The following is a 55,634-nucleotide window of genomic DNA, read 5'->3' as shown; positions in this document are numbered from 1 at the left end:
GCTCCCTCTGGTGGCTTTTCTCAAAAATAGACTTTCATCTGCTCTGAATTTAAATCGTTTTCAGGACTCAGAATTTCAAAGAAAATTTACCAAAACTCTAAACGATTGATATGAAAATTGGTATGAATGATAAAAGATGCAGTGAAGCTCCCCGAACCCTAACTGCCTGGATTTAAAGCTACTCAGTCATTTATCCCTCCATTCAAAAACATTCATTGAGTACCTGCTGTTAAAGATAAACTGAGGCATATTAAAAAATGTTAAGAGTTTATTTGAGAAAAAATCCGCTAGAATCAGGCAGCACCAAACCAGGAGTGGTTAGGACCCTCCCACCCACAGAAAAGACACGGAAACAAAGCAAGGAAGTTACTCGTTTGGTTGTATAAGAGGTTACCTTCTTGGGAAAGGTGAGCTGTGATTGTTTGTCTTTAGGGTTTGATTTCAAGACCTTGAGGCATTTACAGGCTTAGGTTTGGGTTCGCTCCTTTCAGGATGCTAAGGTACCAGAGCCATCCCAGTCTCATGGCCTCGTTCGTTTAATTTAACCCCATTATGTGACAGATTCCATTTTACGTGTATCACAGATTCAGGTAACTGGGAAGCACAAGCCTGCCCTCAGGGTGCTCTCACTCCAGTGGGGATGGCAGACAACAGTCAGGGAAATAAAGAAATAAAATACCTAGAAATTGTAACAGAAACAAACAGGGAGTCGAAATAGAGAACAGCAGTAAGTAGTAGGGCAAGATCTTCTGAGGGGACAAAGTCTGAGGACGAGGAGGAATTGGCCAGGTGAGAGCTGGCTGACATCGCTGGCGAGCAAAGAGCAGGTGCAAAGGCACCGCACAGAGAAGGGCTGGGGGGTGAGGGCAGCGCTGCAGGGCTGGGGGGTGAGGGCAGCGCTGCAGGGCTGGGTGAGCAGAGTGGAACCATGCGGTCCCCCAGAATACAGCAAGGAATCTGGATTTCATCCGAACTGTGATGAAAAGCTACTTAAGAGGCATATTCAGGGCAGTGAACGGAACAATTTACCTTTTCATAGCATCAGTCTTGCTGCTACGTGGATGGAAAGTGAATCAGAGAGAAGTCAGAGTGAAGTCAGGACATTGGTTACAGGGCGTTTTCAGGAAAGGGGAGTGGCTTGTGCTAGGGTGACTTCAGGGAGGAGGGAGAGAGAGCGGGAGGGAGAGAGGAAGAGGGAAAAAGAGAGGGAGAGAGACAGGGGGCAAGTGCAGAGCCCTGAGTCCTTATTCAAGATCTACTTTAAAGGCAGAACCAAAGCTGATAAACTGGACACAGATGCAGGAAAAGGGAAAGAAACTGAGAACAAACCTCCAGAAGGGGCGAGGTGTGGATTGGGGGGGGAGGGGCAGAGGTTTGGGTGAAGCACAAATGTTCTCCTGGGGCTTGTTCACATAAGGCTGCTCTGAGACATCTGAGCACAGTCGGTGGGGAGCAGTTAGACAAACAAGTCTGAAGATCAGAGGAAATGTTTCCTGGACAGGAAATCTGATCATTGTCTCCTGTAGACAGCGTATATATGGGTCTTGTTTTTGTATCCATTCAGCGAGCCTGTGTCTTTTGGTTGGAACATTTAGTCCATTCACATTTAAGGTAATTATCGATATGTATGCTTCTATGACCATTTTCTGAATTGTTATGGGTTTGTTTTTGTAGGTCCTTTTCTTCTCTTGTGTTTCCCACTTAGAGAAGTTCTTCAGCATTTGTTGTAGAGCTGGTTTGGTGGTGCTGAATTCTCTTAGCTTTTGCTTGTCTGTAAAGCTTTTGATTTCTCCATTGAATCTGAATGAGATCCTTGCTGGCTAGAGTAATCTTGGTGTAGGTTCTTCCCTTTCATCACTTTAAGTATATCATGCCACTCCCTTCTGGCTTGTAGAGTTTCTGCTGCGAAATCAGCTGTTAACCTTATGGGAGTTCCCTTGTATGTTATTTGTTGTTTTTCCCTTGTTGCTTTCAATAATTTTTCCTTGTCTTTAATCTGTCAGTTTGATTACTATGTGTCTCAGCGTGTTTCTCCTTGGGTTTATCCTGCCTGGGACTCTCTGTGCTTCCTGGACTTGGGTGGCTATTTTCTTTCCCATGTTAGGGAAGTTTTCGACTATAATCTCTTCAGATATTTTCTTGGGTCCTTTCTTGGTTTTTCTCTGTTAACCAGAAGTTAGTCAAATGTCTGATTAAATTACAGTTAAACATGCCACAGTGATGCTGTGTACAGTATGTGTGTATGCATACATGTATATATGTTAGAGTGCACAGTGTATGTGTATGCACACATGTATGTATATGTTATAGTGTACATCATGTGTGAATGCAATATGTGTGTATATGTTACAGTACACGGTGTGTATGTATGCACATGTGTGTATATACATGTTAGAGTGCACTGTATATGCATACATGTGTGTATATGTTATAGTGTACATCATGTGTGAATGCAATATGTGTGTATATGTTACAGTACACGGTGTGTATGTATGCACACATGTGTATATACATGTTAGAGTGCACTGTATATGCACACATGTATGTATATGTTATAGTGTACATTATGTGTGAATGCAATATGTGTGTATATGTTACAGTACACGGTGTGTATGTATGCATACATGTGTATATACATGTTAGAGTGCACTGTATATGCACACATGTATGTATATGTTATAGTGTACATTATGTGTGAATGCAATATGTGTGTATATGTTACAGTACACGGTATGTATGTATGCACACATGTGTATATACATGTTAGAGTGCACTGTATATGCACACATGTATGTATATGTTATAGTGTACATTATGTGTGAATGCAATATGTGTGTATATGTTACAGTACACGGTGTGTATGTATGCACACATGTGTATATACATGTTAGAGTGCACTGTATATGCACACATGTATGTATATGTTGTAGTGTACATTATGTGTGAATGCAATATGTGTGTATATGTTACAGTACACGGTGTGTATGTATGCACACATGTGTATATACATGTTAGAGTGCACTGTGTATGCACACATGTATGTATATGTTATAGTGTACATCATGTGTGAATGCAACATGTGTGTATATGTTACAGTACACTGTATGTATGTATGCACACATGTGTATATACATGTTAGAGTGCACTGTATATGCACACATGTATGTATATGTTATAGTGTAAATTATGTGTGAATGCAGTATGTGTGTATATGTTACAGTACACGGTATGTATGTATGCATACATGTGTATATACATGTTAGAGTGCACTGTATATGCACACATGTATGTATATGTTATAGTGTACATCATGTGTGAATGCAATATGTGTGTATATGTTACAGTACACGGTATGCATACATGTGTATATACATGTTAGAGTGCACTGTATATGCACACATGTATGTATATGTTATAGTGTACATTATGTGTGAATGCAATATGTGTGTATATGTTACAGTACACGGTATGTATGTATGCACACATGTGTATATACATGTTAGAGTGCACTGTGTATGCACACATGTATGTATAAGTTACAGTGCACAGGGTCACGCAGCACTTAATGTCAGGTTGTCCTGTCATTAGTCATGCTAAATTTGATTCCTTGATAATACCACCAGATTCCTCCTTTATACTTGTATCTCTTCTATCCTTGAAATTAGCAAGTAATCTTTGGAGCGATATTTTGACATCACACAAATATCCTTGTTCCCAATGAATCTTCCACCTGATAATTTTGTTATCTATTGATAAACTTTGCTTGAGTCAATTATTACAAAGTGGTTCATATTCTAACTGTAAAATGGTGATTTTTTTTCTAATTCTGTCATTTCTTCTGCATTTATTAGCTGTCATTTTCTGCACAGAAGAGTTTATGGCAGCTTTTTTTTTCATCATTGCAGAATGATTGAGTGCCGTAAACACTGTAAGTAGAAGGTGAATGTAGCGAATTCAGGAATGAAGGGAACAGCCTTTGAGAAGGTGGAAGGAAGGGATCGGCAGCAATGGGACGCGCTCCTTCACGTGACGGGACGGAGGAGGGAAGGTGTGGGGCTTAGAGGCTTGGATGTGAGGTCAGAAAATAAATCCACTCCTAGCCACACCCTAAGGAAATGATAAAAAATAAAACATACACGAACATGAAAATGCCATATAGTAATAAAAAATTATTAAAAATAAGAATAGTAGGGCTTCCCTGGTGGCGCAGTGGTTGAGCGTCCGCCTGCCGATGCAGGGGACACGGGTTCGTGCCCCGGTCCGGGAGGATCCCACGGCCCGTGAGCCATGGCCGCTGAGCCTGCGCATCCAGAGCCTGTGCTCCGCAACGGGAGAGGCCACAACAGTGAGAGGCCGGCGTACCGCCAAAAAAAAAAAAAGAAAAAGAAATGAAAAAGGAACAGCAATAGAGGAATGGCAAAGACTATATTTCCACTCTCTATAGAATATTATGTCATTAAAAATTATAATTAGGAGACCTATAGGAAGATAGGAACCCAGCAAGTAAAAAAACAAAAAAAAATCAATTCTTTTTGCTTGAAGTTTTCTGATTAAAAAAAAATAAAGCTAGTACAGCTGCCACTGCAAAGCCTGATGTTCTGCATAAATCATCCTTAAGGGGACAGGCAAGTCCTCTCTTTACAAATGCTTTAAACAAGTAGGTTTATTTTATCAATGTGGCTCCTCCCACTGAGAGTAACAAATAAAATTCATAAACTATTATTCATAAAGAGAATGTTTATTTTGAAGAATGTTATATTTCAATATACTAATGGCAGGTGGGGGAAAAAAGCACTTTGAAGTATGCCAGCAGGCCAAAGAAATAATTCTTATATGATTTTTTTTAAAAGCTCTACTGTCAAGAGATGTCTCTGCCCTGGGAAGCTGAAATAATCAATACTTTGATATTTTAAAACTATTATTAGTTACTCAAATGATTCTAGTTTATTATTGTAAAATATAACTTAAACAATGATCCGGCAAGAAAAAGTGAAAGCTTCTGAATGAGATCAATTAAAAGCAGGCCCAAATCAGTTATTTATGTAATGACAGGTGAGCAAACAAAATCTTGTCTGGTATGTCAGCTTTCACTTCAATAAGGTCACATATCCCAGTGATATAAGACGACAAGCATTTGTTCTCCACGGGGACATGTCAGCTGAGGGGTATGCTGTTGCCAGGAGCCCCTCAGGGAACCTGGCTTCATGGGTCTCAAAGGCAGCCTGGCAGTATCTGAATAGCCCTGCCGCGCCAGCTGTGCTGGGTACGTGGTGGTGCCGAATCCCACAGAGACTCAGCTCTCTTCGCGTGGGTTATGCTTTCTCGACGGACTGCATGTAGGTATCTCCAGATACCAGAATGCTTGTTGTCAGAGAAAACTAGGATTTTTTATTGCTTTTCATTCCAGACGTTCTGTGACATTTGGATGACATATCTACTTTTATACACTAAGCTTCTTCCAAGGAACTGATTTCTTACTGAGTTCCTCTCAAGAAGCAGGTTTACTAAAATTTCATCAACCTGTTATACACACACACACACACACACACACACACGTGTGTGTATATACATACCCATAGGACACATATGTCTACACACATAGAGTGCAGTTTAAGGTGATGGCGTTCATGCGTATTCTTGTTATTTTCTCTTAAGCCCCTGTTATGAGAGTAGGGGAGTAATTTTTAAATGCACAAAGAGAGCTGGATCAAGGGCGGCAGAGACGAGACGTCAGCAGGTTGGAAAGGGCAGGTTCCAGGCAGCAGATGGGAGAAGTGACAACGGGGGCGAGGCGGGCTCCATCCCAGCTGAACTGCCTCCAAAGCCCCCGAGAGGCCCCAAGCCCCTGGGAGCCGGGGCAGCTGCAGGGTCCCACACGGGGGCTGGAAGCGTACAAGGAGAGCTGGGGTGCCACATCTGACGCCCGCAGCTGGGTGACTCCCCTCCCCCACCCCATGGGGGGCAGAAGTTCTTGCTCTGGAGAAACTGGACCCAGGTGTGTGCTGGACACAGGGAACCAGGCAGGAGAAGACAGGAACCAAGTGTAGGAACAAAAATAGGGAGATGGAGTAAAGTCTGAAAAGAGAATGAGGGAAGAGACCCTTTGAACACAACTAGCGTCCAGAAGCGCCAACAGCGCCCCTCCCCCCAAATCTCATAATCATCATGTCTAAGAGCAACGAATTAAACCACTGAGGTGTAAACCTGGCAACCTCTGTCCCTGCCCGGAGGGATTTCCCAAAAGAGAAATCCTGTTCTGGCGGGTGGGAGACATGCAGCTCATCCACGCTGACGTTTCTCGGAGATGCCATTTTCACTTTCCCTCCCTTTCCCCATCTTTTTCTTTTCTTTTTAATTGATGTGATATGATGTCTTTGTGTAACCTTGTGAGATACGGTACAAATAAATGTAACTTGCCCTAATTTTAAGGACAGTATCATCCATTGCAAAACTCTGTTCTGTATAAATAGAAGTGCCATTAACATTCTGTTCTACTTAAATGGCGCACCTGGGCCACAGGTCCTTACGCACAAAGCACGCAGATTACAACGTACCTGGTGCATTGCGGTTGAACACTACGTGCAGCCAGCCCTGGCCCAGGGAATGTTCTTCTCATATAAACTTTAACAGCACCATACACTTTACTGAGTTAGGATTCAAGTTTTGTTATTAAAACTTGTCTTCCCTTTGTACCACGTGATGGAGTACTAGTAGGTATATCTTGCTTGATCCATGTTTTCTATGGTCTAATAATTTCAAATTATACATTGCAACCAATTTCATCTCTGCTGGAATGGCATGAGACAATGCCTAGAATAGGAACCAGATGGGCTCTGATTGGTCTTGATTGGTCTTTGTGGTCCTCGCCAAAATGACCCACTTCCTGTACCTCACTTTGTATATAAAATGGGAACCAAAGTGGAGACCCGAAGCCATCCTAGTAAAAGAGCATTAAGGGGAGCGTCCTTCGATGTCTTCCTCAGGTGGATAAGCGGAGGTCATGGCCATGGAGGAGGAACATTGTTTGCTGTTGTTTTCCCAGCATGCTGCTGAGGAAAGGAGAGCTTTCTGGGTCTTTCGAGGGTCTTTTTGGTGAGACTCTCTACCTTGCACACGTGTGTGCCACGTCTGTGCATTCTGTTAGCTGAAATAGTAATGTGTGTGCTGGCAACTCAAGCAGTTTCTCTTCCCTTCTCACTCTCCACACAAGCTGCTCAAAATTTCAAGAAATGAATACGATAAAAAGCTTATTATCCTTTTTCCGTCCAGCGTATGTACTAGGGTTTTTGTGCTAATCAGCAGTTTGACATCATTTTCACAATCAACCAAAATAAGGGTGGGGGGATTTCATTCTTAACCTTATCCTGTCAAGTACTTCTATTTATGCATTGCTTATCCATTAGGTAAGTTTTCCCTGAAGTCAGTATTTTTAAAACTAATGATGTGTTGGGACCTCCCTGGTGGTGCAGTGGTTAAGAATTCACCTGCCAATGCAGAGGACACGGGTTCGAGCCCTGGTCCGGGAAGATCCCACATGCCGTGGGGCAACTAAGTCCGTGTGACACAACTACTGAGCCTGTGCTCTAGAGCCTGCGAGCCACAACTACTGAGCCCACGTGCCACAACTACTGAAGCCCGCGCACTTAGAGCAAGTGCTCTGTGACAAGAGAAGCCACCGCAATGAGAAGCCCACGCACCGCAATGAAGAGTAGCCCCCGCTCGCCACAACTAGAGAAAGCCCGTGCGCAGCAACGAAGACCCAACGCAGCCAAAAATAAATAAATAAAATGAATAAATTTATAATAAAATAAAATTAATGATGCATAAATACTAAGGTGACTGAATTATGGATCCCATGTTCTCAGGAAATAGAATATTCACTCTTCACACAGACTGTTTCATCTTTTATTTTAAACAGAGCTTCTGTGCAAGGGACTAGCAGGGTTTCTGCATTTCTCAAGAGAACGCCTAAGCACATCCATTATATAACTGTACTAAGTTAAGTAAAACCAAATGGACATTTAAAAATACCAGAAGTGGGATAACCAAACAACACGGTTTACAGGAAGACTGCAAAAATCAAACACAGAGTTAAAAGCTTTGCAATGCAATGATGTAAGTAAATTCTACTTTGGCATGGCTATCGGCGTATTTATTCTACCTAGTACCCAGGTCCTAAGAAGGAAGTCTAAGACGTACAATCTGGGTTTCTACATGCTAATAAGAAGGCAACAACCTAGAAGTAATGATACAGCAGTCTATCCAATAATTTAGAAAGCCAGGAGGAAACTGAAGTACTGGGTCCCATTTAATCACACACGCACACTAGGATACCAATCCACGCCTTGCTGGGTGGACAACGCAGCCATGTCAGTCCTGTGTTTTTCCAGCAGTCTTCTCGGTAGATTCCAAGACAGCCAGGCTGACCTGTGGGAGGGATGATGCCGTGGACAGGTGGATCACATGGCTCTCCCCCGATCTGTGTTCAGAAGATGTCAAAGTAGAGCCACGGAGTTTACGAAGGCAGATGAGGCTTCAAATCCAGATTATCACCCTCGTCTGTGTTTGCGGCCAAATATGCACTTTACTCTCCGTCCGTTACCTTAGAGGATGTGGTAGTTACACTAAGCTTACATTTTTTATTTTGAAAATATACGGAGGATTCACAAAATAATTTTGTGAGTCATAAAGAAAATCAATGGAACGTTTCCAAGAAATTGGAAGATACTAAAATGAATTCCAAGAGGCCTCTGAAGCCCACCAGCAGAGAACTGTTCAAACGCCATGATGTACATCATTCAAAATGCACTGGAGATGGAAAACCATGTTTTGAAAATTTTGCTATTATTTGTCACCCAAGGTGGGTTTCTAAATTTACGTTTTCTAAACTGATAGCTATGAATTGTCGCATTGTTCCTAATTACTCTGAGAGCTAAGGAAGCAGTTCTTATTCATGAAAATCGGCAAGGGGGTTAGCGTCTCCCTTGGGAAAAGCCCAGGGAGAGTTTTCCCTTTTCATTTATCTTGTTAGAAGTATTCGGAAGCTAAGTAACTGAGAATGTGGTTAGTGGCCGTCAAACTCGGTAAACAAGTTCTGCCAGCGACACGCATAATTCGTATCACACATAACACTGAGCCTGGGAAACAAGTACTTTGAGAAATTTTCATTCCTGTTTGGAATTTATCCCAAAGGGAAAAAAATATCTTTTCAAACACTCATTAATGACTGTAGTCTGGTTAAAGCTCTGCCCTCAGGTCTGAAGAGTAAACTGCAGATGGCTGGGCAAAGCCAATGTCAGTCCTCTCTCTTAATCCACTTTTGTCTCCCAGAAGTACAGATAAAATATAGGGTGCTGTCTGGTCTCCCCTGTGAGACCACACATCTCCCAGTTGCCGTCTGGGACGAAGAAATAAAGTACAAGTAACCCACAGTTCCCTGTGGAAAGGGAACCAGGAGAGGTTATCGTGAGGGCGTCGGTCATTTCAGCTCCCTGGGTCCCCTGAGGCGAAGAGGAATATGAGGAAGAGGGGGACGGAGGGATGCATACGCATCTCCTCATCTCATTAACTCGCCCAAAACGTGTGAGATTAGGGCACGTGAAGTTCTCGGTCTTCAAAAGCAATATGCACACTAAGAATTGCAACGAACTGCTCCAAGCTGTACTAGGTCGACGGGGGCACAGGGGCGTTGGTGTGTGTGTGGGGGGGAGTGGAGCCCTCTGGAGAGAGAAGCGATGACAAGTAACCCAGCCACGGAAAGAGCGGTTTCGCAGGTACGCTCACCTGCACACCCAGCGCTGTTTTTGGATGCTCGGCTCCCGCAGCTGGCTCCGCCAGGGGGCGCCGCAACCCGGCCGGGGATCCGACTCCAGGCCCTTCCCGAGCCCGGCGGCCGGGTCCCCGCAGGGACAGCGTGGGTGGGAAAGCGGAAAGGCAAAGAAAGAAGAGGCTGGGACAGGAAGGGGGTTGTCACCGTTCTTATCACTGCTGTGTAGGCATCACAGCCAATTTCCATCCTCCTGCATCCCAAGCCCCGGCCTCTGCTAGACGCGCGCACGCGCGCGTACACACACACACTCACACACACACTCACACACACACACACACACACACTTACACACTCACTCCTGACCCGCCACCCGAGCTGTCTGTCTTCCCCGGCAAAGGCTCGGGCGGCCTTAGCATCTCTCCCCTCGCACCTCCGCGGCGTGGGAGCGCCGAGGGCTCCACGAAGAGCCGGGCTGCGGACGGCTGGGGCGGGAGGCGGCGGGAACCGGATGAGGGTCTCTGCAGTACTGCCCCCTTTTCTCCCCTTCCTCCCCTCCGTGTCAAGCTCGGGGGTCGCCTCGGCGCCCTTGGGCCTTAGGGAGAGGGAGAGGTCTGTGCGCTCTCCGCCGCCTCGGCCGGTCCCCATGTCCTGCGCGCCTCCGCACCACCTGGAGGGCTTGGCACACTGAAAGGGCGGGCGCAGCCAAAGCGCGTCCGAGTCCGCGGGGGCTGGGCAGGGGCCCGAGAACCTGCATCTCTAGAGAGCTGGTGGGCGGGGGGGGGGGCGAAGCTGCGGCTCAGGGACCACCCTGAGCGCCGGGCCGCTGGCTCCCGGCGCGCCGGCTCAGGCGGCGGCGGCGCGACACGCCAGCAGCTGGCGGAGGCTCCTTCGGAAGCTGTCGTCCAGGAAGGCGTAGAGGAAGGGGTTGAGGCAGCTGTTGGCGTAGCTCAGGCTGGTGATGAAGTAGGAGACGGCGATGACCACCGGCGTCTGCGGGAGGTCGGTGGTGAGCGCCACCACGGTGCTCAGGTGGTAGGGCGTCCAGCAGAGCAGGCACACGGTCAGGATCGCCACCACCAGCACGGTCACCCGCTTCTTGGCGCGCTCCAGGGCCCTGGCGTGGTTGTCGAGGCGTATGGCGCGCAGCCGACACAGCAGCGTGGTGTAGAGGACGCAGATGGTGGACACGGGGATGGCGAAGCCGAGCACCAGCGTGTAGAGGCGGCTCGCGCGCCACCAGAAGGCCTCGGGCTGCGGGAAGACCAGCACACACTGGCGCCGGCCCTGCTCGTCGTCCAGCCGGGCGAAGATGGCGAAGGGCAGCACGACCAGCGTCACGACTCCCCACACGGCCAGGCTCACGGCGCGCGCGGCGCCGTACGTGCGGCCGGCCACCCGGCGCGACTCGGCCGTGGCCAGCACCACCAGGTAGCGGTCGGCGCTCATGACCGTGAGGAAGTACAGGCTGGAGAAGGTGTTGTACTGGTCGATGGCCACGACGAGCTTGCACATGAGCTCCCCGAAGGGCCAGCGCCGAAGCAGGAAGTCGGCGATGTTGATGGGCAGCACGAGCGTGAAGAGCTCGTCGGCCACGGCCAAGTTGAGGATAAACAGGTTGGTGACGGTCTTCATGCGGGGCGCCCGCAGCAGCACGAACAGCACGGCCGAGTTGCCCGCCAGCCCCACGGCGCAGATCACCGCGTACACGACGGGCACGGCCACGGCCAGAGGCGGCGGTAGCGGCGGCAGCGGGCCGGACGCGTTGGGGCAGCCGAGCGCGGGCGCGGGGCACGACGTGTTGGCGTGCTCCGGGCCCCAGGACGACGCGTTGTGCATCCTGGCCGGGGCCAGGGCCTCGGTCCCCTCGGCCGCCTCCCTGCGGGGCTCCGCGGTCCCGGGGACCCGACCCGCGCCGGGGCGCTCGCGGCCGCGCTCCGAGCCCTTCTCCGGCCTTCCCGGGGCGGCGCGCTCCCGCCGGCCTCTCAGCGCACGGGCGCCGCGGACGCCGGAGCCGCAGAGCGGAGAGGAGAACGCCGGCTAGGCTCGTCGACGACGGGCAGCGCCGAAGGGCGGTTCCGAGGCGAGGGGGCGGCTCGCCGCCCAACCTGCCCCACGTGATCGCTCTCTGCCACCTGTTTTTTGTTTTGTTTTGTCTTTTCCCGAGGTGGTAGATTCTTTTATTAATCTGACATGGGAATCAGCCTCCATCACCTCTCCTTCTTGGGCTTTAGGTTCCCCATGTCTGAAATGAAGAGATTAGACCAAGTCAATTCTCAGTCTCTTCCAACTTGAACAACATCTAATCCTGTAACTATCTCGGTATCTCAGTTCCTGGTCAACACCTTTCTAGTTGAGGGCGGGGATTTAGGGTCCAGAGCTTGGAGGAGGCAGAGTTTTGTTCAAACAACCACTTTCTGCCACCTGTTGAACTCTTATTCTGACCCGCTGGCTCCAGCAAACGTTACCCTCAGGGGAAAAATACAAACCCACTGGCCCAGCTCTGGCCCCCGCCCGGCCCCCGGAGGCCCCGGTCACCCCAGCGAGCCCGGCAGCGGCCAGCTTCGGGGACCCGCGGTTCCGTGCGCCCCGGGTAAGAGCGGGCCCAACAGCAACCGCTGCCTCCCCCGGCCGGTCCCGGGACGGTCGGCCCTGCGGCTCCCGGAGCGCTCCGGGGGTGGGGGTGGGAGGAGGGGCGGGGGAGGCAGCGGCGCCCGGGGGCCGCGCGGCCCCGCCCCTTGCGCGCGCCGGGAGCCGGCCTCCCGCGCCTCGGCTCGTCCCGCCCCCAGCGCCCCGCCCCAAGCAGAGCAGCCGGGAACCCAGAACGGCCTCGCCCGGAAATTAAGGACTAACTTTCTTCGTTCCGCCAGTGTGACCTCACTCCGTCTGAATTCATGAAAAGCGCTCCTGTTAAGAATTAAATGAAAGGAAAGCAAAGGTAAGGTGTTGCCGGGTCTATTTGAAAAGGAGCGCAAGGCAGTTAAGGCTCCCGTTCCAGTTTTTTTTAACACCGTACCCCCAGTGGGCTTATGTAATTTAAAATGTTAAGTTACATTCATATTGCAAGGCTATACAGAGGGAACGTGCACGCAGCCTTCAAATGCAAATCACCCGTTTTCTATGACTCTGGCCTCCACAAGTTTATAAGGTTGTTAGGAACACGTCATGGTCGACAATCTGAGATACTTAAGGCTTGCTTTCTGGAAAAAATATATTTATTTATAAATATATACATAAAGTTAAAGTGTTTCCGATTCTGCCCTGAAGAGAACTACCCCGCGGTCGCGGCAATGTTGCCAAGGCCCCGCTCCGGGAGCCTCCAAGTCTTCCTCATTTAAGAGGACCTCACCTTGGGCACCTCATCTCTGAGGACCGAGTGAAATCAGCTCAGTATTATTTCCCTCGAATTCCTGTTTTCGTCCTCCACTTTCCTTTGGGAGAGCCAGCAAATTAAAGCACGGGGTTCTATCCTGCTTCCCTCCAAGAAATTTCCCTTTCGTGAGAGCAGGCAAAAGCCCAGATAAAGTGCATGTTTGATCCTTTATGAAGCCTTGGAAAAGGAGAGGGCTTGAGACACCGAGAAAGAGACCCAAAGGAGCCAGTGGAAGGAGCCTGGAAGGGGCGGCGGTACAAATGCTTTCCTTTACCCACTCAGTCCTCCTTTTACTAGAATCTGTATAATTTTGGCTTCCCTGCAGTTTCGTGCGTCGTGTGAATAACATGTCAAGAGAGTCAATGTCCATGAGCAAAAATATGTGAGAAAACACCATACGATGTTAAGTGAAACCAAAAAGAAAGATATATATACACATATAATATATATAATGTATATATAATACACACATGGATATACATATGCATATGTCTGTGCGTATGCATGTGTATATACATATATATGTATATATGTATATATATACATATGTATGTAGTTGCTTAATTGGCAAACATTTGGAGACTTTGTAGCTTTTTAATTATTGATTTCTAGCTTAACTGCACGTGGACACAGTACAAATAGTACGATTTCAGTTCATTGGCGTTTGTTGAAACATTGCCCAATAAATAGTTCTCTAATTATTTTATGTTTACTTGAAAATAATGTGTGTTCTGCATTTGTTGGGTGCAGTTGTTGGGTGTAGACTATTGCACCCTACAAACGTCAGCTAGTCAAATTTATTATTGTGTTGTTTAAATCTTCTCTCTGTCAGTATTTTTTATCTGATTGTTTTGTCAATTTTTGAGATAGATGTGTTAAAAAATATCCATCAATGATTGTGGATTTCTCTATGCTTCTCATTTTGTCAATTTTTACTACATAAGTTGTTGCTGTTTTATTCGATGCACACAGATTTAAGATTGTCATATTTTCCCATGAAGTGGACCCTTTCACCATTGTAAAATATTCTTCTTTAACTGGGCTACGACTACTTCTTGTACGTGGCCTCCTTTGTTTGATATTATTACAGCTACACCAGTTGTGTCTCTCTTAGTATTATCATGGAATACGTTTGGGATCTGAACTACTGTCCATCCATCAGTGAGTTGATTGTGACAGTTTATAATACAAATTTTGCAGTTGGAATTATTTGTATGTGCTTTATGGATTACCCTTTCATTAATGGTCTTGATTTTTTCTAAAGTCAGTTTTATATAGCTGTCATATACTGGGCATCATCTATGTGTCATAAATTATACTAGATGCAAGTAAAAGATGCAGAAAGAGGAACTTGCAGGCCAAAAGATACTTAAAGGATATATAAGGTTATCGTGATGTGTAAAACTTAAGTACTCTCTAAATACTTGAAAAGATTAAGAAGTGTTTGTTGTTGGGTCTTTTTAGAGCTAATGGTACTTTTAGTTTAGTTTGTTCTCCCCTTTAACAACAAAAATTTGGCCTCCATCCATAAGCAGAAGTGTCTCTGTGGAATCTGTGGAACGAAGCACCATACGCCAAGGGACCCAGAAGGAATCTCACCCACTGGTGCATCAGGTGATAGGCAGACAGACTGTGGCACCAGCTGTGGAACCTACAGGACACTGTGAGCTGGTTCCAGCCCCTCTTGGCTGCTGCCTGGGAGCTTCTGCAGAACACTGACATGGGTGGTCACCTTCAGGCAAGAGAGCTTTTGCGGAAGTCAAGGTTTCCAGAGAAGCTCCAGTACTGCATTGGAGGGGAAAAAAAACACAAGCTTGGACACATCAGAGGGTAAAAGTAACAGCTTATCTTTGCTGGCATCACCCCACACCCAAGGCCGCACAGCTTAGGGCTAACCTAGATGGCCTGTGATTTCTCCCGTGAGGGAAAGGGAGAGCCAGTGAGTGAACTCCTGGCTCCCTGAGCTGTGAAGGATGCTGCCAGAGAGACTCATTTCTCTCCTGCAGCATCCAGAACACTAAAGAGGGAGAGCCATGATGGAGGAAGGAGCAGATGGAGAGTGGTGTACGAGATTCCCTGCTGACTCCATTCTGGACTCAGGAAGCCTGCCCACGAGATGCAGGGGAAATACCACCCACAGATCCCCACTCCCCAAGTGACCCCCAGGCAGCCCCACAGCTCCTAGCACTCTGCAGTGGGCTCCCTGTGCATACAGTGGGCTGAGCAAGCTCTGGTAGGTGGGGAGCACAGGCAGAAGGCAGGCCAGGGTCTGCAGGCAAAGGAGAGATCACACACGTGCTCTGTGTGCCACCTTCAGGGAAACGGCAGAGGCTACCAACAACCTGTCTGGTGCTCAGTAGGATTGAGAGAAGACACAGAAGCTTAAGACTTCTGCCATAAGAGGGGAGGGATCAAGAAATGAGAAGCAGGGGTATCCATACAAGGTCAGAGAAAGCCTCAGCATCTACAGCAGGACTGATGAAAGGAATTGCTGCCCTGAAGGCCACTTAGTAAACACTGGAGGAGGTGACTGCTGCTTCAAATTCGAATCCAACAACGCAAAACGCCAAAGAACATGAAAAATCAAAGAAACACGAAGTCACAAAAGGTCATGATAATCTTCTAGTAACTGAACCCAAAGACATGGAGATCTGTGATTTACTTGATAAAGAACTCAAAATAGCTGTTTTAAGTAAACTCCGTGCCCTACAAGACAACAGAGAAAGACGAATGAAATCAAGTAAACAATATGCAGTCAAAAGTGAACAAAAAGATTGAAATTTAACAAAGAGATAAAAACCATAAAAAGCAATCAACAGAAATTCTGGAGCTGAAAAATTCATGAATGGAATGAAAAATGGAATAGAGGACACTAAATAGAAGAATCAGTGAGATAGAGGATAGGAACTTTGAAATAACCCAGTCTGAGGAGAAAACTAAGAATGAAAGAGAGTAAAGAAAGCCAACATGATCTGTGGGACACCATCAGAAAAACTAGTATCTGAATTATTGAAGTTCCAGAAGAAAAGAGAATGAAGGGAGCAGAAAGGTTCTTTACAGAAAGAATGGCAGAGAACTTCCCAAACCTGGGGAGAGATTTGGACATTGCAGTCCACAAAGCTAATAGACCGCCCCATTATTTTAATCCAAACAGACTTTCCTCAAGACACATTGTAATAAAACTGCTGAAATTCAAAGACAAAGACCTTAACCAAGGAGGTGGAAGATCTTGAAAGCTACAAGACATTGATGAACGAATTTGAAGAAGACACAAATAAATGAATATCTCGTGTTCATATTCTAGAAGAATTAATTTTATTAAAATGTCCATACTACCCAAAGCCATCAATAGATTCAATGCAATCTCTATCAGGATTCCAATGGCATTTTTTACACAAGTGGAAACAGCAATCCTAACGTTCATATGGAATCACAAATAGCCAAAGCAATCCTGGGAAAGAAGAGCAAAGCAGGAGGTACTATACTTCCGGATTTCAAGCTATGTTACAAAACTGTATAATCAAAACAGTATGGTACTGGCATAAAAACAGACACATACACCAATAGAACAGAATTGAGAGCTTGGGCTCTCACACACATATGGTCAACTAATAATGGACAAGGGAACATAGACACTCAGTGGAAAAAAGATAGTTTCTTCAATAAATGGTGCTGAGAAAACTGAATATTCACATGTAAAAGAATAAAACTAGGTCCCTATTTTACACCACAAACAAAAATTAACTCAAAATGGATTAAACACTTAAATGTAAGATGTGAAGCTGTAAAAATCCTAGAAGAAAACATAAGAAGAGGCTCCTTGACATGGGTCTTATCAATGATTTTTTTGGATATGACACCTAAAGCACAAACACATTTTATATATATATATAAAATGAAGTATTATTCAGCATGAGAAAGACAAAAATCCCATGATTTGCAAACACACGATGGACCTTGAGTGTACTGGGCTAAGTGAAATTAGATGGAGAAAATTAAACACTGTGTGTTCTCACTTATAAGGAGAATCTAAAAAAGCTGAAGTCATAGAAGCAGAGAGTAGAATGGTGGTTACCAGGAGCTGTGCAAAGGGGGAAATGGGGAGATATTGGTCAAAAAGTACAAACTTGGGCTTCCCTGGTGGCGCAGTGGTTGGGAGTCCGCCTGCCGATGCAGGGGACATGGGTTCGTGTCCCGGTCCGGGAGGATCCCACATGCCGCGGCAGCGGCTGGGCCCGTGAGCCATGGCCGCTGGGCCTGCGCGTCCGGAGCCTGTGCTCCACAACGGGAGAGGCCACAGCAGTGAGAGGCCCGCGTATCGCAAAAAAAAAAAAAAAAAAAAAAAAAAAATTACAAACTTCCAGTTAGAAGATAATAAGTTCTGGGGATAGATGGTATTGTTATCAACTGATCATAGATTCTGCACTATATACTTAAAAGTTGCTAAGAGAATAAATGTCAGTGCTCTCAACGCAAAAGAAGATACAGTAATTGTATGACATAATGGAGGTGTTAGCTAACATTATGCCGGTAATCACATTGCCATATATGTGTAACGAATCAACATGTTGTATACCTTTAAGTTACAGAATGTGATATGTCAATTATACCTCAATAACACTGGAAAAAATTAAAAACCGTGGCTACAAAAAAAAAAGGTTTTGAAATAGATAATGATGATGGTTGCACTATGTTGTGAATATAATTAATGTCTCTGAATTGGTTACTTAAAATGGTTAAAATGTCATATTTAGGGAATTCCTTGGTGGTCCAATGGTTAGGGCTCTGTGTTTCCACTGCTGAGGGTGTGGCTTCGATCCCTAGCGGGGGAACTAAGATCCCACAAGCCGCACAGCACAGCGGAAAAAGAAAGAAAGAAAGAAAGAAAGAAAATGTCATGTTTATATAATACATATTTTACCACAATAAAAAAAAATTTAAGTAAAGGGATGGGTAAAGATATACCAAAAGAAATCTGGAATAGCAATGGTAATTTCAGGCGTGGCAGATTTCAGACCCAGCTAGATTGTCAGGAATAAGAAACGGCATTACATAAAGATAGAGGAGGGCTTCCCTGGTGGCGCAGTGGTTGAGAGTCCGCCTGCCGATGCAGGGGACACGGGTTCGTGCCCCGGTCCGGGAAGATCCCACATGCCGCGGAGTGGCTGGGCCCATGAGCCATGGCCGCTGAGCCTGCGCGTCTGGAGCCTGTGCTCCGCAATGGGAGAGGCCACAGCAGTGAGAGGCCCGTGTACCACAAAAAACAAAACAAAACAAAACACATAAAGATAGAGGAGACAGCGCTCCAAGGAGACAGACCCACCCTGGATGTGTAGCACTTAACAATAGAGTCAAAATACATGAAGCAAAGACTAATAGAACCACAATGAGAAATAGGCTAACCCACTATTGTACTTGGAGACTTCAGCACCCCTGTGTCAGTAATTGACAGAAGAACCAACAAGCAGAAAATCAGTGAAGACATAGTTGGACTGAACAGCACCATTCGTCACCTAGATCTAATGAGCACTTACAGAATACTTACTCCAATAACAGGAGAATACATATTCTTCTCAAGCTCATGGTACATTCCCCCAAACAGAAAACATTTGGGGCCATAAGACATACCTTAACTAATTTAAAAGAACAGAAACAATATAAAGTTTTCTCTTGGGCCAAAATGGAATTATACTAGAAATCAATAACAGATTGCTGGAAATCCCAAAATATTTGGAGATTAAACAACACACTTTTAAGCAACACATGGGGCAAAGAAGAAGTCTCAAGACAAATTTTAAAATATTTTAAGCTAAATGAAAATACAGCTTATCAAAATTTGTAGTATGCAGCGAAAGCAGAGCTGAGAGGGAAATTGCATGGAATGCGTATATTCGAAAGAAAAGAAAAAAGATCTAAAATCAATAATCTAAACTTCTACTGTAGGAAAGTAGAAAAAAAATAAAAAGGAACATATTAAATCCAAAGTAAGCAGAACGAAAGAAACAATAAAAGTCAGAGTCAAAATCAATGAAACTGAAAACACAAAAGCAATAGAAGTGATACTAATTCTCTACCACCTCTTTCAGAAAATAGAAACAAAGAAAACGCTTCAGAACTCATCTTGTGAGAATAGCATTACCCTAATACCAAAACCAGGAAAAGACATTGTAAGGAAGGAAAACAACAGATCAATGTGTCTCACAAACATAGATGAAAATTCTCAACAAAATATTAGCAAATTGAATCCAACAATGTATAAAGAGTATTGTACAACATGACCATGTCAGATTTATCCCAGGTATACAAGCTTGGTTCAACATTTGAAAATCAGTTAATGTACTCTATCACATCAAGAGACTAATGAGGAAAAAGCAAATATCTTATCGATAGAAACATCAAAAATATTTGACCAAATCCAACACCCATTCATGCTGATAAAACTCTCAGCAGGAATAGTGGAGGACGTCAACTTGATAAGGAACATTTATCCAAAAAACCTCCCTCCAGGTAACATCATATTTAATGATGAGAAGCTACATGCTTTCCCCCTAAGATTGGGAACAAAGCAAGGATGTCCTCTCTCACCACTCTTTTTCAATATTGTACTGGAAATCCTAGGTAATACAATAGGAAGTCTGTCTTCTTACCTGCCCCTTAACTGCCTAAAGAACTCAGACAAAGGCCCTGGTCCAGGAAGGGCACTGTCACCGGAGATCTACAAAGAACACAGGTCGGGCCTGGGGGGAGCTGCACAGGGCCGGGAGACCAGAGTCCTCTGTGTGTCCCACTGTCCCTGGGGGCCCAGCAAGCATCTGTCACCAAACATCTGCTTTCCCAGCTCCGTGTGAACTGCCTTCTCCCTGCTGAATTCCCCCCTGGGCACCCCCTTCTCCTCTCTCAGATGCCACATCTGCGGCCTTATATTATGGGGCCCCTGTATATACGTAATTAAATCTGGTTTTCTCCTGTTAATCTGTCTCACGTCAATTTGATTCTTAGACCAGCCAGAACAACCTAGAAAGGGTAGAGGGAAATGCTTTTCTTCTCAAATACCACTCTTGGTATCAGTTTGCTTTTATAGCTTAGGAAGATAAGATAATAAACACAGATTGGTCAAAATGTGTCTTCATGTTGGAGCCCTGTGTGCCAAGAGCATCACTGAGACTGAGCGATGGGTGTTGAAGATCCTGGCGCCTCAAGTCTGAGGGCACGAGTGTATGCATGATGCTGGCTTGTTTACACAGATGTTCTTTGGAAGATATTTCCCACAATAAAATAAGTTGCAACATTTTTCTGTGTTCATTGTTCGGGGATAGATCTTCTTAGAGCTGCTTGGTTTTCACTGTTTTAAAATGAAATGCTTTTGATTATACTAAACATGATATGACATCTGATTTCTGTGCGTCATGCTGCTGAGAGATTCACGAAAGGAAACAGTCATCGGGGCGAAGTGGTCACCGAGTTTATTAATCAAATCTTGGGGGGAAAAGCAGACAAAGAGTGAAGCCTGATGTAAATTATGGACTTTAATAATGATTTTTCGATACTGGTTCATCAGTTGTAACAAACGTACCACACTAATTCAATATGTCCATAAGAGGACGATTCCTCATAATCATATTGGAAGGCAGGTCAGTAGCACACAGACTCACATGACAATAGAGTTAAAGTCCTGGAATGTGGTACCTACATGGACAAGGCACTTGCCCGCTGACTCATGGCCAATTCGGCGTTATCCCAGGTTGGCGTGTGAACCCACCGGCCACAGGAGGCTGGGTGCCCCTGTGACCTGGCTGACACACAGGCACTTCATCCAATAGGACGAATGCTCTAATGCTTAGTTTGAATAGTGAATCTTAAAGTTTTTATGTCTTCTTTCATCCAAGGTTTATAATTGTTCCATTTAAAGTCCTGTGGTGTTATTTATTCATCTTCCTCTCTTCTCTCACTAATAGTGGCCCCAAGCAGTCCTGATTTCTCAGTCAGCTCCCTCTGGTTGTAGCTGAATCATTTATTTCCTTTACTTCCTGATGGCCTGGTTCCAGTTCTAGCAGAGTTTGCTGGAAGAAAATACCACCAAAATGTTGTCTGAGATTTGTCTGCCTCAGAGTGTGGAGGAATGCACAGCATATACAACAATCACTGAGGAACCGTAATGCATGAGGCGATGTATAGGATACTGGGAAATAGGACAGCGAGAAAGCAGCTATTGTACAAGGCGAAAGAGTTCTGCAAGTTTGTCATAGATCATAAGTGAAAAACGGTAGAACAAGGAAGTAAAGGCCGAATAAGTTTCTTATTGCAGGTCCTCTCGGAATCCTTAGTATGCTAACGTAACTCAGGAAAATTCAAACAGCAGTAGGCAGAATTCTATAGACTTTCACTACCTGAAAACACTTTTTTATGTGGATGCTTCCAAGAGACAAGCATTCTACAGAACACACCTAAGAAAATGCAGCGAAGAATAAAGTACCAAAATAAAAGTACCAAAATAAAAGTACCAAAATAAAGACGAAGTGGTGCTGAGGCAAAGTCTGGTGGAAGTCCATGAGAAGAATTGTTCTTGCCGACCAGGGGAAATCAGGGGGGGCGTCGCTGAGGAGGTGGCATTGTAGCTGGTTTCCGAAGGATATAATGAGGATAAGATGTGGATATGTACAGTCCTGGTCAAAGAGCACAAACAAACAAAAGAATGAGGCGTGAAAGTGCATGCTCTTCCTTGAGGAGAGAGAATTTTGACATTCCTAGTCCAGAAGACCAGGAGGTTGGTGCACCATCTACCAATGATAGGGAAAAAGAAAAATAAAACTTTTGACCAGAAAGAACTAGAAGATGAAGGAAGTGGCATGTGAGAGATGAAGGTAAGGGATTATTTTGAACTTGTTACATTTGTGATGAAGAGGTTCTTGGTGAAGTTTTCACGAGATAATTCCTGGAGATTAGGACAGAGCCCTAAGGAGACAATAAAGATTTGAGGAATCTTCTCCTATCCAACATCCAGAAATATGGGACTAGCTAAAGTAGCCTCTTAGGGATTAACCCTTGTGACATTAATCCGTATATCTGAGAAAACAAATGACTTGATGAAGATATCAAAATCACGTCCATCTTTACAGTGGCAGAGAATGAGTTCTGATCAGCCTCTTACAGGTGAAATAAACTTTCATCTTTAAGGTCGTTATATGTCAGCCTCTTAAACATGAAATGACCTTGTTTGTATCTCATAATTTGCAGCACAATCAGACAGTAGGGTTTCAGCAAAATTATAGCAAAATTTAATCCTAACTCTGACATCTCTGTCACCTTTCATGTTATTTGAAAGAAAATTGGTCTGCCTTCTCTGGTCTGACAGATGATGGGAAATATTCATCTACATCAGTTCATGAGCAGTAGCTAATGGATTGGCTGAATGCATGGTAAGGGATACAGAAAGGACAGGATTGGAGGACTAGTGACAGGGAAGTTTGGGGTATCCACATACCTCTGTAGATAGATCTCTCAAATGGGGTTTGTGTCTGTATTAGTTATGTGTTGCTCTCTAACAAATTACCCTCCAAAACTTAGAGGCTCAGAACAACAATCCAGTAATGGCTTAGCCGGTCCCCTGCTTCACGGGCTGGCAAGGTTGCAATCAGGGGTCAGAGCTGCTGGCTCAAGTGACAGCTCTTCTGGGACAGGATCCACCTCCAGGGAACATGGTTGTGGGCAAGACTCAGCCTCTGAATCTGGAAGCCTCAGTCCCTCACGGGCTGCTGGCCGTGGCCCACGCTTCGCCACGTGACAGGTCGTCCTCTCCGTCAGGGCACGTGTGCAGGCGGAGTTTCTCGTCGTGTTGGTGGCATGTCACCAGTTTCCCACATTTCATTTCCTCGAAGCACGTCACTGGGTCCAGTCCCCACTCAAGGGGAGGGCGTCACACAAGGACGTACACACCCAGAGGCAGGACCCCCAGGAACCATCCTAGGAGGCTGCCCACCACACTCTCATGTGGATACTCGTCCAAGGGTATCCACTGCCGAGGAGGCGCTCCGTGGCTTCAGTCAGCATCCTTCCACAGCCCCACAGGACCTTTCCATGGACGAGAGAAAAGTATCCATGGTGATAAGGATGCCATTCATGGGCTCAGCAACACACACTCCTCCTTGCCAAGGCTGACCCCCCTCTCTGCGGCCTTATCTGCCAACAGCAGAGAGAAATAGTTTAGCCCAAAACAGGGAACAATTCTCCAGGAGGAACAACCAGCTACCTGGTTGCCGGTTGGTCGCTGGTTCGGTTCCATCATGGAGGAGGAGAGATTCATCCTCACTGGGTGTTGACTTTACAGCAGTCTTTAGGGAGCAGAATTTTCGGCGGCAGACGACTGAATGTAAGGAATTGTTCATATGGTCTGTGACAGGTACAGTTACCTTTGGGACTGTTTGGGGCCGGTTCAGAGAGGTGAACGGAGACTTCATCTCTGTACTTTGACTGTCAAGCACCCAGGAGGTGCTCAATAAATGTTTAATGGAAGAATCAATAAACTGAAATTACTGTATCAAAGGATGCTACTGAGTGAATCACGAACCTTCGCAGGTGATGCTTGTCATTTCAGGTATTTCAAAGAAGATGTTTCGACACGAGGGAAGTCTTCAGATTTTCGGCTACTGAGCTGGGTAGTGGAGAAAACTGAAGCAAGGATGCCCTCAAATCAAACCGTTTATGTGCTGCCTGTACGGCACGCACTCAGAGGTGGTCCTGGCTGTTCATCATTATCTATGTTTCTCCATGGTTACCCTCGGCCAGCCTAGTAACATGCAAGGCTGCCTGTAGGATTGGACATTTTTACGGCTTGGCTGTCAGCTCGGCTTGCAGGCAATGTAGGCGTGGCTGGAGTTTCTGTCACTTAAAGGTCACGGAACTTTAATAAAAGACCAAAGGCTGTTATCATTCATCTGCTTTCTTTTATGGCCCTGTGTGAGAAACACAGAGGTAATATTGATAATTCATGGAGATTCTTATTTAGCTACTTAGGATATAATGCTGAGAACTGGAAAAGGTGTACGATGGCATGATAACCCTTGTATATGGATGGTAACCTACTACTCAGAACTTACCATCTCTAAGCAACGTGGGTGTTTTTTCCCTCTTTGCTGTGATTTGAAAGAGTTCTGCTGCCGTGCTCCCTAGGTAGGCTCTCCTCAGGTGACCCTTCCCAGCATTGCACAGGTCTGAAGAATCAGAGACGGCGCCAGGCACACACCTCAGCTGCCCCCGGAAAAGCTCTGGGCACCACGGCCTGGTGCCCTGAGACCACACTGCACGAGAAGTTCTGAGAAGCCAGCGCTCTTGGCAGCGGCTTCGTTGGGAAAGCATCGTGTGCGTGGAGGATCTCCCCCACCCCCATTTCCCGCCTGCGTTGTAGGTGCCCGAGGGAAGCAATCAAGAAATCCTGTAAAATGTTTTTTCTAAAGTTCGACTTGTTTCAAGACTAGCTCGTGTTAAAAAATGGTCAAGAGGGCTTCCCTGGTGGCGCAGTGGTTGAGAGTCTGCCTGTCGATGCAGGGGACACGGGTTCGTGCCCCGGTCCGGGAAGATCCCACGTGCCCCAGAGCGGCTGGGCCCGTGAGCCATGGCCGCTGGGCCTGTGCGTCCGGAGCCTGTGCTCTGCAGCGGGAGAGGCCACGACAGTGAGAGGCCCGCGTAGCGCCAAAAAAAAAAAAAAAAAAAAAAAAGGTCAAGAAGTCTTATATTTTTTTAACTTTTTATTTCATATTGGAGTCTAGTTGGTTAACAATGTTGTGTTAGTTTCAGGTGTGCAGCAAAGTGACTCAGTTATACTCATACACGTATCTATTCATTTCCCATTTGGGTTGTTACATAATATTGAGCAGAGTTCCCTGTGCTATCCAGTATTCCCTTGTTGGTTATCCATTTTAAATGTAGCCGTGTGTACATGTCAATCCCAAACTCCCTAACTATCCCTCCCCCCGACCCTTCCCAGCTGGTAACCAGAAGTTTGTTCTCTAAGTCTGTGAGTCTGTTTCTGTTTTGTAAATAAGTTCATTTGTATCATTATTTTTTTTTTAGATTCGGCATATCATACGATATTTGTCTTTCTCTGTCTGACAAGAAGTCTTACATTTCTGACGATTAAAACCAAGATGGATATTTTCACGTCGCTGCCTGTGATAGCCGGAAGGAAAGTGGGCGTGCTTGGAGGGACGGCGGCAGAAAACTCATTCTGGTAAGACACTTAGGTTTATTGGATGTTTGTGAAGTGCCAGGTTTGCCTGTGTCAGCTCGTCTGAGTCTCAGCTTGGTGCTGTGATTACCTCCCATCCTCCCGATGAGGACACTGTGGTGTAGAGAGCATGGGTTGAAGGTCACAAAGTGGTAAGCGGATGTGGGAGAGTCCAGACCACACCAGCCCTTGCTCCTAATTACTCCTCCAGACTGCTTTTCCCCTTCAGTTATTGCTGTAGAAGGCCAGGAAGCAAAATATGATATCCAGGGACCCTTATAAATAAGTCATACATGGGGAAATTCCTAGAACTAAAAAATTACAGATCATGCAAGAAAGCATTGAAGTTGCATTCAGTAAAGCTGTCCAACTTTTGCCAGATATTTTTCCAAACTGCGGACACTTCTGTTTACCAGCTAACACTTAAAATTTCAGTTCTTTTCTTTTGCGGTACGCAGGCCTCTCACTGCTGTGGCCTCTCCCGTTGCGGAGCACAGGCTCCGGACGCGCAGGCTCAGCGGCCATGGCTCACGGGCCCAGCCGCTCCGCGGCACGCGGGACCCTCCCGGTCCGGGGCACGAACCCGCACCCCCCGCATCGGTAGGCGGACTCTCAACCACTGCGCCACCAGGGAAGCCTCTAAGATTTCACTTCTTGATAGTACTCGATAGCTCTTGATAGTATGTTAGTGACATGCTAACCGTCTTGCATCCCGATTGCTTCAAGCCAGTTTGTGATAAACCAAGGGGATGACATCATAGAAACCCAGGGGCTGCTCTGTGCCCACTTGTCTCTTCCTGCTGAGCTGTCCATTTTCTTTTCATTTACCAGGCCAGGGGCAGCTGCCGATAAGGTACAGGTATAAGGCAGCCTCTCTAAAATATCACATTTTCAATTCTCTGATGAAATTTAATTTTCTGAAGAGTTTTTTCTTTTGTAGACACGTTCACTTAACTTAAGTTAGAATTTGTACTTCTGTATCACAAATGAATCCTTCATGTAATAAGCGTTTATTGCGTGCCAGACATTCTCACATGGGTCAGTTATAGTCACCACGGCTAGCGTAGTGTGAAATAACTTTTTACATTCATATTTTATGATCTTCCTAGCAAAGCTTTTAAATAAAGTTTATTTCAAATTAAAATGAAGTTGAAACATAAACTCCAGTACATGAATTTGTAATGAGTCCGTAATTCTTAGGAAATAGAATGTCTCCATTGTAATTAGTCTATTCTTTTAACTTGAAACCCTTTAAAACTAAGAAGTGGAGCTGTCTACACTTCAAGTTTGCTCAAGGCACACTCCAGACAGCCACTCGGGGATTTTTGTTGAGATACACTTTAGAGTATGTTCCAGGCCCAGCCGTAATCAAACGGCACACTCCGTTTGAGAAGTCCTTTGAGGAGTCTTAACAAGAGGACCATGAAAGGTGTAGGTGATGTTTAGGAAAATTGGTAAGAAGTAAGAAAAAATGTATCCTACAGCTGACCTCAGTGGAGGAAAAGAAGGAGGCATCACCTCCTACGGGCCTGAAAGGATGAACAAGGGCTGGGTTTCCTGGACACAGAGAGAGCAGTCTCAGGGTCAGGGCCGTGCAGCTGGACCACCCTAAGGGAGAAAGATGCAGCTGGACCTCCTGGCTCCACAGGGAGGAGACCCCGGTAAACACCCCTCAGTCCCTTCCTGTCCTCTGACCTCTGCACAGCATCCCACTGGCCAAACTCAGTGGGAAGCCAGAGGTCAAGGGGGGCTGTGGATGCAGCCCACAGAGGTCAGTGTCCCTGGACCCACACACTCTAGAGCATGGGGAGAAGGTGGGAGGGGGGTCAGAGAGGGCTGAGCAGAAAACACTACGCGGTGCTTCTCTGTCACTGTGCACTGCAGGAATTGTAAGAGCTCATGAGTGAGATGGGGCCACTCAACATGTGGTTGAGAAAATTAGTATAATACTAACCTCTGGGGTTTTCTTTTTCTTTTCTTTTCTTTCTTTTCCTTTTTTTTTTTTTTTTTTTTTTTTTAGTGAAACAAGTAAAGTGTTTATTTGGAGGAAAAGTAGTACGGGTGAATAGACACACACGGATGGACTCGAGAGAGAGTCACGCCTTTGTGGTAGTTTGAATCACTTATGTGGGGCATTTCTTCTGGGTTTCCTCTGGCCAATCATTTGGGTTTTCTTTTTCTCTTCTTACTTCCTTTGCTCTCAAATTAAGATAATTCTCCTATACATTCTATGCTGAAATATTTGGGAAAGAGATATGAAAATATTTTTTTGATCTACCTAAATAATTCCTCTAATTCTCTCCTCTTCACAAATTATGAGTGAAAAATACCAGAACAGTTTAAAGTAGCACAGGCCACATTGGAAATACAATTTTGAAGAAGATAAGGGGTGTGTGTGAGACGAGAAAAATGCCTCTTGTTTCTGTGATGTAAGCGTCCCATGGCACTTCCTGAAGACCGTGTGCCGAATAAGTGAATATGAATGAAAGAAGGCATTGGGTGGGAAACACGACGCATAAACGCGTGAGGCCAGGATGTCACTGCTCTGCCAGGAGCAGGTCGTGCCCGTCTCCTGTCATGTTTCTTCTCTGACTGCCCCATCCTCTCTTCACCCTACTTAACTTGTTTACGCGTCTGGCTTTCTGACCAGACTGTAAATTCCGTCAAAGCGGGCGCCGTATCCTCTCAGGAGGTAGTAACTCAATTCATGTTGTTTAAATAGTCAACAAAGCAGGAATTACAGCAATAGTTTAATAGTAAATCTTAAAAATAGGTGAAATCAACTAAATTTAAGAGGCCCAAAACTCATAGAATTTTCACATGTTCCAAGTACCAGAAAGAATTGAGGGAGGGGAAAAAAGCCTTCATTCCCCACCCTCTTTATTCTCTCATTAAATTATTTTTATCTTACTAGTAGCAAATAGTGTTTCTTTTTTTTTTTTTAACTGGTGCTTTCTTCCATCTCCAAGTTGTACAAATGCTTGCATGACAATACAGGGCACCTATAACAATATTAAATGTATTTACATTATATATTTATAAATATTAGAATTCCCATAATGCTTTTTATGGAAATCTTAGTGAAGTTCTAGAAATGGGAGCTACTTAGCATAGGTGGATTACTCTCTGAGGACACAATCCCGATTCCGTGATTCTTTAAGCCTGATCAGGCAAGGGCAAAGGTTTTTCAAGCAAGGCGTCTTCATTTCTTCTGCTTAATTATGCATCTGTGTAGTGGCTGCAGAAGCCTACAAAAAAATTCTGCGTTCATAGTTCAAAAGGAGAATGCTTTCTTAATACTTACATTTTTCATGGCAAATATAACTTTTTAAAGCTTTTGATATCGAACATATTTATTAACTTCTGACAAGTATGTTGAAGATGAAAGTATCTAAAGTGATGGGAGAAATGTTCACACCTTGAGGTATGGGGAAGTCGTTCTAGCTCGTATGTGATCTGTCTTGAACTTTATGCTAATGGACAGCCGGTCTCCTGGCCCGTCAGACATGTACTGTACGTCTGCTTTAAGCATTAAAGAAAAGAATGCATTGATACGTCAAAATGGGTGCTGTACAGCAGAAAGTAACACAACATTGTAAATCAACTATACTCCAATAAAAATTAAAAGAAAAAAAAGGAACTAGGCAGCTGGCTGTACTCAAACCTGGAAGAGCTGAAAATATACAAATTAAAGATGCCTCTGAAAGAGGAAAAGGCCAGAATCCTACTACAGCTGATCATGTTACATACTGATCTTTTGATCTCTGCCCCCGGGCATGAGGATTTTCTACGTCATTCATTAATACCTTCAACGAGCGCTTACTGAGTCTCCTGCACGCTGACGTTGTTATAAACGAAGCACACGCACAACTCCGTATTTCCTTTTCCACTGAATATGACACACGTTTTTGTCAAATGAAATGAACAAACACTAAATGGAGTAACCGTGGTTCAGGCATCGGAAATGGAGCCCAGTTGTCACTGTGAATATTGGTTTCAGACACATTCCTGCATCACTGAGAACTTGAATTTTGAACTGGGTCAAAGTCGGGACACCACCAGCCGTTTTCAGAGCACTATCTGGGGACAGCCGCCAGCTGCCACCTCAGGGTCTCCAGGTCTCCCCTGAGTGTGCAGCCACTTCAGACCCCACCCGATCCTTGCCTAACAAGCACCCTTGCTGCTTGCCAGCTCCCATCCTCATTCTCGACAAACTTACGTAACTTTGTGGGTTCTGCCTTTGTAAGCTCCCCCCGTTTTGTAGTCGGGCGGAACACAGCTCAAGTGCTTCTTTTTTTTTTTTGCGGTACACGGGCCTCTCACTGCTGTGGCCTCTCCCGTTGCGGAGCACGGGCCCCGGACGCGCAGGCTCAGCGGCCATGGCTCACGGGCCAAGCCGCTCCGCGGCACGTGGGATCCTCCCGGACGGGGGCACGAACCCGTGACCCCCGCATCGGCAGGCGGACTCTCAACCACTGCGCCACCAGGGAGGCCCTCAAGTGCTTCTTGAATCTGTGTCTGCCGGGCCTATAGTTCTCAGTGTGACTCAGATAAAACTCATTTCTATTCTTATAATAGATTATTTATGGATTATTGGTGTCGACAAGAGTCAATGGGTTGTGGTTTCATTCGTTTGTTTGCTGAAATTAAAAAACACATAGAAACAAAAAACCCTGTGGCAAATACAACTTTTATCCTGTCTGCTATCAATTTGGAGAATGGTTTCTATAACTTCAACGTCTAAGTTTTCTCACTTTAATTTTTAGTCAGCATTATTTTTATGTTTATACAGTAGACCGTGAACCAAAAATTAGAGCAGAAGTAGGTTGGTACTTTTGAATAGAGCTACTAATTTAATGGTAAAATGAGATTTGCCTTAATAAAATTTTGATGAAAATATTTGATTTCATGTACTCTGATATAGAAGGAAAATTTCAGGCTTTTGCCTGAAATATCAAAATTTCTGAATGCATTTGTAAGTGGAGGTTTTACCTTATTCTTTAATTACCCCTTCGGTGTTTAACAACCCTCACTCTCAGGAAAATAATTTAAATCTGCTTAACTTCTTTCATGAAAGGTAAGCTGAGTTTCTCCTGGTTTATCTTCACTAAAATTATTTATTAGATCGTACTTATTCTTGTCACCTAAGAAAATATGAAATTATTCCAAGGCAAACTGACCGAATGCACTTCCGATTCAAAATGCACTCATTCTTCCCTTATCTTTGAGTGACTCGGGTTAGTAGATAAGAAATGCAATGGCTGATGGTAGGCTTTCTGAAAGCAGGGCTTTCTCTCTCTCATCCACTGGTGTAACCAACCATAGGGTTTAGAACAGCCCTAGTAATTGTCCAGTTATACTTTTTGAACGAATGGATCAATCAAAGCAGGTTGTCTTTGTCTGTTTTGGCTGCTTAAATTAGAACACCACATACCAGGTGGCTTATAAACAACAGAAATGTAGTTTTCACTGGTCTGGTGGCTGGGAAGTCCAAGATCGAAGTGCCAGCAGTTTCGGTGTCCGATGAGAGCCCAGTTCCTGGTTTATACAGTTCAAAGCCGAGTGTCCGCTGTAACCTCACATGGCAGAAGGGTGAGGGATCTCTCAAGAGCTTCCTTTGTAAGGGCACTAATCCCAGCACCTCCCAAAGGTCCCACCTCCACATACCATCACATTAGGGGCTAGGTTTCAACATATACATTTTCAAGGGGCACAAACATTCAATCTATAGCACAGATCTTTCATAAAAGGCTGTTTCGTCATAATTCTCTAGAAAGCAAACATTCAAGTAATAAAGCAAATAAGGGTAAATGTGGATGTTTATAGAGTGTTTCCAACTCAAATGAATCTCAGATAAATAGATGATAGATAGGTCAATTGATAAATATTATGTTATACTAAAGTCATACCACGGTCCACACACCAAGTCTGATCAGGGTTGGGGAAAGAGAGGAACCTTTGGGGATGTTTAACCGATTAGTACATAAAACTAACTTTGACTTAGATCAGTTTTCTGCGCTTTGGTGATACGATTCACCTACAGGCTTGTTTAAAATATCTTCCCAGGCTCCTCCGTGAAAAGTCTGTTTCATTGTACCTGCAGGGATCCCAGGAGTCTGCATTTTTATAAGCTCAGCAAGTGATTTTTATAATCGGCTAAGAGAGCAAAGTGGCTCTGTTTTCATAGTTGCTGGGAAATAGTTAATACAAAAGCAAGAGAAAATATAAGTAAGTATGAAATAACAGAGCTGCAACTGTAAAAATAAGAGCTGTAAAAAAATGTGCGGTAGCTCCCCCTTATCTGCATGGGATCTGTTCCAAGACACAGTGGATGGTACTGAACCCTCTATATATTGATACTGTATCTTTTCCTATACATACATACCTGTGATAAAGTTTAATTTATAAGTTAGAAACAGTAAGTGATTAACAACTATAACTAATAATAAAATAGAACAATGATAACAATATCCTGTAATAAAATTGAATGTGGCCTCTCCCTTTTGAAGTATCTTACTGCACAAATTTAACGCCTTTCCCACCTTAACTAAGCCCTTGTCAGGTACCACGGTTATAAGTTTTGCAGTTTGAGGTGCTACAGCAAGACTAGGACAAATTTCCTTTTCCTTCTTCACAATTTCACAGAATAGTCATTCTTATCGTAGATCTTAGCCACTTCAGCATATAATTCTTTTCTTTCCTTATGAACCTTCACCTTTTCACTTAAAGGAAGCACTTTACGGCTTCTATTTGTTCATATTCGCATTGCCAGCATGATTCCTCTTGTGCTTTGGGGCCATTATTAGGTAAAATAAGGGTCTGTTGATCACAACCGCAGGACAGTCTACCTGATCACCCAGCGGCTACTAAGTGAGTAACCTGCAGGACGCTCTGGACAAAGAGAAGATTCACGTCTCAGGTGGGATGGAGCTGATGGTGTGAGATTTCATCCCATACTCAGAATGGCACACCATTCAAAACTTAAGGATTGTTTATTTCTGGAATTTTCCATTTAATATTTTCCGACCCTGGTTGACTGCAGGTGACTGAAACCGTGGATAAGGGGGGCTACTCTAAGAATAAAGAAAGAGGACAAAAAATAAGTACATAAGTTCTGATAAATATCAATATCTGATAGGAGAGTAGAGAAATGTCATTTTGAAATAAAACATTAAAAAAAAAAAAAAAAGGAACATTCATTCTCGGGCTTCCCTGGCGGCGCAGTGGTTGAGAGTCCGCCTGCCGATGCAGGGGACGCGGGTTCGTGCCCCGGTCCGGGAGGATCCCACATGCCGCGGAGCGGCTGGGCCCGTGAGCCATGGCCGCTGAGCCTGCGCGTCCGGAGCCTGTGCTCCACAACGGGAGAGGCCACGACAGTGAGAGGCCCGCGTACCACAAAAACAAACAAACAAACAAAAAGGAACATTTATTCTTTACTTTTACCATAAGTGTTTTAGTGTATTGTAGCAGCAGCTTCTGAAAATGTGCAACTTATAATTACAAAACTGTCCAAGGGAGGATCTTGCCCAGGAAAGGTAACCTTTTATTTGAAAACTGAAGGGACACCTAGTGTCTGATAGATGATTTCAGGGCCATGACTAATAGGTGTAATTAAAGTGTTTCTCAGCAGGCTGGGGAGAGAAAAATCTGAAACTCTGAAAAAAGTCTTGTCAATTTAAGACCTCACAGATTTGAACTCCAGTAAGAAAGACTCAAATCAAAGTTTGGAGGGGATTTTGGGGGAAGTCCTGTTGGACACACACAAGCTGGAGCTCCCTGGGCTGTGCCCACGCAGCCTGTTCCCCGGGCACTGGGGGCCGTGGCTTGCTGGTGCAGGACCCGCTGAGTTCTCTAAATTGTAAGGAATGACTCAGAGTGCAGGTCCCCCACTGGGACCCACTCAGGTCCCCCTTGAAGTTGGGCATGAGAGGCATGGGGGTGAAGAGAAAGAAATCAATGGGTTACGACCAGTCTGGCTACAACTCTGCAAGAACCGTGGGTGTGGTCACCAGCAAACAGAAGTCACTGGAATCAAATAGATACAAAGCCTCTGAGATTTCAAAGACGGCTGTACAGCTCCCAGCCACAGGTGGGGCTCCTTGAGAGGCACACTCTGAGTTTACAGGGAGGCCCTGCCTTCCCCCCACCCCAGGGGAAGGGAAGGGAGGAAACAGGACTCACAGAGGACAAGCCCGGCTCCGACATAGCCTCAGTGGTGGCTTCGGCCAGCTGATGGGGGCTCTGAAGCTGGCGTGATGGTGGAGGACTTGGTACCCTTGCACTGGCTGTAGGGACGTGGCTGCACTAGGAAGGGGCGTAGCCTTGGCGAGGCAGCTCCCTGCAGCTCAGGGCTAACTGATGCTGAGGGCTAACTGCTGCATCATTCCCGGTTACCAGGAAAATCAGTCCTTCAGTTCTAGATGGAGGTCTGGGCAGTGCCTGCCAGGGTCTACTTTACCAGGAAACCACAGTCTAGACTAAAAGAACCTGTGACTGGTTGAGCCGTAAAATGACCCTTGAATCCCAGCCTACATGGGCAGGAAATGAGCTCAAGTCCACAGGGAGGGGAAATTCCAGTTCCGAGATTGAGTAGATGTACGTTTCCCTACTGTTCCCACTAAGTATAACTAAAAACCTTGGACGTTACATAAAGCATACATAAGAAAACTCAAAAATGTAGAGAGCAAGCAGACCAGCTAGGGACCTGGTGACCTGAGGAGCACAGGGCAGTTCCCTGGCTTTTCTTCTTGCCTCACCTGTGGAGCCAAAGAAACAGGCAACCTGGAAACACCAAGAGGTGCAGATCCAAAAAGTCCCCCCGCCCCACCAAGTAAAAGACCTGCTGTCTCTAGTCAAAGGACAAGGAAAACTGTAATCTCTGAGGACAGAAACTTTTAGACAATTATCATTCTACTCTAGCCAAACACCGCAGGAAAAGGAAAACGAGGAACCCAGCTTCCTGGTCCCCACCAGCCTGTGACCGGGCACCCCTCATCGCCACAGAACCAGGGACTTTCGTGACTGTGTGCAGGTCATGAGACCCCAACACAGCGTCCCTGGACCCCACGAGGGGAGACTTGGCTTTCAGCCCGACCCAGCAGTAACCAGGAGACCCAAACTCTTTGGGAGACCAAATGGGGAGTTTGGACTTCTTCCTCTGCTGGCAGTATCAAGGAGATGCACCCCCCCCTTTTCTTGCCAGAGAAGTGTCAGAAAAAAACAGCTAAAACCCAAAGCTTAAATAAGATCCAGAGTTTCATAATATAATACAAAAATGTCCAGCTTTCAATAGAAACTTACTCATCACACCAAGAACAAGGTCTCAAGCTGAAAGAACAAAAGACAGTAAATGGAAGCCAGCACCACAGCGACAGAGATATTAGAATCAGCCTACAAAAACAAGCAGCCGCGATAAAAATAATTCCGTGAGCAATCACAAAACACTTGAAATAAGTGAAAAACAGAAAGCCTCGGCAAAGCAAAGCAGCCCGATGGGAATTTTAAAACTGAAATAAATACAATAATGGAAATAAAAAGCTCTGTTGATGGGCTCAACAACAGACAGGAGGGGACAAAGGAAAGAATCGGTACACGGTAAAATGGAAAATTAGAAAATTTCTCATCTGAACAAAGAGAGAAAATAGGTTGAAAAATAAACAAACAGGGGAGTGGTAAATCAGAATCTTGGGATGAACACACACACACACACACACACACATACACTACTATATATAAGATAGATAAACAACAAGGAACTACTGTATAGCACAGGGAACTCTACTCAATATTCTATGATAACGTATATCTAAAAGGAAAGAATCTAAAAAAGAATGAATATATGTATGTGTATAACTGAATCACTTTGCAGTACACCTGAAACCAACACAACATTGTAAATCAACTATACTCCAATAAACTTTAAAAAATTAAAAATTAACATTAAAAATTTTTTTTAAGTAATAATAAATAAATAAATGAACAGAGCCTCAGGGCCCTTCTCCCTGTGGGATAAGAGCTACAGCTCCACACAGCACAGGGAGATCAGCTCCGTGCTTTGTGACCACCTAGAGGGGTGGGGCAGGGAGGGTGGGAGGGAGACACAAGAGAGAGGGGATACGGGGATATACGTATACGTATAGCTGATTCACTTTGTTATACAGCAGAAACTAACACTCCATTGTAAAGCAATTATACTCCGATAAAGATGTTTAAAAAAAAAAAGTTAAAAAAGCACTACAGCCCTTACATTCCCATCACCTCGTCTCAGAAAGGAGAGAAGAAAGAGGTGGGGCTGGAAAAGTACTCAGATAAGTAACGGCTAAAGCCAAGCGAGCAGATCGTTGGACCCTCAGAATATTTCGTCGCTCTCTGGTACAGGTCCGCAGCGCAGCACGAACCGACGAATCACGACAGACCATGAGTAATGCTTGGCTCTGCCTCAGGTGTCGCTGGTGGGAATGACTGCTGGTGATCCACACGCACACTTTGTGTACAAGAAGGATGTAATGAGTCAATGCCTCTCTCCTACAATTTGACTTTTATGATCTGTAATCTACTTTTTGGCCTTGAAAACAGCTGCTTTCCCCTTGCCGTCTGTCACTGTTTCATACATTCCAGTCGAGGTAGAAAGAAGACAGCAACCCGGTGGTCAGAGTGAGCCGGGAGCAGAAGCACAATGACGCGGCTTCCGGCTCAGGAGCTGTCCCAGCGCTGACCTCACGGGCCGGGACCCTGGGCAAATCGCTGAACATTTCTGAGCCTCCGTTCCCTCATCCTTAACATGGGCACCATCAGAATGCCAACCTCGCTGGACAGCTGTGCAGGTTAGATGAGACAGTGGAAATTCTCACCGTGATCAGCTCCTGCAGTCAGGTCTATGAGAGGAAGGTACAGTGTTGGAGCTCGTTTATTCATTCGTTCATTCATACTCCCCTGCTGCCTCCTGGAGGAGCTGACAGTCTCGTCAGGGACCCGGACAAATAGACAGGCATGGTGATGAGCGCTGGAATAAGACATGGGCGTGGTTGGAGCCCCAGGCAGGGACCCACCGGAAGGGCTAGAAATTCTATGTGGAGCCGCTCCTTGAACTGGCACAGCAAGGTGGGGGGAGGCACTCTCCACGCAGGGAGCAGAATGGGTCAAAGCAGGAGAGGGCGTGGACGCACAGGGAAGTGGAGGGGTTTGGCTTGGCTAGAGAGTGGGAATACCAGTGGGAGAGAGGCCAGAGGTGAAGGGCTTTCGTGCAGTGATGAGGGATGCCGTTCCTTAGGCAAAAGCAAGCTTTTGTATTGTGAATCAACTATACTTCAATTTAAAAAAGAAATATATTTAAATTCTTATATTAAATTTCAGTAAACTATATGCTTCCAAAAGCTCTTGGTGTTGCGTTTGTCTTCAGATCGCTTGGTCTGTGGGTTCACCTTTTTGATCATTGCTGGCATTTCTCTGAAGGTTACAAAGGAAAAAAGTTCTTAAAAAGTTAATGAGTCTGTCTTCTGGGGCTCCAAAAGGAAATTGAGACTGTCTGTAGTTTAATAACGGTCTAGCTGCCCTGTACAAGGACAATAAAAATCACGTGCTTCCCTCATCAGACAGGTTTTGACTGGTTACCTGCTGCCCTTCCGAGGAGCTCTGAAGCAGTCAGGGAGCCTGTACCAAGCAGAACGTTCCCCTCTGATCCGTCAAGTGGCTACCATTAAGCACATATCTTGACATTTACTTTAAAGGTGGTACCCACAGCATCCTATCACTCATTTGATCAAAACCTGCTCTAAAGGGTTTATTTTAATGGCACACATTGGCCTTAGCATCCAGCACTTGCCTGTTTCAGACTCACAGATGGGGAAAAGGTAAAGGACATCTGGCTTCTTTATAATTTAATTCGAGTCAGCAATCATTTATTCAGCGCTCACTGTTGCAGCCTCCAGCCCACGTAGGTCTCTTTCGCCAGCTCCTTCTTACCTCTCACCAGACTCCCCCATCAAAGTGCTGCTCTTTCTATCCTCTTAACTTAATGGAACCACCATTTAAAGGATCATCATTTTAGACCCACAGGCGTGGAAAATAGACTTGTGGTTGCCAAGGGGGATGGAGTGGAGGAGAAATGGATTGGGAGTTTGGGATTAGCAGATGCAAATTATTATATGTAGGATGGATAAACAACAAGGTCTTTACTGTACAGCGCAGGGAACTCTATTCAATATCCTGTAATAAACCATTATGAAAAAGAATATATATATATGTGCATAACTGAATCACGTTGCTGTACAGCAGAAATTAACACAACATTGTCAATCAAAGTATACGTCAATAAAATAAAATTTTAAAAAATGATCCTTGTTTACTTCACTCCCCCCTCTCTGTCTATATCTAATCAATTATCAAAATGTGCTGATTTTCTCAAATGTCTTGCCTTCTCTCCAACCAACTACCCACTCTCAGGCTGGGTCTGTTGCAACGGCTTTATGACCCTTCTTGGTACTATCAGACTAGACCTGCTGGATTCTGGCCTTAGCACAAGTCTCAGGTCATCAGTGCAACCCCCCCTCTGCCCCTGCCACTGTCCTCGGCGCCCTTTCTCGGTGCAGGGCAGTTTCCCAGCAGGTAACACCTCCTTGACGGGAACCCGACCCATAAGTCACATCATTTTACTGCTTCCAGCCTGCACCACAGAAAGGCTTGTAGTTTTCTCTACAAATCATGCTGCTTTTTGTCTCATTTATTGGTTCATATAAGAAATATTTATTAAGGTACCTGCTCTCTGCAAGTCTGGAAATGTAATGGCGAACTGAATGTCTACACAAGGTTACAGTCTATTGGATGCCTCTGGAGATCCCAACTCCTCACCACAAATCATGGGTCTTACTCGTTGCTGGGCATCACCTTCTAGAAGAGACTTCTGACCAACCAGGCTCCCCGCCCCCACCTGCTTCACACCTGTCTCTTCCCCCGACCGCTTCTTTCTGCACACGTGAATACAAGAACAAATAGAGCTGCTCTGTAAGACCTTATAATCCGTGAGAGAAGATGAGAAATATGTGCATGTCCCCATAAAAATGCAGAGAGCAGTCAGAGAAACACAGCCTCCCTGTACTAGATAACAGAGAGATTCCCTCAAGAAACACGCCCTGGGCACCTGGTGTGAAGCATCTCCTGGTGCTTGGTGACAAGAAGAGTAGGCAGCAGCCCATACATCTGAGGAAATCACAGACTGACGTGGGGTTCAGAAGTTTTCATAGGGAGGAAGCATTTGAGATGGACAGAATTTCCAGAAAGGAGAGTGAGGAAAGGGTGAGCAGTGTGGGCGTCAACAACTGGTGAGTGGTCCGTGGCAGGGGCAGACCAGGCTGGGGTTGCTGCAGGGATTAATTTCCCTGGAAGGGGAAATGATAGCCAGAGAATTGATGTCTTAAACAAGTAACCAATCTTTTAGGAGAAGGTGTAACCTCAAATTGACTATATTTGTTTGATTCTGTTTGCATTTAAGTTTTCTGAGTCACGAGGGGATAGTCACTATTAATTAAGAGTGTGTGTCCAGGCAACAGCTAGGGATGTCAACTTACCGTGAATCATTCAATAATTTACTAGTTCAATCTGAGTTTCAAAACATTCTTTTTTTTCTTCTCTCTGTGTGCCAAGCATGGATTTAATACACAATTACTGATGGATTTATTTTAGTTCTAGTATATAGATCATACGCTTTCTGAGTCATGTAGTTTCATCCTTTTTTTTAATTTTTTCTTTTTTGCGGTACGCGGGCCTCTCACTGCTGTGGCCTCTCCCGTTGCGGAGCACAGGCTCCGGACGCGCAGGCTCAGCGGCCATGGCTCACGGGCCCAGCCGCTCCGCGGCGTGTGGGACCTTCCCGGACTGGGGCACGAACCCGTGTCCCCTGCATCGGCAGGCGGACTCTCAACCACTGTGCCACCAGGGAAGCCCATCCTTCTTTTCTTTAATCTTTAAATTTGATTTCTTTAAAAGTTAAAGAGGGGTGGAGTCAAGATGGCGGTGTGGGAAGATGCGGAGTTAGCTTCTCCCCACAGTTAGGGTGCCCGCTGGCCGCTGGGGGGAGACTCTGACCCCCAAGGAGTCGGGAGGAACCCCAAAGTGAACCAGTAGGGTATAAGGGGGACTGAGGGGGGAGGAGGAGTGGAGGCCAGGCAAGATCCGCGTCCCTGAGGTGGGGGAGGTCAGGAGAGGCAGGCGGGAGGGGCCATCCAAGAGGAGCAGGAGAGGGGTATAGCCCCGCCCAGTCAGGCCAGGGGGGCTGCTGAGCTCCCAGGCGGGTCCCCTGCCCTCCAAGCCCCGCCGCCCACCGCATTGGTCCTGGGGGCATAAGAGGGAAGCCAGGGAGATCAGGAGAGGCAGGTGGGAGGGGCCCTCCCAGACCGGAGGAGCAGAAGCGGAGAGGAGGGTATCTGCCTCGAGCACTGGAGACCAGGAAGCCTGCTGGGCTCGCAGGTGAGTCCCCCGCCCTCTGAGACCAGGGTTGGGGGCACCCTGAGCCCCTTCTGCTCCTTGGGCCTAAGCCCCACTGCCCGCAGGCCCCAGGGCCTTTTCCAGCTCTGTGGGTCCTGAGCATTGGCCCCACCCACCCCCCAAACCTCGCCATTGCTTAGGCCCCGCCCTCCACAGCCAAGACCTTCCCCCCACCTTTTTTTTCTTTTCCCTCCTCTTTTTTTTTTACTATTGTGGTACTGATGTACCTTTTGGTGGTTGATTGATTGGTTGGTTGATTCATCTATATTTTTATTTTCACATTCTTACTTACATATCTGTTAGTTTCCTAGTCTAATTTTATTTTTTACTTTGTTATTCTTTTTTTTTTTTTTTTTTTTTTTGCCACCCCACACAGCTTGTGGGATCTTGGTTCACCACCCAGGTGTCTGGCTGAAGCTCCTGCAGTGGGAGCTCCAAGTCGAAACCACTGGACTATCAGAGAAACTCAGACTCCAGGGAATATTCATCGGAGTGAGATATCACAGAGGTCCTCATCTCAGCACCAAGACCCAGCTCCACCCAACAGCCTACAAACTCCAGTGTTGGAAGCCTCAGGCCAAACAACGAGTAAGACAGGAACACAATACCACACATTAAAAAGAAAAATGAGATGGCAAAAAAATGTCACAGATGAAGGAGCACGGTAAAAACCTACAAGACCAAATAAATGCAGAGGAAATAGGCAGTCTACCTGAAAAACAATTCAGAGTAATGATAGTAAAGGTGATCCAGAATCTCGGAAATAGAATGGAAACACATATTGAGAAAATACAAGAAATGTTTAACAAAGATCTACAAGAACTAAAGAACAAACAAACAGAGATGAATGACATGATAAATGAAATGAAAAATACACTACACGGAATCAATAACAGAATAACTGAGGCAGAGGAACGAATAAGTGAGCTGAAAGACAAAATGGTGGAAATAACTGCCAAGGAACAGAATAAAGAAAAAATAATGAAAAGAATTGAAGGCAATCTCGGAGACCTATGGGAAAACACTAAATGCACCAACATTTGAATTATAGGGGTCTCAGAAGAAGAAGAGTAAAAGAAAGGGTCTGAGAAAAAGTTTGAAGAGATTATAGTTGAAAACTTCCCTAACATCAGAAAGGAAATAGTCACCCAAGTTCAGGAAGCACAGAGAGTCCCATACAGGATAAACCCTAGGAAAAACACACTAAGACACATATTAATCAAACTAACAAAAATTAAATACAAAGAAAAAATATTAAAAGCAGCAAGGGAAAAATAAAAAATAACATGCAAAGGAATCCCCATAAGGTTATCAGCTGATTTTTCAGCAGAAACTCTGCAGGCCAGAAGGGAGTGACAGGACATATTGAAAGTGATGAAAGGGGAAAACCTACAACCAAGATTACTCTATCCAGCAAGGATCTCATTCAAATTCGACAGAGAAATTAAAACCTTTATAGAAAAGCAAAAGTTAAGAGAACTCAGCACCACTATACCAGCTTTACAACAAATGCTAAAGGAACTTCTCTGGCAGGAAATACAAAAGAAGGAAAAGACCTACAAAAACAACCCAAAACAATTAAGAAAATGGTAATAGGAACATACATATCAATAATTATCTTAAATGTAAATGTATTAAATGCTACAACCAAAAAACATAGACTGGCTGAATGGATACAAAAACAAGACCCATATACATGCTGTCTACAAGAGACACACTTCAGACCTAGGGACACATACAGACTGAAAGTGAGAGGATGGAAAAAGATATTCCATGCAAGTGGAAATCAAAAGAAAGCTGGAGTAGCAATTCTCATTTCAGAAAAAATAGACTAAAATAAAGACTATTAGAAGAGACAAAGAAGGACACTACATAACAATCAAGGGATCAATCCAAGAAGAAGATATAACAATTGTAAATATTTCTCCTTTTATGGCTGTTAGCATTTGCCACAATAAAAGTGGCAAATGCTAACAGCCATAAAAGGAGAAATCAACAGTAACACAATAATAGTAGGGGTCTTTAATACCCCACTTTCACCAATGGATAGATCATCTAAAACGAAAATAAATAAGGAAACAACATTTAAATGACACACTAAACAAAATGGACTTAATTGATATATATAGGACATTCCATCCAAAATCAACAGAATACACATTTTTTTTTACTTTTATGGTAAATTTATTTTTTATTTTTGAATTTTATTTTATTTATTTTTTTATACTGCATGTCCTTATTAGTGATCAATTTTATACACATCAGTGTATACATATCAATCCCAATCGCCCAATTCATCACACCACCACCAGCACCCCCCCCCACTTCTTTCCCCCCTTGGTGTCCATACATTTATTCTGTACATCTGTGTCTCAATTTCTGCCCTCCAAACCGGTTCATCTGTACCATTTTTCTAGGTTCCACATATATGTGCTAACATACGATATTTGCTTTTCTCTTTCTGACTTACTTCACTCTGTATGACAGTCTCTAGATCCATCCACGTCTCTACAAATGACCCAATTTTGTTCCGTTTTATGGCTGAGTAATATTCCATTGTATATATGTACCACGTCTTCTTTATCCATTCGTCTGTCAATGGGCATGTAGGTTGCTTCCATGACCTGGCTATTGTAAATAGTGCTGCAGTGCACATTGGGGTGCATGTGACTTTTTGAATTATGGTTTTCTCTGGGTATATGCCCAGTAGTGGGATTGCTGGATCATATGGTAATTCAATTTTTAGTTTTACATGGAACCTCCATACTGTTCTCCATAGTGGCTGTGTCAATCAACATTCCCACCAACAGTGCAAGAGGGTTCCCTTTACTCCACACCACCTCCAGCATTTGTTGTTTGTAGATTTTCTGATGATGCCCATTCTAACTGGTGTGAGGTGATACCTCATTGTAGTTTTGATTTGCATTTCTCTAATAATTAGTGATCTTGAGCAGCTTTTCATGTGCTTCTTGGCCATCTGTATGTCTTCTTTGGAGAAATGTCTATTTAGGTCTTCTGCCCATTTTTGGATTGGGTTGTTTGTTTCTTTAATATTGAGCTGCATGGGCTGTTTATATATTTTGGAGATTAATCCTCTGTCCATTGATTCATTTGCAAATATTTTCTCCCATTCTGAGGGTTGTCTTTTCGTCTTGCTTTGCTGTGCAAAAGCTGTTAAGTTTCATTAGGTCCCATATGTTTATTTTCGATTTTATTTCCATTTCCCTAGGAGGTGGGTCAAAAAGGATCTTGCTGTGATTTATGTCAAAGAGTGTTCTTCCTATGTTTTCCTCTAAGAGTTTTGTAGTGTCTGGTCTTACATTTAGGTCTCTAATCCATTTTGGGTTTATTTTTGTGTATGGTGTTAGGGAGTGTTCTAATTTCATTCTTTTACACGTAGCTGTCCAGTTTTCCCAGCACCACTTATTGAAGAGGCTGTCTTTTCTCCATTCCATATCCTTCCCTCCTTTGTCATAGATTAGTTGACATAGGTACGTGGGTTTATCTCTGAGCTTTCTATCTTGTTCCATTGATCTGTTTCTTTTTTTGTGCCAGTACAATATTGTCTTGATTACTGTAGCTTTGTAATATAGTCTGAGGTAGGGGAACCTGATTCCTCCAGCTCCGTTTTTTTCCCTCAAGACTGCTTTGGCTATTCAGGGTCTTTTGTGTCTCCAAACAAATTTTAAGATTTTTTGTTCTAGTTCCATAAAAAATGCCACTGGTAATTTGATAGGGATTGCATTGGATCTGTAGATTGCTTTAGGTAATATAGTCATTTTCACAATATTGATTCTTCCAATCCAAAAACATGGTATATCTCTCCATCTGTTGGTATCATTTTTAATTATTTCATCAGTGTCTTATAGTTTTCTGCATACATGTCTTTTGTCTCCTTAGGTAGGTTTATTCCTAGGTATTGTATTCTTTTTGTTGCAGTGGTAAATGGGAGTGTTTCCTCAATTTCTCTTTCAGATTTTTCATCATTAGTGTATAGGAATGCAAGAGATTTCTGTGCATTAATTTTGTATCCTGCTACTTTACCGCATTCACTGATTAGCTGTAGTAGTTTTCTGGTGGCATCTTTAGGATTCTCTATGTATAGTATCATGTCATCTGCAAACAGTGACAGTTTTACTTCTTTCCAATTTGTACAGAATACACTTTCTTCTCAAGTGTTCAAGGAACATTATCCAGGATAGATCATACCTTTGGTCACAAATCAAGCCTTGGTAAATGTAAGAAAATTGAAATCATACCAAGTATCTTTTCCGACCACAATGCTATGAGACTAAATATCAATTACAGGGAAAAAACTGTAAAAAATACAAATACATGGCGGCTAAACAATACACTACTAAATAACCAAGAGATCACTGAAGAAATCAAAGAGGAAATAAAAAAATACCTAGAAACAAATGACATAGAAAATACACTGACCCAAAAACTATGGGATGCAGCAAAAGCAGTTCTAAGAGGGAAGTTAATAGCAATACAATCCTACCTCAAGAAACAACAAAAATCTCAAATAAACAACCTAAACTTACACCTAAAGCAATTAGAGGAAGAAAAATAAAAGGAACCCCAAAGTTAGCAGAAGGAAAGAAATCACAAAGATCAGATCAGAAATAAATGAGAAAGAAATGAAGGAAATGATAGTAAAGATCAATAAAGCTAAAAGCTGGTGCTTTGAGAAGATAAACAAAATTGATAAATCATTAGCCAGACTCATCAAGAAAAAAAGGGGGCAGACTCAAATCAACAGAATTAGAAATGAAAACAGAGAAGTAACAACTGACACTGCAGAAATACAAAGGATCATGAGAGACTACTACAAGCAACTACATGCCAATAAAATGGACAACCTGGAAGAAATGGACAAATTCTTAGAAAAACACAATGTTGCGAGACTGAACCAGGAAGAAATAGAAAATATAAAGAGAAAAATCGCAAGCACTGAATTTGAAACTGTGATCAAAAATCTTCCAACAAACAAAAGCCCAGGACCAGATGGCTTCACAGGCGAATTCTATTCAAACATTTAGAGAAGAGCTAACACCCATCCTTCTCAAACTCTTCCAAAATATAGCAGAGGGAGGAACACTCCCAAACTCATTCTGTGAGGCCACCATCACCCTGATACCAAAACAGGACAAGGATGTCACAAAAAAAGAAAACTACAGGCTAATATCACTGGTGAACATAGATGCAAAAATCCTCAACAAATTACTAGCAAACAGAATCCAAGAGCACATTAAAAGGATCATACACTATGATCAAGTGGGGTTTATCCCAGGAATGCAAGGATTCTTCAATATACGCAAATCAATCAGTGATACACCATATTAACAAACTGAAGGAGAAAATCACAGCAAGATCCTTTTTGACCCACCTCCTAGAGAAATGGAAATAAAAACAAAAAGAAACAAATGGGACCTAATGAACTTCAAAGCTTTTGCACAAGAAAGGAAACCATAAACAAGATGAAAAGACAACCCTTAAGGATTTCCCTGGTGGTGCAGTGGTTAAGAATCTGCCTGTGGATGCAGGGGACACGGGTTCGAGACCTGGCCTGGGAAGATCCCACATGCTGTGCAGCAACTCAGCCCACATGCCACAACTACTGAAGCCCAAGAGCCTAGAGCCCGTGCTCCGCAACAAGAGAAGCCACTGCAATGAGAAGCCCACGCACCACATCGAAGAGTAGCCCTCGCTCGCCGCAACCAGAGAAAGCCCACTTGCAGCAATGAAGACCCAACGCAGCCGAAAATAAATAAATAAAACAAATAAATTTTAAAGAGATCTACAAACAATAAATGCTGACGAGGGTGTGGAGAAAAGGGAACCCTCTTGCACTGTTGGTGGGAATGTAAATTGATACAGCCACTATGGAGAGCAGTATGGAGGTTCCTTAAAACACTAAATATAGAACTACCATATGACCCAGCAATCCCACTACTGGGCATATACCCTGAGAAAACCGTAATTCAAAAAGAGTCATGTACCAAAATGTTCATTGCAGCTCTATTTACAATAGCCAGGACATGGAAGCAACCTAAGTGTCCATCAACAGATGAATGGATAAAGAAGATGTGGCACATATATACAATGGAATATTACTCAGCCATAAAAAGAAACAAAATTGAGTTATTTGTAGTGAGGTGGATGGACCTAGAGTCTGTCGTACAGAGCAAAGTAAGTCAGAAAGAGAGAAACAAATACTGTATACTAACACATACATATGGAATTTTAAAAGAAAATGGTTCTGACGAACCTATGGGCAGGACAGGAATAAAGACGCAGATGTAGAGAATGGACTTGAGGACACGGGGAGGGGAATGGGTAAGCTGGGACGAGGTGAGAGAGTGGCATGGACATATATACACTTCCAAATGTAAAATAGGTAGCTAGTGGGAAGCAGCCGCATAGCACAGGGAGATCAGCTCGGTGCTTTGTGACCACCTAGAGGGGTGGGATAGGGAGGGTGGGAGGGAGACGCAAGAGGGAGGGGGTATGGGGATATATGTATATGAATAGCTGATTCACTTTGTTATAAAGCAGAAACTAACGTACCATTGTAAAGCAATTATACTCCAATAAAGATGTTAAAAAAAATAATATGTGGCCTTGATGGACAATAAAGAAAAAAATATATGAACAAAAAGGCAAATATAAAAAGCACCCCTAATACTATTCTTCAGAACAAACTGCTCCTAACTTTTTGGTGTATATTATTTCAATCTTCCTGAACTTCTAATGACTAAAAAGTCAACATTAGTTCCTGGTAAGAACACTATTCACATCCATTAACAGGGCAAAGAAAATGGTCAAATAACCAGAACTCCAATTTTGCACCTTCAGAAGGTATTGGTGGCCATGTTTCCCCAATTCTCATGAGGAACAGGTACCCCTGCTGGTGCTGACAGTAACCCAGAGAAGAAGGAAGGCTGCAGGCCACTCCTGCACGTCTGCCTGGACACACATGGGTACCCAGCTCAGGAAGAGACATGGATGAAGAGAAGGGAGAATCCTTTCTCAAAGGCAGTCAGGAAACACGTGTTCCAGGTCACAGGGGAGCAGACAAAAGTATGACTCTATTAATGAATCCTTCCCACTGAATCCCGCTGAGCTCCTGGCTGCACAATTGTCTTAACTATGAACTTTAGGAACCTGAGAATTAAATTCACTGGAAATTCCAGTGTGCAGAGAACTAAGAAACAGGAACAGGGTCTTGGTGGCGCAGTGGATAGGACTCAGCGCTCCCAATGCAGGAGGCCTGGGTTCGATCCCTGGTCGGGGAACTAGATCCCACGTGCATTCCTCAACTAAGAGTTCACATGCCACAACTAAGGAGCAAGCCTGCTGCAACCAAGACCTGGTGCAACCAAATAAATTAATTTTAAAAATAAATAAAAGGCTCCTATACCTTTTAAAAAAAAGAAAAGAAACAGGAACTGAAAAGTCTAAGCCAAATTAGTTTGCATTTCCTGTTTGTGGACTGATTTCTAAAAATATGGAGAATGGTGTGGTGAGAGGTGATGACAGTATAAACAAGAGGGGCTGAGCACAAATGTGGAAGGACAAACCGATGTGAGAGGCATCAGGAGGGAGAGCTGACGAGAGGGAGGAGATGAACAGGCAGCCTGAAGACCAAGAGAAGAATAAACACAATCAACCACAGAGTTTCAAATGCAGTAAAGGCTCAGACGTCAATGTTATGTATCTTCTTTGAAGCATTATATTTATTTATACCTAAGAAGGCAACCTTGACTTATGGGACTTTTCAAGTTAATAGATTTTGGTTAATCCTGGCCAGGTGTCTGTTCCTGATACCATTTGGATTCTGGGCAAACTGACTTAATCTCATTATAATTTAGAGCTTGTTGCTAGGTAACTACGTCCGAGGTTCTTTCTGATCCCTAGATCAAGATATCCTTGCCCAAAAGTCAGTAAGCTAATCTGTTTAGATATATGCACATGTCATTTATGAAACTAACTCTGCAGAGTCAGATATTTTCCCGCAGAAGCTGAGTGTTCACCCGCTGGTAACCTTAGTCATCTTTTTAAAAACACGAGGATGCCAAAAAAAAAAAAAAGATTCCAAATGTAGAAGAAAACATAGCACAAGGAACAGAAAGAAATTCCTCACAGTATGGCATTAGATGGTTTTTGAAGTTATTGTAAATTGTGTATTTTTTGTATTTTTCATTTTATAATTGCTTCTTGCTACTATGTAACAGTACAGGGTTAAGCGTTAAAAAACTGTTTCTTGGCCTTAAAACAAACCGAACAAAAAACCTGAGGAAATAGAATAGGCCCCTCCCACTGAATGGCCAACAACCCTCTGTCCTTGGCTTCAGAGTTACAAAAGTGTGACGCAGCATCCTGTGAACTGAAAATACAAAATCCTCGCCTGCACCTTCTCGTGGAGGACATAGGAGGTCAGAGAGAGAGGATACATGGGAGCAGTCTGGCTCCCAGGGGGTGAGCAGCCCAGGAGGGTTAACGTGGAGATGGGCTCTGGACGATGGAGTTGAGCACAAGGACTCTGGTCTATAGGACACAGGAAGGGATGGGGTAACTGAGGGAGAAACACAGCACCTAAAGGACACTTGAAAGACAGCCTATTCATACCATTAGTTGTCAGCCTCGTTCTAGGTCTTGTGTGGGTGATTACTGTCCAGCACCGTGAATGAACTCACGTACTGTGCACGTATTGCTCCAAAGATATCACACAGTGACCACATATGATGCTAAACACTTCCTGTGAATTTATTTGACCAGTAAATAAATAAATGTCACAAAACTGTGGTGTGTCTATAAAGACTATAGAGAAAGGTGTTAAGTGCCGGTGATTCTACTGAACCCATCAAACAGGAACGCTTTGGGATCTTCCCTGGTGGTCCAGTGGTTAAGACTCCGCACTCCCAAAGCAGGCGACCCGGGTTCAATTCCTGGTCAGGGAACTAGATCCCACTTGCTGCAACTAAATAGCCCACACGCAGCAACGAAGATCCCGCGTGCCGCAACTAAGACCCAGAGCAGCCAAATAAATAAAAAAAAAAAAAAAAAAAAAAAGGAACGCTTTGGAAGAAGTCACCCTGCATTGAAACAGACTTCAGTGACTTCCCTGGTGGTGCAGTGGTTAAGAATCCGCCTGCCAATGTAGGGGACACGGGGTTCTATCGCTGGTCCGGGAAGATCCCACATGCCGCGGAGCAGCTAAGCCCGAGCACCACACCTACTGAGCCTGCGCTCTAGAGCCCACGTGCCACAACTACTGAGCCCGCGTGCCGCAGTTACTGAAGCCCGCGCACCTAGAGCCCTTGCTCCGCAACAAGAGAAGCCACCGCAGTGAGAAGCCCGTGCACCGCAAGGAAGAGCAGCCCCCGCTCACCGCAACTAGAGAAAGCCCGCGCGCAGCAACAAAGACCCAATGCAGCCAAAAAAATTTTAATTAAAAAAAAACAGACTTCATAAACCATATCTGAACAAAATGTACTTGAGATGTGGCACATTTGGGGCAATAAACAAAATGAAATGAGAACACGGAAATGTTTCCCATACAATTCTGGTGGTGCATTCAGTCACTCCCTTTCTTCCAATGATATTTTTCTCGTTAAAATCCGATCTATGGCACATTTCAAGTTCTCTCCCATCCAACAGTAACACACGGCAAGCAATAAGCCGCATGTACCCTGTGGGACACCAAGTGAAGACTCTCAGGGTTCCAAGCTCCATGTGACACTGCAGTCAACAAGACTTGTCAGCCGCTGATTGCACAAATCTGACACACTGCCAGGTGGGGCTGGGTGAAATATGTGGATAATACATATAAGAGTGTTGGAACTGAGTCATACAATTTTTGCCTGTTTTATGGGAAAAAATAAAACAATTCAAAAATTGGGCTTGAGGGGAACTCACTTCTTCCCTGGATATCTGAAAGCCTGGGTGGCAGCTCAAACTATTCTAATTGTTCAGCTAAATCTGGTTTGCTCCCAGTGAGACAAAGGCTTTTAAAATTCAACAACGTTCTTGCCTGAAAGCTCAAAACTAATCATCTTTTTCATGCTGTTGCCAATAGCTTTAGTGTTTTGTCAGAAGTGCATCCTTCTTCCAACAGAAATCTGCCAACGAACACACACACAACCCTAAATGATTGAAGAGCTTCATTTCATCCTTATTTAAGTACCACAGGAAAAAAGTCTTCAATTTTTAAAATATACTTATGAGAAACTCATCTATCATATGAGTGAAATTAACTTTCTTCCCCTGAAAATTCTTGTCGAAAGTTAGTTAATTCTGGGCTCAGTACTGAACTTTTTGGGGAATTTCCCACGCTTCTCCCTGGCTGTGTTGTCCTTGTGTAGCACTTGCTCGCCTGGGGCAGGAATGGAGAAAGAAGACAGCTGGGGCGCTGGGGCCTCGGCCTTTAGAGGAGCAGAGGGGACTAAAGGGCCCCTGTCGTCTGGAGGGCTCCCTCACCCGTGCCGTGCTCCCAAAACTCAGATCCCGAAACCAGAGCCTGCCATGCCTTTCTTCAGTTTGCACGCACACATGTGCACACACACACACACACACACACACACACACACACACTTTCGCAAATACAAGCACATCCCTTGACTACTCACTAGGTCTACTTAGGTAGCAATGAATGTTGACATTTCTTCCTGTTTCGCAGTTACATGTGCCTATAGCCAAAAAGCCAGTGTGACAATGAAGTAGAGCAGTCTTTCTAAGGTGTATTCTGAGTTCATAATAAATCATTATTTCTATCCCTGGCATTTCCCAGCATCTCTCCCTCTGTTCACTCCCTTCTCAGATATCTTCACCAAAATACCCCTTATAAAGGGCTTAACTTGAACACGATTGTATTTTTTAGAAAATCATCTCTGTAAACTCATCCCAGTTCACAGATTTTCACCAGTTGAATGATTTTTGACTATTAACAAAACAAAAACAAAGCACAAACAAAACAAAACAAAGCACCTTTAACCACATCAGTAGAAACTCACAGGAATTAAGTCTTACTACACCATGAATCAAAAGCAGATTGGGGGGCTTCCCTGGTGGCGCAGTGGTTGAGAGTCCGCCTGCCGATGCAGGGGCCACGGGTTCGTGCCCCGGTCCGGGAAGATCCCACGTGCCGCGGAGCGGCTGGGCCCGCGAGCCATGGCCGCTGAGCCTGCGCGTCCGGAGCCTGTGCTCCGCAACGGGAGAGGCCACAACAGTGAGAGGCCCGCGTACCGCAAAAAAAAAAAAAGCAGATTGGTACAAGCTGATTTGCTCCAAAAAAACAAGAGCGTGTGATGCTCTTGAATTATTTCCGTGCACCAATCACCCAGATTCAGTTTCATACCAAATAAACTTTTCTACTACCGCAATATTTATCTAAACATGTTCTAATCCAAACTCTTCTTGTGTTAACAAAAATTCAGCTGAGTAAATTGAAGATTCTAATGGGCTTTATTAAACAATTCATGAATCAGGCAGCATTCCATCCAGCAAGTAGAGAGGAGCTCCAAGGAGCTGCACAAGATGAAAGTCTTTTATAGGCAGAAGGCGGCAAAGAGCGGACTGTTTCAGGCTTAGGGAACCTACCTACAGGGGATAAAAGGGGACTATGAGGCAGATACCTCACTGGTGCTGACCTGAAAATTCAAGACTGACCAGTTGAGACTACAGTCCTGGGGGAGGTTGTAACTGCGGTTAGGTTAGGTGTTAAGTCTTGGTTTGCTGATGTGACACTGAGCACAGGTCACTCTGCTTAGGGCCTGTCATGTCTTTTTTAACAATTATCTTTCATTAAAACAGCTTCCCACCCACTTCTGGTAACCATATTGCTGTTATTCTATTCAACTAAGATAAAAATATTGTAAATATCTTACTTTTCCTTCATATTCAATTTTTTGTCCTAATTTTTTTTGAAAATGCCTTATTTACCTCTATCTTTGTTTCAATCCCTTTTCTCTGTAAGATTATATTACTGTAATAGCTCTCCAGTGGGCTACCCTGATCCCAGATTGCATCCAGTGTGCCAAAAAAAAAAAAAAAAAAAACTACAACTCTGTGTTCTGTTTTTAATAATTTCATTTATTTATTTATTTATTTTTGGTTGCATTGAGTCTTCGTTACTGCACATGGGGTTTCTCTAGTTGCGGTGAGCAGGGGCTAATCTTCGTTGTGATGCGTGGGCTTCTCATTGCAGTGGCTTCTCTTGTGGTGGAGTGCAGGCTCTAGGCACAAGGGCTTCAGTAGTTGCAGTACACGGTCTCAGTAGGTGCGGCACACGGGCTTAGTTTCTCTGCACCATGTGGGATCTTCCCGGACCAGGGATCGAACCTGTGTCCCCTGCATTGGCAGGTGGATTCTTAACCACTGTGCCACCAGGGAAGTCCCAACTCTATGTTCTGAATGTCACATCTCTAACCCCAAAATGAGTCCCATTATTTATTGGATTAAATCCAAAATACTCAGCTTGACCTTTGGGGAGCTTTCATAATACCCTCCCCCTTCCTTTCTGTCCATTGTTCACACTGGTCTTTAGATTTCATCTGACCTGACAAGAAATGCCAATCAGGGAATTCCCTGACAATCCAGTGGTTAGGACTCTGTGCTTTCACTGCTGAGGGTGTGGGTTCAATCCCTGGTCAGGGAACTAAGAACCCACAAGCCACGCGGTGTGGCCAAAAAAAAAAAAAAAAAAAGAGAGATGCCAGTCATCCTTTTAAGCATATGTCATACTCAATGTCATCTCTGTGCCAACATTCACTGTAACCTATTGTTTAGAGAGTTGCCTCTCCTTAAAGGGCCACGTAGCTCCACCAGTAACTGTGATAAGCTTTCTTGAACCTTTTCGAGCTCTGAAAGTAATTTGTGGAGCAGATCACACAACTGCACCTCTAATTATTCTTACATTCTTACTTAAATATTGACTTCTCCTTGCATTAAATTTGTGAGTTCTTTGGGACAGGTCTGTTTCTTAATGAGAAGTAAGATAAACATGCAAAGAAAAAATTAACTTTCCTATATAACAGCCATAACCTACTATAAAATGTAATAGGAAAAGAATCCCATTTATTTAGCAAAACAGGAGTATACCTAGGAATGTAACTAAAAGTAAGCATGCAGGCCATTATAAAGAAAGCTTGATTGAAGTACAGCAAAGAAAACCAGGAAAAATAGCGAGAGACAGGCCATTATTATTGCAGGAGGTTCAATACTCTAAAAAGTCAATGCTTTTTTTTTTTTTTTTTTTTTTAGTTGCGCAGCTTGTGAGATTTTAGTTCCCCGACCAGGGATCAAACCTGGGCCCATCGGCAGTGAGAGTGTGGAGTCCTAACCACTGGACCGCCAGGGAATTCCCAAAAAGTCAATGCTTCCAACAAATTAATCTCTCAGCCTAAAGACTCCCAAAAGTCTCCATATTTTGACATGCTGTTTCTAGCTCATTAAGAAAATAAAGCAAATGGCAAGAACAACCTGAATACTTTTTGGGGAAAAAAATCATAATATAAATGAGCTTGCTATAGCAGATAAATATTTAATAATTATTCAATAATTAAAACAGCATTGTCTTGGAATAGCAATAGGAAAACAAGAAAAATGAGTCAAGAAGCAGAATTAGGCATAATATTATAAAATATAATAAAGTAGCATTTCAAATTGATAAAGAAAAGATGGGCTGTTTAATGTATGGCTGAGTAAACAACTTATACTAAATATAAAAATAAATATCAGATAGATTAAAATCTAAACATTAAAAAACAAAACTAACACTTCAACCTCCTGAAATTATGGTAGTGACAAAAACAAATTTGAAAAGGACTGCACGTTTGTCATGAAAGAAACAGTTTATAAAGTATAGTGTAACAGTATGCCACAGCCTTCACCACCAGAAGGAGTAAGGTACGTTTATTTGTACTGACATTTAAAGTTTCCAAGAAACTAAAAAGAATAAGGTAGACTTATTTGTACTGACATTTAAAGTTTCTAAGACATACAGCTGCATGGAAAAAGCCAGTGAAATGAACAGACATGAACCTCAATCTCATTATGATTCTATAATGAGACACAGGGATTGTTTAAATGCACAATTTAATGAGTGAATGTGAAATAAGCGAGGATGTTAGGATGCTAGGCAGTAATAGTGAACACTGGTTTGCCCAGGGAGGGGAGGAGGGGTGGGTGTGTAGCCAGGAGATGGAAAAGTAGAGGAGACCTTCATGTTTCACTGCAAGTTCCTCTGCAGAGTTTAAAACTATGACATGATAAAGAGGAGAAATATGTGTAATTAATTCATACCAAAGAAATACAGGAAAAGGGCCATTGTCTTTTAGTAGAGATGGCATTCCTAAAAACATGCAAACCTTTAAGAGGAAAACACGTTGGATAACCAACAAGGTCCTACTGTATAGCACAGGGAATTATAATTAATATCCTGGGGTAAACCATAATGGAAAAGCATACAAAAATGAATGTATATATACGTATAACTGAATCACTTTGCTGTACAGCAGAAATTAACACAACATTGGTAATCAACTATACTTCAATTAAAAAAAAAACAAACGAGGGACTTCCCTGGTGGTCCACTGTTAAAGACTCCACGCTTCCACTGCAGGGGGTACAGGTTCAGTCCCTGGTTGGGGAACTATTATCCTACATGCCTCATGGTGCGGCCAAAAACTGTAAATAAATAAAAATAAAGGAAAATGCTGTCAGATTTGATCACATAGAAATGTAAAGTCTTTCTAGGTCAAAAAAAAAAAACCCACAAAAACAAAGTTAAAACACAAGTTGTACCTGACAGAAGTATTTTAAAATGTATAACAGATGAAGGATAAATAGTCATAATATATGAAGAATTATTATGAACAAGAAAAAGACAAACTATCCCATAGAGAAATGGGCATCTGATAGAAAAGACAATTAACAAGACACAATCACAAAATTACAGGTGGAACATACAAAATGATGTTCAACCTGTCTAGTTATAAGAGAAATGCATGTGTTTTTGTTTGTTTGTTTGTTTGTTTGTTTTGCAGTACGCGGGCCTCTCACTGTTGTGGCCTCTCCCGTTGCGGAGCACAGGCTCCGGACGCGCAGGCTCAGCGGCCATGGCTCACGGGCCCAGCCGCTCCGCGGCATGCGGGATCCTCCCGGACCGGGGCACGAACCCCTGTCCCCTGCATTGGCAGGCGGGCTCTCACTGTGCCATCAGGGAAGCCCGAGAAATGCATATTAAAATGGTAAGTTTGCCTATCAAATATATAAGAATTTTAAAAAATATTGATAATATTCAAACTCAGTGAGAGCTGAGGTTAGCAATCACTCTCAAAAGTGCTTCTTGTGAGTATAAATTAATATTATCGTGTATATGCTGGCAAGTACTTGGCGGCAACCTAAATGTTCACTGGCAATGTGATGGTTAAACAAGTAACTAGGAGATGGTGCAGTCAGTGAAAAGGACAACTATAGGCATTGAAAGATCTTCATGTTACATTGCTAAGTGAAGAACAAATCACAGGAAGATGTGTGTGCTGTACTCCTACCTATGTTGGGAAAAGACACTCAATCTACACAGAGTGTTATGGGCTGAATTGTGTCCCCCAGACTCATATGTTGAAGCGCTACCCCAGAAACATCAGAATGAGACTGTATTTGGAGACAGGGCCTTTAAAGAGGTGATTAAGTTAAAACAAGGCTGCTGGTGTGGGCCCCAATCCAATCTGACCAGTGTCCTTATAAGAAGAGGTAATTTGGACACACAAAGAGATACAGGGGAGAAAAGA

General features: G+C 44.0%; 1 protein-coding gene and 1 long non-coding RNA gene across 2 annotated transcripts; one reads left to right on the top strand and one right to left on the bottom strand.

The window, feature by feature from the left end:
- Positions 1-10,574: 10,574 nt before the first annotated feature.
- Positions 10,575-11,605, bottom strand: NPBWR1 (neuropeptides B and W receptor 1). The gene has a single exon (XM_032610272.1). It carries the CDS (start codon positions 11,603-11,605, stop codon positions 10,613-10,615), a length of 993 nt encoding a protein of 330 aa, XP_032466163.1. The 3' UTR covers positions 10,575-10,612.
- A 951-nt stretch (positions 11,606-12,556) lies between these two features.
- On the top strand, positions 12,557-40,947 carry LOC116742628. Its single transcript, XR_004346523.1, has 3 exons — positions 12,557-12,704; positions 25,206-25,362; positions 40,214-40,947. It is a non-coding gene; the product is annotated as an uncharacterized LOC116742628 (long non-coding RNA).
- The last annotated feature ends 14,687 nt before the right edge of the window (positions 40,948-55,634 follow it).

This window comes from Phocoena sinus, chromosome 17 (assembly GCF_008692025.1).
Source record: "Phocoena sinus isolate mPhoSin1 chromosome 17, mPhoSin1.pri, whole genome shotgun sequence".
NCBI classification, from domain to species: domain Eukaryota; kingdom Metazoa; phylum Chordata; class Mammalia; order Artiodactyla; family Phocoenidae; genus Phocoena; species Phocoena sinus.
Note: the sequence above shows the minus strand (reverse complement) of the source record. Positions and strands in the feature narration are given on the sequence as shown.

Bases quoted from the DNA above. Each gene is read 5' to 3' on its own strand.
- NPBWR1 (XM_032610272.1), bottom strand. From the start codon at position 11,605: ATGCACAACGCGTCGTCCTGGGGCCCGGAGCACGCCAACACGTCGTGC.